The following is a 72,089-nucleotide window of genomic DNA, read 5'->3' as shown; positions in this document are numbered from 1 at the left end:
TTTTCTTTATTTTCATGCATTTTATTTTCTCTTTTCTTCTTTTCTTTTGTATTGAAGTTACTAACAATTTTCTTTGTATATAGTTTTTTTTTTTTTATTTCTCACCTTGCTCTATTGCTTATGCGTTTGATTTCGACGATTAATAAAGGTGCTCTTTCGCCTTGTTTAATGTGCAATAGCTTTGGTGCCCGGTGAGATCTTTCTATTTCTTTTCTTTTTCTTTTCTTGGTTGCTTAGTCTAGAATTAGTTCTAGGAGAAGTTGAATGGTTCGAGGTTGTTTGCTTTTTAACACCTTAGTGTGTTTGGGAACATTTGGCGTTGTGGCCGAATGTTCACTTGTTTGTTGATTGGGATTTATGTGTGTTAATATTACTTCCTTATTGCTTTCTACTTCTCCTTCATTTTTCTATTTTTCATTTCATTTCCTTTTTCTTCTTTTTCCTTTTCTTTTGGTTCTCTTCTTCCTTCATGTTTTCCTTTTCTCTTTTTCTTATTCTCTTGTTCTCTTTTTCTCCCTTGTTCTCTTTATTTTGTTTTTAGTCCTTTTCTTTTCTTTTTTTTTAAAAAAAAAAAGAAAAAAAAAGCCAACAAAAATAACAACCAAAACTTGTTTTTGTGAATATGAATAAGATTTTTTGAGGCATTGCTTTTCTTTCTTCATCTTTTTGCTTTTACTTTGTACTTATTACCACTTGAACTTGCACATTGGCTATTTTTCTTCCTAAATACAATGGTTTGCACGGTTTGAGAGTATCTTTGGTTGACTCTAGGATAGGGTATGCTAAGGTAGCGGTATAGACCTTTTGGGGCCTTGAAGCCGGATTCTTTTGGGTTTATGGTAAGACGGAGTTGCTTCCTTTGGTGGATTTGACAACATTAGTAAGTTTTTGCTACACCCGTGTGAGGATTTTTATAATTCAAGCCTTCATCATTTTTGATTGTGCGGCGTGGATCCTTCACCTTTGCATTCCTTATCTTGAATCTTGACTCATAATTCTCAAACACGAGACCGAACCAACTAGGAAGGACAAAGGCCATTTTTCGGGGTGGTAATTTTTCATTTCTAGGATTTTCTTCTTTCTTTTTAGCTCCTTGGGTTTACATTTGCCATCTTGCTAACCATTTGGGCCTTTCCCCTTCTTTTCAAGCCACATCTTTAGAACTTTGAGCTTTTTGTTTCTTTTTTATTCCATTCTTGGTTTTTGTGAAGCAAATGGTCATGTTTTTGGAGTTTGTGGTCTAAAAGGTTGGATATTGGTTTTATTTGTAAGCAAGCTCGTCTTTTGTATATATTGTGAATAATGGCAAATGCAAAAGTGAAAAAGCCGTCCAAAGTTAGAAAAAGGCAAGGACATAATAAATGCAAAATCGAAAAAGTCGTCCACAGTTAAAAGAGGCGAGGACAATTGCTTTGATAATATGAACATAAAAAGAAAGGGGAGTGAAAATGAAAAAGTTCAAAAAAAAAAAAAACAGTTTGATGTACTTTTTTTTTTCCCTTTTCAAGCATTGAGAACAATTCTTCCTTTTAGCTTGGGGGAGAAGCGTTTATGCTTTTTGTATATATGTTTGTGGATATAGCCTTAAATAAGCTTGGGGGTATTAGTTTGTTTTTGTTTGGTGACTTCTTGGTTTTGGTGTCGAGGTGTGGCCAATCTTTGGTTCATAACCTAGGTGTACCTCCAAATTCTAAATTTTAAGCCTACCCCTAACCTTTTGCCCTTACGTTACAACCTTTGGGATAGTCCTTTCGACCTAGTGGTTGAGTCATATACCGAGGGAGGGCATTATGAGTTAAAGCCTAAGGAAAAGGGATGCAAGGTCAAGATGTCGAGATCCCTCGAATTCTATTCTTTTCTGGTTCCTTCGAGGAACCATAGAGACGCTTACTAAGGGAAGATTTGAAGCCATTAGGGAGAACGCGGTTAGATTGGTTGAGATGAAAATGGATTGCGCCTCATTAGTTCTCTACGCTTAGCATGCCCTATGTTTCAATCAACCCTCGATATCTTAGAACGTGCTTGCCATTGTTGTTTTAGAAAGTTTGATATCCTTCGTGCCTAGATCATGTGCAAAGGCCCATTGTATAAGCATTTCTTTTCTTTTCAAGGTTTTAAACTTTCTCTTTTCTTTTCTTTTTGCTTTGCCTCCCTTTTAATAAAAAGAGTTATAGGTTAACCTCTTTGGAAACCTTTACGAGAGCATCACTCCTCCTCTAGAGCGATCTAGGGGTTTAAATGGCTTGTCTTTAGTTGCTAAAATTGACCGTGATTCCTACGAAAGTGAGTTAGTGTATATTCTCATCTTCTCAAGTTTTCTTATTTCTTTTTTTGCTTGAATAGTGTCATCATTTTCCCTTGGGTTCGATTTTGTTTTGCTCGAGTACGAGCAAAATTTTAGCTTGGGGGAATTTGATGAGCGTCGTTTATGGCGCTCAAAAGAATAAGATTTAGGTTCATTTTCTTTATTTTCTTTCATCATTTTCATATAATTCTCTTAGTTTTATTTGATTTTCCATTTTTATAATTCACTTTGGTTCTCGATTAGTTTTTACGAGTTTTTCATATTTTTAGTTGATAATTCATAGTTTTAGTTTTAGTTTTATTTTGTTATGCTTTCTCTCTTTGTTTTATTTGTGTTTTGTAGGTGAATAATCAAGTCAATTTGCTCACTTTGGGACTGCCTTGTTCGCGGGGAATCATCTTGAGTGCACTGATGATGGGGATGCTCGGGAGCGCGGAGTTTGATCAAGCAAGCGAAGGAGCCAAGGCCTCGTGCACCACATAGGGGTGGGCGCGCGGCACAGGGGTGCGTGAGCGCAGACCCAGCTGTGCGCGCGCGCGGTTGGTTTGTGCGTGCACACGGCCCTGTGCAGCCCCCTTCGCTCGATTTTCCTATTTATAGCTTTTGAATTTCTTTTTTATGACGATTAACTTTTATACTAGAGAGAGAATTTTCCAGAAATAGTAGAGAGAAGCTTAAGATTTACTTGTTTGTACTTAAATTTGATCTTAGATTTCAATTTGATCTTGAAATTCCTACTTCAATTCAATGAAAGTTTGTAAGATTTCTTTCCTTTGATTTACTTTCAATGCAATTTGATTGAGATTACATTCCTTGCTCTAGAATTTGTTGATTGATTGATTTTCTTTTGATTAAGCTTTAAATGAATATGAATTTGATTGAATTTGTTTTGTTCCTTAATTTTACCATGATTAGTGAGTAGATTAGTTGCTAGGGAGAAGGGGAAGCATGCTTGATTGATGATTTTTGCTAGTTGATGATGCTAAATTGATTTGAATGTTGCAATTAAATTGGTTGACATAGTTGTGCATGTGATTAATTAAACTAGGAGTGATCAACCTATAAGATTAATCTAGATTGCATTGCAAATTTCAATGACATGAACCCTTGATTTAAGAATTGCTTTAGTTGATTGAATTTGATTGTGATTTTCCTTGTTAGCCATTCATAGTGAACCCTAGCTTGGCTTATAGGAGATAGCTTTTAGATTCCTTTGATTGCAACTATTGTTTGTCCCTTGTGATGTTGAATCGATTGAGTGATCTATAAATTAGCATAATCATTGAGCTTGCATGAGGAACCAATATCCCTAGTGTTTAGCATATTAAATTCTTCGATTTTTCTAGCTTTTTGACATCTTAGTTACCAACCATAACCATTTATATTCTTCGAATTAGCTTGACATAGGCTATAGCATCGTTCCTACTCATTCCTTTGGGTTCAACCCTTGACTTACCATATACTTGTATTAGGGTTGGTCGAGTGTTTACAAATTAAGTTTGGCTCTAGGGAGAGGTAGATAATGACCTACATTTTCCTCTTGTTATGACCACATGCATAATATTTAATGTTGAACCCTTTTCAATCTACCTCGGTGTCAAAAAAACCTTAAACGCATAATACGCCATAATTCCTATCCCTGGATGTTAGAAACACCTTAAGTGCACTAAGGCACCAAAATATAATTTATTCCTCGTGTACATAGACACTTAAATAGCTCTTTCCTCATGCTTACAGCATCAATAAAAATTATATGAACCATTATAAAATTCCCTTTTAATATTCCAAACCAAATTAAACATTTAGTTTAATTAAAAATGCTCTCTATCTTGTCAATAATAAAAGTGTGGTTCATATACAATATGCCAAAATTATTATTTTCAATCACTAATCCATCACAAATAATCATGCTTCATAAGTCAATCACCAACATCAACCAAATAATAAATTCCAATTAAAATCTATCATAATAATATTTGGAATCAATTATTCAAAGCCTAGCATGTTCCTACATCACCAAACAAATACCAAGTATGCGAACGTACCTTGAATACGATCTTAAAATCGCTAAGATTATATGAAATCACTCACTTGGAAGTCTCCTACGATCCAAAATTATAACAAGGCATTAAAATCTACTCCACACAAATTTCCAGCAATATATACTCTTATTAAATCACTCATAATCTACGGTACCCCTTACTTTAATCTCAATTAATGGGTAGTCAAAATTTCCTTCAAGAAACTTAATTTTAGCATACTAACAAAATCTCCAGCAATATTAAATCATTAAAACTTGCTGTAAATATGCTTTAAAACCCTAAAATCAAAGATTTAAACCATCCTAAATCATATTCCTTCAATATCCAATTATTTACAAATCTAGGGTTTCAAATTTGGGGCTTTTTAATTAAAATCAAAATCTGAAAATTTATTAACATATTACCTTTAATCAAACATCTTGAAAATCATCACAAAACCCATAATTAATAATTAGATTTAGGATTAAAGCAAAAGAATTAATTTTTTTTTCGAAATAGGGCCTCCGGACAGCAGCCATGACACCACAGCCGGCTGCTGTTGCCGGCGCTTGCTGGTGGCGCGGTGGCCCACCGATGGGCATGTTGGTGGCCGGTTGTGGTCCAAAAAAAAGGGGAAAGGAGAGAAAGAAAGAAAAAGAAAAGAAAATAAGAGAGAAGGGAGAGAAAATTTACCTTGGCTATTCTCCACTCTAGGCAAAGTTTAATTTGCCCATGTGTTGAATATTTATACCCCTTTTTTCTCTAGAAACCCTCCTACCCTTGAATTCCCTTTCTATTATTACTAGTCCCTTTCCTAATAAAACTTGACTTTTATAAAATTTTCCTTTTATAAAACTTTCCTAAATTATTCCCAAACTTATAAAAATAAATAAATAAATAAATAAAACTTTCCTTTTATAAAATATTTCCAAACGTATTAAAATAACTAATTAAAATGCCATAAATAATTCATTTCGAATTATTTAAATACTTCACAAAATACTTATTTAAAATAACATACGTATAAAAATACGGGGTATTACAGGTACCATCTAGTAGATAGGCCCGGATGCCATCCATTAAGGTTGAGCTTCGGTCAAGTATTCCAATGGGATCTACCTCAACAATAATTCGTTTTTCCATTTCTTCCTAGAAGACTGATCGAGGCGTATCACAAGAGGCATATGATGCCAGTTTTGACAGAGCATCCGCCTAATTGTTCTCAGACTTGGGCACTTGACTTAGATGGAATTCTTCAAGTGTCCTAGCTTCAGCTTTGACCGCCTGAAGGTATTTAATCATAGCTTGATGGGTGGCCTCATAGTCACCATGGTATTGGCTAATGATGTGTGTCATAAATGGCACACATTTGACGAGCATTTAGGTCATTTCTATTATCTTTTCATAGCTTTCATGCTTAATAAGTGCTTAGTTTTATGCTTTGTTGCTTAGTTTTACCTTTCTTCTCTTATTTTGTAGCTTTTGTGCTTTTCGTTGGTTTTCTAGTCTTTTCTTCTTTATTTGCTCTATTTTCGTGGTTGTAGGTATTGGACGAGGTTCGGGTCGTGATTTTGGTGATCCATTATGGTGGAAGAGGCTTTAGGATCAAGTTCATGGAGTTTGGGAAGCTCAAGATGCAAAGAAGTGGAAGTTCCAAGTCTTGGTTCTTCTCTTGTGCTCCTTTCAAAGGAAGTGTGTGCCCTAAATATTAAGCCTTAGCTACTGCCTACCTTGTCCTCCATCACCATCATAAATCATGTGTGCACCCCTTGAGCTTGAAGAGTTGAAGATTCGAAGAAACCCAGCTGAGTGCGGCCGCACGCGCAGAATGTGCGGGCGCACACGAGGGATGTGCGGCCGCACACCATGGTTGTGCGGGCGCACATCATGGTTGTGCGGGCGCACATCATGGTTGTGCGGGCGCACATCCCCTGTTGTGTGGCCGCACCAACGTGGGTCTTTTCCGATCGGATTTCGACGATTTTCTCTCTCTTCTTTTACCTATTTGAACCCAAGTTTTGTAAGAAGTTTTCATAATAGAATTAGATCATATTCTTAGCTTAGTTGAGAGATTCTCTCTCTAGATTTAGGGGTTAGTTTTAGGAGTAGATTTTAGAGAGAGAAAGTGAAGAATTTCAATGGTGATTGAGAGATTGAAGATCCAATGGTGACAATTGTATTGGAGATCTACTCTATTATCAATGAGCATTTCTAAACTCTATCTCATTTATTGTTTTGTTTAGTATTCATGTTTAGATTGTTGATTTTGATTGGATTTTGATGATTTGATGATTGATGTTTGATTAGAGTAATTGTTCTTCTTTGATTGTTGATTACTTTAGTTGTTTGTTGAATTGATGATGTTTCTAGAGTAGTTGTTTGGTTAGGGATTTGGTGAAGCTTGTATTATGTAATGGATTGATGTAGATTGGGGATTTTGATGGAGTTGATGATGTGATTAAATTGGTTAATTGATTATGTGCATGTGTGTGTTTGATTTAGGCTTGATCACCCTAGTTATTCACACTATATTGCATTGTAAGTTCACATTGATACGGACCATTGATTTGTGGCTTGCATTTACACGATTGAGGTGTCTTGTGATGTTTCCTAGCTAGAGTTTATCGTAGTTGACGCTAGTTAGACCTCTAGGAGAATAGCTTGATATGCTCTTTTGGTTGCATAATTGATTTTCCCTCACATTGCTTGACTTAGTCAACTTCCTAAACCAATTTGCATTGTTCATTGCTAATATAAGTGAATCCTAATCCCTAACATTTTATTTGTTTGATTTCTTTGTCTTAGTAGTTGTTAGTGTCCTCTTTTACCCTTTGTCTTCGACCTAGCTTAGGCACATAATTGGAAGCACTTAGACATTACCGTTCCTTTGGGTTCGACCCTTGACTTACCTCTATACTTGTATTTAGGTTTGTTGAGTGTTTATAAATTTTGTTTGGCTTAGGAGGATTAGTTCAACGACCTAATTTTCCCACGTCAAAATGGCGCCGTTGCCGGGGAACGGTGTCTATGTTTGAGTGTTTTTGATTGCTTGAGTCTAGGTCTTTGTGTATACTTTTCTTCTATTTGATTTTTGCTTGTTTTGTATAAAAATGGAAAATACCTCGTTTCCTCAATTTGAGAATGAGTCATTTTGGGTGTACTTTAATAGATTAGAAGACTTCATTAGTTACCATGGTTATGATCTTTGGGAGGCTTGCGAGATTTGTTATCATAATTTGACTAAGCAAACTAGAGACATTGTTGAAAGCATGTTTAATGGTAGATTTCGGGCATTGTCAATTGATGATGCTTGGGATTTTTATGTATGGTTTGCTAGAGATAGTTATAATCGTGGTCATGGTTGTTCAAATGCTTCTATTGATGATCGTTATGGTCCATGTCCCATGAATAATGAATCTTGCATGCCTTCTTGTGCCCCCATCCCCCATGTTAATGATGCCACTCATAACTCTAGTGTTGATCCTCATCACATGCTTGCTCATAATTCTTTTCCTCATTATGCTCCTCAACTCTCTTCACCTTTGAAAACCTTGGAGCCTAACATTGAGTCTTCTTATAATCAAATTGGTGGTTCTTTGAGAAAATTGGAGATGAATTCTAATTTGGAACCAATAGAGATGAGACATTTGGAGATTTTAAGAAGCCAAATGGAATTGTTGAAAAAGTTGGAAGAGAGCAATGAGGTTGTTTCTAGAAGGAATGAGGAGATGGAGAATCAATTGTCATCAATATTGAATGTAAATGAAGTTTCTACTACTTTGGTAGATGTGGAAGAAAATGATGATGATTGTTTTGAGAGGCCTAAGGTGTGTGAGGAGGACATTAGAGAGCCTATGAGTGAGGAAAAGGGTGTAGAGATGGATGTTCCAAAAGAGAGTTTGCATTTTGAACCTCCTTCCCAACTTGAATTTTGTTCCATTGACCCTTTACATGGAGTTGAAGAGAAGCTAAAGTGGTTGACTTCTCCTAATTTTGAGGAAACATTAATTCAAGTTAAGAAGGATAGGACATTGCAATTTTTGAAGCGTGGAGAAGTTGTGAGGAGAGAGGGTGAGGATGAGAAGGATGAAGTAGTCTCCATGGGGGATTGGATGTTTGAGGGTGATGAGAACCAAGAGGTTTTGATTGTTGAAAAACCAATTGAAGAGTCCATTTTCCCACCCACCTCCCTTGATTGCAATTTCATCCCCCATTCCTCAATTTTGAAGACCAACCTTCTTCCACCCCATCTCCTTTGCATGATGACCATGGTTTCTTTGAGGGTGAGGCCTTGAGCTTAGATGATTTTGATGAAGAAGAGGTTCCATGTGATAAGGTTGAGGAGGTAGAACCTACTTTGGATGATTGTGAAGATGAGAGTGAAGTGTTTGGTGAGGTTGAATCTCCAACTCCTATCTCAAATTTTCAACCATTGCCCTCCTCTTTCACCTTTGATGACCCTTTCTCTTCTACATTTTCCACCATTGAGATGGATGAGGCCTTTTTAGAGGGAGATTGTACTTCTAATGATTATTTTGAGCTACCTCCCAAGTTTAACCCTCAATCTTAGGGTGTGAAGTTTGTGAGGAGGATGTGATTGAGAATGAGCTTGATTTGAATGATGATGAGTTGGAGGAGAACCCTTTGGATGTGAGTTCATTGGATGAGAGAGCTTGTGTGTCAATGGATAGTGGTGTAAGTGAGCAACCAATTCCTTTTACTTCACCTTACACCTCATTTTCAAGAAAGCTTGATCTTGTTCCCTCTTATCCCATGTCATTACCTTCTTTTCTCATGTCCCCGCCTCTTGAAAAGCCTTTAGTCCCCCAAGTGCCTCATTTGATGACTTTTGAGGATGATGGTGGGATTTTCAACCAAAAATATTTTGTTGGGAAGAGTATGCCTTCTTCTTTTTCTTTAATTTCTCTTCCTTTTTCTTATATTCTTGTTTTTCCCTTCTCTCCTTCTTCTTGGCATACTTCTTCTCAACCCCATAGGTGTGCACTATGCTTGTTGCATGCCTTATTTTTGTCATGTGCATACTTGCTCTCATATGAAATGTGTAGTAGTGCATTTGACAAGCTCTTGCGATCGTTGCAATATTATTTTACTAGAGCGGTCAAGCTTGGACCTTAAGCAAGCCTTTCTCGGGAAGTAACCCGTGTTTTAGATTAGATTTTCCTTTTCTTTTTAGAATAGATTTTTCTCTCATGGAAATTTTTGTGTGCCTTTTGCTAGGTACATGACTTGATATACTTTGGTGCTTCGATTTGGATCAAGAATCAAGGAAGGTTGACTCCTATCTTTGCGAGCATATGGAGACAAGGTCTAATTCTTGAGAAATTAGCTTTGAAAGGTTTAAATTGGGTCATTTGCGGGTATTTACACCCACCTCAAATCCGGTAATATCTTTCCTTGCCCTTTCTCTAGTGGATGATGCCATGTTGGACATATGTTGGTTTGTTGGATAAATCTCCTTGTTTTCCCCTCCCATGGATTATATGATTTATGTTTGAGTGTATTGTCTCATTCAAGCTTGGGGGAGGGTATTCTATCATGTTTGGTGGGATGTTGATCCTCATGTGTTATGCACCTTTGTATATGCTTTTCCATGTTTCTTATATTTTGAAAAACTCCAAAAAGATTTTCCTTTCTATCAAGGCAAATTTGCAATGTGTTTTGTTTTGTTCTTGCTTTGGACATAATAACATTTGGACCTGTATAATTGAATGCATTTCTTCCTAAATGGTAATGGTGTGCACGATTTGAGATTACGCTTGGTTGATTTTAGGATAAAGCATGCTAAGGTAGTTGGTTAGAACTAGTGGGAACATGAAGCCGGATTCTACTTGTTTGTGGCATGTTTGGTAGTTGCTTCCTATAGTCGATTTGACACCAATAGTGAGTTTTTGCTACAACCATGTGAGTTCTATGTTTTTCAAAACTTCTACCTTATTTGTATGAGCGGCATGGATCCTTGACTTCTTGCAAACCTAATCTTGAAATTTGACTCATAGATCTTGAATCCGAGACCGAACCATTTAGGGAGGACAAAGGCACCTTTTTCGGGGTGGTATTTTTCATTTTTAGGATAGTTTTATTCATTTTCTTTATTTTTGGGTTTACATTTGCCTTCTTGCAACCATTTGAGCCTTATACCTTCTTTTCAAGCCACATCTTTAGATATTTGGCCTTTTGTTTCATTTTCTTTCTTTTCTTGGTTTTTGTGAAGCAATTGATCATATTTGATGGAGTTTGTGGTGGAGAAGTTGAAATGTTTGGTTCTAATGATAGCAAGATTGTGTGATTTCTTCCTTGTGAATAATGGCAAATGAGTATGAGTAAAAGGCGTCCTACATTATAAAAGGCATGGACAAATAAGTGCAAAATCGAAAAAGCCGTCCAAAGTTAAAAGAGGCGAGGACAAAGCACTATTAAAAAAATAAAAGAAAAAAAAAAGAGTAAAATGAAAAATTCAAAAAATATTTTGATGTGAGTTATCTCCCTTTTTGAGCATTGAGGACAATGCTCCATTTAAGCTTGGGGGGAAGCGTTCTCACGCTTTTTGTGTATATGTTTGTGATTTATAGCTTTGAATAAGCTTGGGGGTGTTAGTTTGTTTTTGTTTGGTGACTACTTGATTGTGATTCTAAGAATTGGCCGTTCTTTGCTTCACTTTTAGGAAAACCACCAAATTTTAAACCAAATTTTAAATTTTAGCCTACCTTGACCCTTTTGCCTTAACGTTACAACCTTGACGAAAGACCTTTTGACCTAAATGGTTGAGTCATTCATCGGTGAAGAGGAATGTGAGTTTTAGGAATAGGGAGAGGGGATGCAAAAGTCAAGATGTCGAGTAGCCTAAAAATTCTCTTTTTCCGGTTCCTTCGTGGAATCATTGGGATGCTCACTTGAGGTCGATTTGAAGCTATTAGGAAGAACGCGGTAAGATTGTTTGGGATGAAAGTGGATTGTGAAAGCTAGTTCCTATGCTTAGCATATTTATGTTTCAATCAACCTTGGGTATCTTGGAGCGTGCACTCCCTTACTTGTTTAGAAAGATTTGCATCCACTTGTACTTGTACATTTGCAAAAGTCCTTTCATGAACATTTGTTTGCTTTTCTTGTATTTTGTTTTCTTGTTCATGCTTTGCCTTGTTTGTTTTATTATGAGAGTTATGGGTCAAACTCTTGGGATACCCTTACGAGACCTCACTCGTCCTCATAGGCGACTTTGGGGTTTAAAGGGCTTGTTGTAGCTAAAAACAACCGTGATTCCTACGAAAGTGAGTTAGTGTATATTCTCATCTAGTCTCTTCTTTAGTTTGTTTTATTAAGCTCGTCATTTCCACTCCCTTGGTTTTGTTTTGCTCGAGGACGAGCAAAAGGTAAGCTTGGGGGTATTTGATGTGTGTCATAAATGGCACACATTTGACGAGCATTTAGGTCATTTCTATTCTCTTTTCATAGCTTTCATGCTTAATAAGTGCTTAGTTTTATGCTTTGTTGCTTAGTTTTACCTTTCTTCTCTTATTTTGTAGCTTTTGTGCTTTTCGTTGGTTTTCTAGTCTTTTCTTCTTTATTTGCTCTATTTTCGTGGTTGTAGGTATTGGACGAGGTTCGGGTCGTGATTTTGGTGATCCATTATGGTGGAAGAGGCTTTAGGATCAAGTTCATGGAGTTTGGGAAGCTCAAGATGCAAAGAAGTGGAAGTTCCAAGTCTTGGTTCTTCTCTTGTGCTCCTTTCAAAGGAAGTGTGTGCCCTAAATATTAAGCCTTAGCTACTGCCTACCTTGTCCTCCATCACCATCATAAATCATGTGTGCACCCCTTGAGCTTGAAGAGTTGAAGATTCGAAGAAACCCAGCTGAGTGCGGCCGCACGCGCAGAATGTGCGGGCGCACACGAGGGATGTGCGGCCGCACACCATGGTTGTGCGGGCGCACATCATGGTTGTGCGGGCGCACATCCCCTGTTGTGTGGCCGCACCAACGTGGGTCTTTTCCGATCGGATTTCGACGATTTTCTCTCTCTTCTTTTACCTATTTGAACCCAAGTTTTGTAAGAAGTTTTCATAATAGAATTAGATCATATTCTTAGCTTAGTTGAGAGATTCTCTCTCTAGATTTAGGGGTTAGTTTTAGGAGTAGATTTTAGAGAGAGAAAGTGAAGAATTTTAATGGTGATTGAGAGATTGAAGATCCAATGGTGACAATTGTATTGGAGATCTACTCTATTATCAATGAGCATTTCTAAACTCTATCTCATTTATTGTTTTGTTTAGTATTCATGTTTAGATTGTTGATTTTGATTGGATTTTGATGATTTGATGATTGATGTTTGATTAGAGTAATTGTTCTTCTTTGATTGTTGATTACTTTAGTTGTTTGTTGAATTGATGATGTTTCTAGAGTAGTTGTTTGGTTAGGGATTTGGTGAAGCTTGTATTATGTAATGGATTGATGTAGATTGGGGATTTTGATGGAGTTGATGATGTGATTAAATTGGTTAATTGATTATGTGCATGTGTGTGTTTGATTTAGGCTTGATCACCCTAGTTATTCACACTATATTGCATTGTAAGTTCACATTGATACGGACCATTGATTTGTGGCTTGCATTTACACGATTGAGGTGTCTTGTGATGTTTCCTAGCTAGAGTTTATCGTAGTTGACGCTAGTTAGACCTCTAGGAGAATAGCTTGATATGCTCTTTTGGTTGCATAATTGATTTTCCCTCACATTGCTTGACTTAGTCAACTTCCTAAACCAATTTGCATTGTTCATTGCTAATATAAGTGAATCCTAATCCCTAGCATTTTATTTGTTTGATTTCTTTGTCTTAGTAGTTGTTAGTGTCCTCTTTTACCCTTTGTCTTCGACCTAGCTTAGGCACATAATTGGAAGCACTTAGACATTACCGTTCCTTTGGGTTCGACCCTTGACTTACCTCTATACTTGTATTTAGGTTTGTTGAGTGTTTATAAATTTTGTCTGACTTAGGAGGATTAGTTCAACGACCTAATTTTCCCACGTCAGCTAACGGCCAATTGTGAATCAGAGCAGGCGTCAATTTTTGTTGCCCCTACTGCCTTACACATGCGGATGCCGGCTAGCAAGGCTTTGTACTCTGCCTCATTATTTGAGGCCTGAAACTTGAACCGTAGTGCATACGCATACTTATCCCTCTCAGGGGAATGACAGATAACGCCCGCACCACAGTCGTTCATGGTAGAGCTCCCGTCTACATACACTTTCCAAACTTGATAAGGATTATCCAGTGCAACCGGCCTTGTCATTTCGACAATGAAGTAGGCAAACACCTGGCCCTTCACTGCCTTCCTTAGTTCGAAAGTGATATCAAGATTTTGCATTTCTATAGCCTATTTGAGCATTCTGCCGGATGACTCCAAGGTTGTATAAACCACGACCGGATGTGCTAAAAAGTAAGGTTTCAACTTCTTGACAGCTATGTAAAGTGCAAGGCCAAAATTTTCAACCATGGGGTACCGTAGGTCGGCATTTTTGAGTACATGACTAATGAAATAGACCGGGAACTGGATGCCTTCTCTCTCTGTAAGGAGAACAACATTGAGGGCATGATTTGAAATGGCTAAGTACATCTAAAGCGTCTCTTTGGGCAGAGGGCTAACAAGCCTTGGCAAAGAGTGTAGATGTTCTTTCAATTTTTGAAAGGCCACCTCAGCATCATCCCCCCATTCAAACCTTGTCTTCTTTCTGATCGCTTAAAAGAAATAGAGGCACTTGTCACCTGACTGGTTGAGAAATCTCCCCAGGGCCGCCAAACAACCTATTATCTTTTGAACTTCTTTGACAGTGCGAGGTGATTTCATGTCAATGACCGCCTATATTTTTTTAGGGTTGGCCTCTATCCCCCTTTGATCAATTAGGACTCCGAGAAACTTCCTAGACTCAACACCAAAGACAAACTTCTTGGGATTGAGCATGACCTTGTGCTGCCTGAGTGTGGTGAATGTTTCTCAGAGGTCAGCAAGGTGATCCGCCTGTTGCTTGGATTTGTGATATGTCTATTTTATATAGTGATTTACCCCCGTCCCTTGGTCATAATTAGGAGTATTTTTGTCACTTTAGAGCCACTTTTATTGCTAATGTGTGCTTTTTAGTGTTTTAGTAGTTTTGGTAGCATTTTGTGGGAAATTGCACATTTGGAGCATTTTTCCGGGATTATTTGGAGCAACTACGAGCTTTGGAAGAGTACGACCACCTTTCGTAGCCCAAGACCGGTTGGAGTCATCAAATCGGTGATTAAGGGCTCGACTTTGAAGAAACCGAGGCATTTGGACCGAGTATTCAAGTCCCGAAGTGGAAATCCGAATTGGGATTAGGATTAAAGCCCAATCGAAGTGCCAACCATTGCCGAAGTGGTCTTGCCCGGTCAGGCTTACCTCGCCCTGAGGCGCGCCCGGCCGGGTGGGGCGGAAGAACAAAGGAAGCTTGCCTCGCCCTGTCTCGCGCCCGACCGGGTGCGAGAGGAGTCTCAAGAACCAAAAAGGCGGGCCCAGCCGGACGAGTTGGCGCCCGACCGGGCGTGTGTCTTGAAGCTTGATTCCGGTGATTTTCTTACTTAGGTTTTAATTAGGATTTTTATGTTTTGTATAAATACGTTTTAGTTGTTTTGATACAATTATCTATTTCTCTTCCATTAGTTTAATCTTATCTTAAGCTTAAACTTCTCTCTTGTTTTCTCTCTCTACAACTCTTGGTTTAATTCAACTCATTATTTCCGTTAACTTTGGTAACAATTTCTTCCCTTTTTATTTCAGTAATTTATTTGCCTTGGTTCATCATGTTCCGCTTAATTGCTTTGATCACTTTAGATTTACTTATGTGTGAGTAGATTTTTATTCTAGGGTTGTGGGATCCATAAATAATATGAAGGGGTAATGTATTATTATTGATTGTCAATGCTTGATTAATTTCCCATTGATTGATTTAATGTTATGCAATTAGATTAGGCTTGGTTTAATTGTATAAGTTTAGCAATATTGATTCGAGATTCGACATATGAGAATTGATGTTTTGGCTTAGTTTCAATAGGCAGGTTAATATATAAATGGTTAAGTCAAGATTCGAAAGATGCGATTTAATACTGGTAGATTAATTTTGTGATTGTAATACGTAGCAAAAGCCCTTCATGATCTGATTAATTAATGCATTGATGATTAATTATTGTGTTTTACCCTGGAATATTATTTATTGGTGAACCAATACCCTAGGCTTTTATTACTTGATTTTCTCCTAAAACTTTAATCTTCGTAGTTTAGTTCTTTACATACCAATAAATTAGTTACTTAATAATTTAGATTACTTAATTTAATTAGGAATAAATTGATTCGTTTCCCTATGGTTCGACCCTTCTTCCCTATCTGCATAGTTAGAGGACTTAGGAATTATTTTTGACTAGGTGATACGACTTTATCCTGTCAAAATTTGGCGTTGTTTCCGGGGACACGGTTTTATATCAGGTTACATTCAATTCGATCTTGAAATCGAATGATCTTTTCATAGACAGAAAAACCTTTACAGACAGGTACGAGACACTTCTGAAGGTAATCCACCTTTGGAAACCCCATCTGATTCTAGCGATTAGGAAGTTTCTTCAGAACCTGAATTAGAGATGGCACCACCACCACCTCCTCCAGCTCGCAAGCTTAGTGATTATTCGCAGCCTCCCTAACGGATTTTCCACATCTCACTCCTACTCCGGCTCTTGATGGAGTGCAATTTGAGATCAAGCCCCAATTTATCACGATGATTGAAAGAAAGTAATTCAGTGGAGCTAAGGGTGAAGACCTTAATCTTCACATTCCAGATTTCTATCAGTATTGCAATACCATTAGGCAAGCTGAGGTCAAGCAAGACCAAAGCAGGGAGATTATTTTTCCCTTTTCTTTATGTGGAAAAGCTAAATTGTGGTTTAATGGGTTGAATAGAACTGCACTTGGTATTACTGACTGGGAAACTCTTGCTTTAAATTTTTATAATAAATATTACCCTGCAAAAAAAACAGCTTTATTAAGGAGTACAATTCAAAACTTTTCCCAAAAGCCAGATGAAACTCTATATGAGGCTTGGGAAAGGTTCAAGGATCTGCAGAGAGAGTGCCCCCACCATAATTTAGCACAGTGGTAGTTGATTCAAGCTTTTTACAATGGGCTTGGAAATACATCTAAAACAATTCTAGATTCTGCAGCTAGTGGGAGGTTTATGAATCTTAATGTTGATAATGCAGGTCAAGTAATCAAAGATATGGAAATTCATAATTCCCAATATGGGAATCTTAGAGGGTTTGCTAACAAAGGGAAAGATAATGTTGATTCCGCATCCTTTGTGCAGGCTCAATTAACATCTACTTGCCAGAAATTAGATAATCTTAGTACTGCTATTCCTAATTTTGTAGCTAATGTTTCTGCTGTCAATAATACTAACGAAGCTTTTTGTGAAAATTGTGGAATTGTAGGACATTGGGAGCAAGATTGTAGGAGTTCCATGGAGCAAGTTAATGCCTTCCAAACCTTTAGGAAAAATAACCCATACTCCAACACTTATAATCCTGGCCTTCGAAACCATCCATATCTTTCCTACCGGAGTACCAATGTACAAAATCCTCCACCTCCACAACAACCACAACAATAACCACCACCACAGCAAAAATATTACCATTCTAACTCAGAGCAATGCTATCAAGTATGCAAAAGAACATGGAGAGTAGGGATGCACAAATTGATTCGATCCTAGCTCATAATAAAATTATGGATAATTAAATTGCGCAAATTTCATCTACCCTACAAACCCGTCAACAGGGAGCCCTACCATTATGACCAATCCACCCTACGGATCATGCTAATGCAATTACTCTAAGGAGTGGTTCACACTATGATGGGCCTCCTATGCCCAAGGATGATGAACCTATTGCTAATCCTAATTCCCTTGTACCAAATGCTAATGCTACTAACCCTGCAGGGCTACAAATGAAAACTAATCCTTTTAATGTTTCTTTGCAGGGTAAATCTCAGGATAAAGGTGGAGATGTGCACGGCCCAGTCATCAAACTTCCATTCCCAAATAGACATTTGAAGAGTAAGTTTGATAAGAAATTTGGTAAGTTCCTGGAGGTTGTGAAAAATGCAGGTAACAGTTCCTTTCACTGATTTAATCACTCAGGTTCCTGCATATGCTAAATTTATGAAAGATATTTTGACTAGGACAAGGGCCTTTTATGAGGTAGAAATTGTAGCTTTTATAGAGGAATGTAGTGCTTTATTGCAAAATAAATCCCCTCCTAAATTAAAGGATCCCGGTAGTTTTTCTATCCCTTGTCATATTGGTAATGTCTTCATAGATAAAGCATTATGTGATTTGGGAACTAGTGTTAGTGTTATGCCATCGTCTGTGTGCTCTAAACTTAATATGGGTGATTTGAAAGTTACTAACATTACTTTACAGATGGCAGACCGTTTTGTTAAATACCCCTTAGGGATTTTAGAGGATGTTCCCGTCAGAGTTGGTAAATTTTTTATCCCTGTAGATTTTGTTGTTTTAGACATGGCTGAGGATACACAAATTCTCATTATATTAGGTAGGCTTTTCCTCCACACTGCAGGAGCCACAATTGATGTGAAAAATGGAAAACTAACTCTTTCTGTTGGAGATGATAATATCACTTTCAATTTAGGGAAGGTTTTAAAAGGACCTATGCTAGAGGAAAACTGTTGTTTAATTGATGTGATTGATATAATGGATGATATTTTTGAAAAAATATTACCACAGGTACTTGCAAGAGACCCCTTGGAGGAAATTCTTTGTGGCAAATTAACTACAGGTAATGCGAGTATTTGGAGTATAGAGGTGGACGCCATATTAAAAAAGCTCTCGCAATTGAAGAACTTGATCCTATAGAGAGCAAGAAGGTAGTAAAATTAGTTCTGGAATCAAAACCTGCAGAGGTCAAGAAACCTGAACTAAAACCTCTCCCTTCTCATTTAAAATATGTTTTTCTTGATGAGCAGGAACTATACCCTGTGATCATTAGTACTGCACTTGATGACCCACAAACTTCCCAACTTCTAGAGGTTCTTCGAACCCACAAAAGGGCAATAGGGTACAATATTGATGATCTCAAGGGTCTTAGCCTTGATTTTTGTAAGCACAGGATACATCTAGAGGACAACTATAAGCCATGCATTCAACCCCAGAGGAGGTTGAACCCCAATATGCAAGAAGTAGTCAAGAAAGAGGTTATGAAATTACTTGATGCAGGTATTATCTATCCTATTTCTGACTCAAAGTGGGTATGTCCTGTTCAGGTGGTTCCTAAAAAGGGTGGGATGACTGTTATAAAAAATGATAAATGTTTTGGGGTTTTTTGTACGTACCCGAGTGGAGGGCGTGTACGTCCTGCGGGAGACAGATTCGCAATGTAACACTCAAACGGTTTGGTCACCTGCAAAATAACGGACCCTCGGTGGGCCAGAGGTCCGCCTCCGACGATCAAGTTAGTGACCCGAAAAATGTATTTTAGAGAGAGAAAGTAGAGAGAGGGGAGAGTAATTGTGGGGGGGGGGGGAATTGCACTTGGAGGATGAATTGGATCCTTTGAAACTGATGAAAATGATCAGTATTTATAGTGCATTGGGACATGTGCCTTTTAGGTTATTTAACCTAAGTAAATTGGCTTCCCACCGTTTTACGGTTTCTAGGGTTATGGGCTTAGGGCCCAATTTTACCCTTTTATCATTGAGTGACACGTGTCATGCTCTAATTGGCTCATTGAGCGCTGAGCTTGCGGACACGTGTCACGGTGGCATTGGTCCACATATAGAGGTTATTTTTACCCTAAACATTAGCCCCTCGGAAAGGGTAATTTCTCTTTCAAGAGGAATTGCTCCTTTCGAAATTAAGGCTTTATTGCCGCTGCTCAAAATTTCTTTGGTCGGCATCTGTCTAGTTCAATAGAAAAGAGAGATTTGATTAACTTGGAAAATTTGATACCTTAAATGGTATGACATTTTCTAAGTTAATCAATCATGATAATGATTGCCGCTTGAAGTAGATAGATGTCGACTTTCATTTCTTTTAGCCCCACTGTGGTGGTCATATGACCTTTGGGTGACTTAGAATATTTTTGAGATGTTTGATATCTCATAAGGCAGGGGGTAAATGGCCACCTGATAAGGCAAGAGGCAAACGGCCGCCTGATGAGGCAGGAGCCAAATGGCCGCTTGACATTTCATAGGACCGGAGGCAAATGGCCGCCTGGCATTTCATAGGGCAGGAGCCAAATGGCTGCATGACATTTCATAGGGCAGGAGGCAAATGGCCGCCTAGGGGCAGGAGGCAAATGGCCGCCTGACAGGACAAGAGGCAGGCCGCCTGACATTTCATAGGGCAAGAGGCAAATGGCCGCTTGGGGGCAGGAGGCAAATGGCCACCTGACAGGACATGAGGCAAATGACCGCCTGACATATCATAGGGTAGGAGGCAAATGGCCGCCTGGGGACAGGAGGCAAATGGCCGCCTGACAGGAGAGGAGGCAAATGACCGCCTAGGGACAAGACCAAATGGCCGTCTGACAGGACACGAGGCAAATGGCCGCCTGGGGGTAGGAGTCAAATGGCTGCCTGACAAGATAGGAGGCAAATGGCCGCCTGATATTTCATAGGGCAGGAGGCAAATGGTCGCCTGACATTTCATAGAACAGGAGGAAAATGGCCGCCTGACATGTCATAGGACAAGAGGAAAATGGCCGCCTAGGGACAGGAGACAAATGTCCGCCTGACATTTCATAAAACAGGAGGCAAATGGCCGCCTGGGGACAGGAGGGAAATGGCCGCCTCACAAGACAAGAGGCAAATGGCCGCCTGGGGGCAGGAGGCAAATGGCCGTCTGACAGGATAGGAGGCAAATGGCCGCCTGGAGTGTTTGTAATCCAATTATACATTCAATGTCCTTTTACCCCATTGGAAGGACTTGTATAATTTCGAAAGTAATCTAGGTTAGAACTTCGACCGGTCACCGGCTGATGTCTTTAAACATCCGGTTCCCGTAGACTTAGTCGTTCTTTAGATTATCCAGGTCAGACGGCTATGAGTTGACCAATTAGGTCGTTCAATCTTTGCCGCCTACATGTGGTTGTAGAGCACTGTGTCACCCGGATGGGAGTTACTCTCTGCGACGATTCCACCCGTATGGGCGTCGCCGGACGCCTTACTCATGTTGGAGCAGACGAATTTATAAAATATATTACCATCCGGCCATTGGCCTCATGTCTTTTTAAGACGGTTGTATAGCCACTAAGTTTTTAACTTAGTTTATTATCCGGCCATTGGCCTCATGTCACTTGGACATTAGTTTAGCTACTAAGTCTTGAACTTAGTTTATTATCAGGCCATTGGCCTCTCGTCACTTGGACGTTGGTTTAGCTACTAAGTCTTTAACTTAAATATTCAATGCTTGATGCTCAAACCATGCAATGGGTACCTTGGCCCCTTCAATGGCAGACGACTTGAGAGTTTGACCAAATAAGAAGAACATCTAGGTGTCTTTAAGCTTTTACCATCTTACCTGAAGGACCTTGAAAGGCCGGCTGCCAAGCTTAACCAAATACAAAGGTTGCTTGACATTTATGCCGCCTGACCATTATACTCCCAAAGAGTCGATCTCACAAATATACATGCGGCTTCTCACACATTCATATACATGCGGCTTCTCATACTTATATCGGTGAGAGTAAGATACTCTTGAGGTGATGTTGCTCCACTTATATGAGAGAGCAGCTTCACATATGCAATCACAGCCGGATTTGGAATTACCTTAAATGCTTAATAATCGGAATCAGAGATATTTCAGCTCCTTGCTAGAGTGCCATGCGGCATTTTCCGCTTGCTTTCAATTTAGTTTGCCTCCTATGCTAACTTATACAAGCTAGGACGCAAGTTCTCAAAGATTGGTCGGCTTTGGCAGCTGTTTGATTTTGAGCTGCTCTTCTCCCATTTGTGACTGCTTGGGTAAGCTTACAAAGGGGTGAGCCTGTATAACAAATACTACAATAGGCTTCGAGCTTTAGCGTTACATATGGGCTAAGGCTGATGGCAGCTGGGCTTGATTGATTAATTGAGCTCAATGAGTCGATGCCACAGCCGGGCTAGATTGGTTACAACCCAATGCTACAGCCAGGCTGACTTAAGAATGAAACTTGAACCGTCTTACAGTCGAGCTCTCTTGCTAGCTTACTTCACAGCCGGCTCTCTCTCTCTTTTTTTTTTTTTTATTTTTTATTTTTTATTTTTTTTTTACAATCATAATAATGATGTATTATTTTTGAGCTAGCAGACGACTATGGGATGCTGTGTATGCGATGCTCAAGAAATGACTTTGCTCTTTAAAGTACATGGATGGCTTTTAAGCCGTTTGAAGCCCCTGATGCCGCTTGAGCTCAGCCGGCTTCAACGCCGTCTGACCCTTGTTTAGCTTGAATTGCTGCTTGAACAAAGCTTGCATATATATAGTCACAGCCGCATACATATACTCGAGTAATTTGTAATGCCAGCCGCTTGAACAAAGCAGCCCCTACAACCGGCTTTGAGGATGAACAAAGCAGCCCCGCAGCCGGGCTTGATTGAGGAACAAAGCAGCCCCTACAGCCGGCTTTGAGGATGAACAAAGCAGCCCCGCAACCGGGGTTGATTGAGGAACAAAGCAGCCCCTACAGCCAGCTTGATTGATTTATTAAACTTTCGAGCCGTTTGCGCGCAGCCGGCGGACACCATTGATAATGGTAACCGGCTGACCCTATTGGTGCTCACAATCATCATGTTATAATAATAATCGCCAAGCTCCGGCTAACTCCAATAGCTAATAATTTTGGATGACGGTTGCTTTGATATTTTTACTTAAGCCAAGCAGACACCACACGCCTCTTGCCGCCTGCATTATAGTTGTATTGGGCTGGTTATGGTTGTCGCTTGAACTAGCTTACAATCAAGCTCTTACTAGCTCTCTTCACAGCCGACTCTCTTGCCATTTGTCCAAGATTATAATCGAGCGCAGCCCGGTTGACACCATTGAAAATGGTAACCGGCTGCTGTAATATGAGTCGCCATCCGCTTGTATTGAAGTTAGCTTGGGCCGTTTGATTGATTGGTGTAAAGGCCGATAATGAATACCGCCTGAGCTAGCTATAGAGCTGCCTGTGCTCATTTTCAAATGATCAGCTTTTAAGGTGTCAAGCGGCACAATATCTGTCTCCATAGCGCAACATTCAAGTTGCTTTCAATACTATCATTTCCCGGCAATGAGGTGCTTGGTATTCAGCCACTTGGCTTGCTCATCCTTCATAGCCATCTGGCCATCAGGTGCCGGCTGCGACTTATGATTAATAAATTTTGATGCCGGCTGACTTTGTTGCAAGAAATTTAGCCATGCCGCTTGTAGATTCGGAGTTGAAAACTCGTTGGTTGCGTAGCATATATGGCCGGTTGTATGTACTTGCGTAAAATACCAGCTTGTTGATTACCTAGGCCGGCTGTAGCATTAATTCATGCTATTACATGCGGCTTACATATATCTAGATATTTGTTTGATAATGATCAAACATCACAATAATGCCGCATGTATACCCTTGTAAATAGGATATTACTCTTCAAAAGCTTTGACATATATAAATATGAAAAATAACAAATGGGAAGAGTAGGCTAGCTAGCTGTTTGAGAATGAATTCAAGCAAGCTTTTTGCCGTATGTATATTATTGTCATTCATGAGAATAACTAAGGACAAGCCCATTATAATAATTATAATAGAATGCCGGCTTTATAATAATGCTGGAGCAGCTCAATGGTGCCGCTTGGCAGCTACTTGAGTGTGAAATGATTGCCACTTGTATTTATACAAGTTGAGGCTTCCTCATAATTCATGGATAATGAAGGATGGATGTTTTGGCCGCATATGATAGTTAACAGCACTTTATTGGTTTAATTAAAAACCATTACATTCTTATTTCTCTTCTTTACAAAAGATGGATAAGCTCATTCCATTAGTTATCAAAACTAATGGAGTGTATATATATATATATATATATATATATATAAAGTAGAATGCCGGCTGTATGCATCAGCTTGTGTTGCATGCCGGTTGTGATGAGGTGGCCTAAGCATGCGGCCGACTCATTAAATGAGCAATGCTTAAAATTGTGGAGTTGGCCAATTTAGCCGTCTCACTCCTAATTTATCATCCCCCAACTTAGATTAAACGACATTGTCATTTAACCTTCCATTGTGAGAATCATGACGCTTGTAGAACTTGATAGTTGGCCTCATGACGCCTGCCATACTTGACAGTTGTCCTCATGACGCTTGTAGTCTCCTACAGGAGGCTCTCCCTCTTTAGTCGGTGATCCACCATCGTTGTGCCATTACAGATGTGTCTCCCCACAGACGGCGCCCAATGTTTTGGGGGTTTTTTGTACATACTCGAGTGGAGGCCGTGTACGTCCTGCGGGAGACAGATCTGCAATGCAGCACTCGAACGGCTTGGTCACCTGCAAAACAACGGACCCCCGATGGGCCGGAGGTTCGCCTCCGACGATCAAGTTAGTGACTGGAAGAATGTATTTTAGAGAGAGAAAGTAGAGATAAGGGAGAGTAATTGTTGTGGGGTGGCATTACCCTTGGAGGATGAATGGGATCCTTTGAAACTCATGTAAATGATCAGTATTTATAGTGCATTGGGACATGTACCTTTTAGGTTATTTAACCTAAGTAGATTGACTTCCCACCTTTTTACGGTTTCTAGGGTTATGGGCTTAGAGCCCAATTTTACCCTTCTATCATTGAGTAACACGTGTCATGCTCTAAATGGCTCATTGAGCGCTGAGCTTGCGGACACGTGTCGCAGTGGCATTGGTCCACATATAGAGGGTATTTTTACCCTAAAAAATAAAAATGAATTAATTCCACTAAGGGTGGCGTATGTGCATAGATTATCGTAGATTAAATATCGCCACTAAAAAAGATCACTTCCCTCTCCCCTTTATTGATCAAATGCTAGAGAGGTTAGTTAATCATAAGTTCTTTTGCTATTTGGATGGGTATTCGGGATTTTTCAAAATTCCAATTCACCCTGAAGATCAGGGAAAGACTACATTTACATGCCCTTATGGTACTTTTGCTTATCATAGAATGCCCTTTGGTTTGTGTAATGCCCCTACCACCTTTCAACGTTGCATGATGAGTATCTTTTCTGAGTCTATCATGGAAGCCTTTATGGATGATTTTAGTGTGTATGGTTCTTCATTTGATGCTGTTTGGGGTATTTTTACCCTTGACAAGTGGACCAATGAGGAGGTGCCACGTGTCAGGGGCTGGCAGGTCATCCTTGACCAATCTCCAGCTGACACGTGGCCTCTCCAGATACTCTCTTAGAATTGCGGCCTTCAAGGGCCCAATTCCCCAAAAATCCGCTATTTGGCGGCGCAGCCCATCAGTCCTAGGTCATTCTAACCTAGGGAGGGGCACTTTTCCCAATGACCCTATAAATAGGGAGATATTCCCCCAAATTGGGGGACACACATTTACATTCAGAAATTTACTATCATTTATTACATCCTACTTTCTCTCTCATCAGAGAACACCTGAGCTTGGAATCCAAGCAGATCCCCACCTAAATTTCCGCACTTTTTATTCTCCTTCAAGTTACTAACTTGAGCGTTGGAGGCGGAGCACCACCCAACCGGTGTCTCCGTTGTTTTTGCAGGTAAAGAGTCAGTAGGACCAGTCTTCGAGTTGTAACTCTCCCAAGGGACAAAAACACCCAAAACATTTGGCGCCGTCTGTGGGGAGAGTACCTCAAGATGGTTCAAAATTCTGTACCAATTCTCAATTCTACCTCTCTATGTCCGGTTACTCAGATGGGTAACCAAGAGGACTTGCAACCGGTTATTCAACCAGAAGGGTTTGAAATCCCTCCGCCTCAGCCTCAGCCTCAGCCAGAGGTATTCATTGAGGAGGAGGAAGAAGAAGAAGACAATGATGTGGAGACCTACATAACGAAGGATGGCTCCCTCATCTCTAAGTCCATTCGCTCCAGAGATCAACTGGAGCGAAATATAAACCAGGCGGGTCCAAGCAGCCGGCCCACTGGGAGGTCAGACGGGGCAACCCGGAAAACCAGAGGAGAAGCTCTAGTCACCCGGAATGAGCTCATGAAATTCATGAACTCCTTCAAGGGTGAAATCAAGGAGATGATCAACAAGGCAGGCTCTACCAAGAGTCCGCCGGCTAAAAAGACTCCCAATGATGGGAAGAAGAAGTAGCCGGTCAAGGACAAGCAGCCAACTCCTCATCCAAAGGAGAAGGCAGCCGCGAAACTTGACTGGTCCAAGATTCTGATGCCCCGGCGACCCCAGTCGGAGGCTAAAAAGACGTCTACCTTCGATGCTAGAGAAGTCATCAATCGAAGGAGGCAGCAACAGTCTGAGTCAACTTCTACCTCAAGCTTTCCAGACAGCTTCACGCAAGCTTCTGCAAGGAATTCTATGTCCTTGCATGAGAGTCGGACAGGCGGTAAATCCGTCAACACCGAACCTCAGCTGATGATAAGGTCTATGCCATACGCACCCCTGGCGCAGTATGGGCAATATGGCCTGTAGTTTTTGCAGCCACCCCCATTCGGAGGTCAGGCGGCATATACCAATGTCCAGCCACTGGACTGGCAGCTCCGGCTGATGAGGCTAGGCGAACAGCCGTCTGCCTTTGCAGCCAATATAACCGAGGCGGCTCAGCCGGCCAAGATTAAGAACATTTTGGTTGGTGCTTATGATGGCACCACCAACCTAGAAGACCACCTGATGGCTTATACCAACCTAATGTGTTTACAAGGTTGGGACGATGCCACCTGGTGTCGCTGCTTTCCGGCTACATTGAAGGGAATTGCCCAGCAATGGTTTGGCAACTTGCCAGCCGGATCTATTGACTGCTTCAAGAAGTTAGCCTTCTTGTTTGCCACCAACTTCTCAATGAACATCCCTGCTAAGAAAACAAGTTCAGACTTGAGCACCATTAAGCAGGGAGAGAAAGAAGGGCTACGCTCATATGTCAGACGGTTCAACCTGGTCAGAATTCAAATCAGGGGCTGTCCGACGAGGTAGCATTTACAGACGGCCCTGAGGGAGGCGGAAAGCTATTTACAAGCAACCGACCTCTGCACGCCTGATAGCCAGTCGGACTCCAAGAAGTCTGACAAGCAAAAAGAGAGCCGGTCAGCTCAGTCGACAAAGAAAAAAGAAGAAAGCAAGAAAAGAAAGGAAGTCTGGGAGGTGAGTGATTCTGAGCAGCCGTCCCAGAAGAAGAAAAAAGAGTTTAAACCATACGTTCCCCGGTATGAGTTTAACAAAGACTGCAACTCCATCCTCATGGAGGTGAAGGACCGGCTGTCCATTGAGAAGCCAAATCCACTGAAGAGTTCCGTCCAGTCACGGAACAAAAATAAATATTGCCAGTTCCATGAGGAGGTTGGCCATGACACCAACGACTGCTTCAGTTTAAAGCGGACGTTGGACCGTCTAGCTGACAAAGGGCTTCTGAAGTCCTATATTTCTAAGTCCCCAGCCGGGGCAAAGAAGAAGAACAAGGGTCAGTCCTCTAAGGCTACCCCCAAGCCTACTAGTAGTTCGGAAACCGACAGGGATCCGGTCTACACCATAGCAGGCGGTTTCTCTTGTGGTGGCCCTACCATCCGGGGCACCAAAAGCCATCTTCGAAAGATGGATACGGATGATGAGGAGCAGGCGTCTGCCAGCTCCACTTTTCCGGATGTCCTCATTACTGAGAAGGACAGGGGCAGCGTCCGCCGCCCGCATGACGACCCGGTTGTTATTGAATGCAAGGTCGCCAACCAGTTAGTTGGGCGCATCCTTATTGACACCGACAGCTCGTCAGACATCATCAGCCTCCGGTGCTTGCAGAAGCTGAAATACAACTCAAGCAGCATGCATCCGGTCACCCACCCCTTGGTTGGTTTTGGGGGTGGGATGGTCTATCCAGCCGGAAGAATTGATTTACCCATCCGGCTGGGTGAGAAGGGCAAGGGACGACATATTGTCGTCAGATTCTTGGTTGTTGAGGAGTTGACCGCCTACAACATCATTCTTGGGAGGCCAACCCTCAACGAAGCCAAGGCGGTAATCATCCCGTCCCTCATGCTCATCAAGTATGAGAGGGATGATGGTTCTGTTGGTTCCCTGAACGGGGATCAGAAGACGGCCCGGGAGTGCTACCTCTCAGCCGTCAAGGATACCGTGGCCTCAAATGGCCAAGGGAAGGAACCAATAGACCTTGACAATGTCAAGGATGCTTCCTCACCCCCACCAGCAGCCGGTAAAAAGAGAAAAGCTGCAGAGCTGGTGGTGGTGAAGAAAGAAAAGAAATAGCAATCACTGACCGGTGAACGGTCAGAGGAGCTCCGTCCCCAACCGGCTGGTGATAGCATTGATCTTGTTCTGGACGACAGCCGTCCAGAGCGAACTGTTAAGGTTGGGACGGTTGCTAACGCTGTTCTGGGTGCAGACTTGCACCTTCTACTGAAAGAATTCAAAGATGTGTTTGCCTTTGAAGTGGAAGAGATGCCAGGCATCAGCCCGGATCTCGCTGTCCACAAACTCGTCGTGGATCCAAAAATGAAGCCCATCCGGCAAAAGAAGAGGAACCACGGTGAGGAAAGAAGTCAGGCGGCAGCTGCCGAAGTAAAAAAGCTGTTGGATGCCAGGTTCATTCGGCCTTGTAACTTCCCCGACTGGGTGGCAAACGTTGTGCTTGTAAAGAAGCCGAATGGTACCTGGCGGATGTGTGTAGACTACACAGATCTCAACAAGGCATGCCCAAAGGATAGTTATCCACTTCCAAAAATTGACAGCTTGGTCGATTCAACAGCCGGTCATGCCTTGATGAGTTTTATGGATGCCTATTCCGGCTTCCATCAGATACCTCTGTGGAAAAAAGATCAAGAAAAGATGGCCTTCGTCACTGATCAGGGGTTATTCTGTTATACTGTGATGCCGTTTGGCTTGAAGAATGCGCCGGCTACGTTCCAACGGATGATTAGTATAGTCTTCATTAGTCAAATTGGGAGGAACGTAGAGGCGTACATTGATGACATGATAGTCAAATCCAAGCAGCAGGCGGATCACCTTGCTGATCTCTGAGAAACCTTCACCACACTCAGGCGGCATAGGGTTATGTTAAATCCTAGGAAATGCGTCTTTGGTGTTGAGTCTGGGAAGTTTCTCGGATTCTTGATTGATCAAAGGGGGATAGAGGCTAACCCTGAGAAGATACAGGTGGTAATTGACATGAAGTCACCCCGCACTGTTAAGGAAGTTCAGAGACTCACCGGTTGCCTGGCCGCCTTGGGGAGATTCCTCAGCCGGTCAGGTGACAAATGCCTTTACTTCTTCCAAGCAATCAGGAAGAAGACTAGATTTGAATGGGGGGATGATGCTGAGGCGGCATTTCAAAAATTGAAAGAACACTTACACTATTTGCCAAGGCTTGTTAGTCCTTTGCCTAGAGAGAAGTTGTACATGTACCTAGCCGTCTCAGACCATGCTCTCAGTGCCGTTCTTCTTGCTGAACGAGACGGTACTCAGCTCCCGGTATACTTCATTAGCCATGTGTTAAAGAATGCTGAACTCCGGTACCCCATGGTGGAAAAATTTGGTCTTGCTCTATATATGGCCTTCAAAAAGTTGAAGCCATACTTTCTGGCACATCCGGTTGTAATCTACACCGATCAGCCCCTCAAGCGGCCAATGTCTACTCTGGAGTCATCCGGCAGAATGTTGAAATGGGCTATTGAAATGCAAAGTCTTGAAATCTCCTACGAACCAAGGAAAGCAGTGAAAGGTCAGGCGTTTGCCAACTTCATTGTTGAAATGACTCGTCCGGTTCTTCCGGATAATGTTGATCAGGTTTGGAGGGTGTATGTAGATGGGAGCTCTACAAAAAACGGCTGTGGTGCAGGCATTGTTTGTGAATCTCCAAAAGGAGATAGATATGAGTATGCACTACGGTTCAAGTTTCAGGCCTCAAATAACGAGGCGGAGTATGAAGCCCTGCTAGCCGGAATTCGCATGTGTAAGGCAGCAGGGGCAACAAAGATTGACGCCCATTCTGATTCTCAGTTGGTTGTTAGCCAGTGTGAGGGCACTTATGAAGCGACCCATCCGGCTATGATCAAATATCTTCAGGCTGTCAAAGATGAGGCTGGGACCCTTGAGGAATTCAGATTGAATCAAGTGCCCTGGTCAGATAACCACCCGGCGGATGCACTGTCAAAATTGGCATCATCCGCCTGCCATGATACGCCTCGGTCAGTCTTTTGGGAAGTTCTTGAAAAAAGAAGTATTTATGAAGAGCCCATTGGAATTCTGGATCGAAGTTCTACTTGGATGGATGGCATCCGGGCGTATCTCGCAGACGGCCCGCTCCCTGATTCACCTCAGGAGGCAGCCGTCATGAAAAAGAGAGCAGCAAACTTCGAGTTGAGAAACGGATAACTCTTCAAGGCTGGTTTCCTCAAGCCCTTGTTGAAATGTGTCACCCCAGAAAAGGGGAAGGAGGTACTCGAAGAGCTGCATGCGGGATTTTGCGCCTCCCATATAGGCGGCAAGTCCCTTGCCGTCAGAGCCAGGCAGCATTACTTTTGGCCTACCCTTGAGGCAGACGCCAAAGAATTTGTGAAGAAATGTGATAAATGTCAGAGGTTTGGCAAGCTAATACATAGCCCGGCTACTGATCTGACGGCAATCCATAGCCCAGTCCCGTTTGCTAAGTGGGGCATGGACATTTTAGGTCCTTATACGCCTGCTCCAGGCGGAAAGCGCTATATATTGGTGGCTGTGGACTACTTCACCAAGTGGGTGGAGGCGGAGGCAGTTAAGAATATCAAGACAAAGGATGTCATCTCTTTCATCTGGAAAAATATTATCACCCGATTTGGGGTACCTATGTCTATGGTATTTGACAACGGCCCTCAGTTTGAGACGCCTCAGCTCAAGACTTGGTTAGGAGATCAGGATATCTCAAGTTACTTTGCCTCAGTCGACCGTCCTCAAGCAAATGGTCAGGTTGAGGCATTCAACAAACTCATCTCAGACGGCATTAAAAAAAAAATTGAAAGAGCCGGTGGCCTATGGGCTGAAGAGTTAATTCATGTCCTTTGGGCCATCCGGACAACTGCCAAGGAGTCAACCGGAGAAACCCCATTTCTCATGGTATACGGGGCTGAAGCCGTTTTACCCATTGAACACTATGAGCCTACGCTCAGAGTGATGCTCTATGATGAAGAGGCAAATTGGGAGGCCATGCGGCTGGCATTGGACTCCCTCCCGGAACGCAGGGGCAATGCTGCCCTACGACATGAGATATACCGTATGAGAATGACGAGAGCCTACAACAAAAGAGTGCACAAACGTCCCTTGAAAGTGGACGATTTTGTGTTACGGAAAATGGAGGCAACCGGTAGGGCCAATGAGCTTGGAAAGCTAACTCCTAATTGGGAAGGACCCTACCGGATCTATGAAGAAGTTAGGGATGGCACATACCGCCTGGAAACCCCAGACAGTAGACGCCTGCCTAGAACTTGGAATGTAGATAACTTAAAAAAGTACTACTTCTGAGTATTGTAAAGTTTTTTGTAACAAGAAGTATTAATCAGAAATGCTTTTGTTTCAGTTATTGTCTTTTTATTTCCGTCTGGGTTTACCCATACAGATGTTGAAAAGTTTAGCAGCAAATTTAATATGTGAATAACTTGAGGCCAATGGCCAGATAAAAAACTAAGTTTGACACTTAGTATATAAAATCAAAAGTCCATAGTGACAAGAGGCCAATGGCCGGATCCTTAAGCTAAGCACAAAACCGTTTAGTGGCTATGCAACCAGTCTCCAACCAGACCAGAAGCCAAAGGCTAGATGGTTGTCTTTTTTACAAATTCGTCTATCCTGTTATGGATATAGGCGTCCGGCGACACCCCTCCGGGTGCAATCGTCGCAGAGAACAACCACCTTGCTCGTTCTATATACCCGTGCAGGCGGCAAAGATTGAGTGGCTAGACCAGCCAACTCATAGATGTCTGACCATGTTATTTCTCCTAAGTAATTTTTGGTTGTGAAAGCTCCGGCTGCCTGCAAGAATCAGCCGGAGTACCATCATAAGTTTTTACTTAGTAAAATTTTCTTTAAGTTGCGCACTTATAGGGCAAACCCTTTTTTACGTAATGTCTATAAAGAATACCCAGGCGGTTTGTTACCGACAGGGTCAGAGGTTGTATGCCTGTCATTTGACCGGCTGTGTACTTGGTTTGGGGAAATCACTATTGTGATTGATTGTCTTACAAACATCCCATACGCTTTAAAGTATGAAAGTTTCCAAGACAATCAATCCTTTTTCAGATTAAACCAACCACACAGCCGTCCAGGGGCAAGGACAGCCGGAATTGTACCTGCCGCATGCTTTTCATAAGACAGGCAAAATCACAAGTATATATATTGAGTATATATGCAAAAATGAAAAAAAAACTGAAAAAATTGAAAAATTGTGCAAGTATAAGAAAAACCGACTGAGTCGGTATACTTCATCAAATAAATTGGCCTAAGGCCAGGAATCATTGTTAGCCGGATCAACATCCGGTGTACAGAGAATATAGAGAAAGGCTACATAATTACTCGGAACGCAGGCCGGAAAAGCAAATGAATGGCATACAGCCACTGAAAAACAAAAAAAATGATTGGCATACTGCCGTAGAAAAGGTGGAGAGCTCCTCAATGGCGTAGTTGTACCTCAGTTTGTAGACTTCAAAGTCTACCTCAGGGTAGAGAAGCCCCCAAGCCATCCGGAGGCGGATCTCATTATCCCGCTCATTCTCTTTGATGAGCCGCTCCTGCTCAGCCTTGAGCTCCTCAGCATGCTGACTTTTCAGAGTGGCAAGCTCAGCAGTCAGCCGGGACTTGTGCTTCCTTAGATCAGCATTTTTTTATTCAGCCCCTTCCAAGGCTTTGAGGTTTGAGCCGGCAGTTTTTAGCTGGAGCTCCAGGTCGCTGATCCGGCTTTTAGCCTCATCGTTAGCAGCCGTCAAGGTCTTGACCAGCTCCTCCTGTTTCAACTCGAGGGCTTTAATTGCAACATCAAAGTTAATATAGGCATATTCAGCAGAGTTGAGATTGGCTTGAGCCCTTCTCTTGGCATCAGTTACCTCTTCCTGCTTCTTCCGGAATGGCACCAGGAGCCCATCCACCCAGACCATAACCTGAGCAAGGTCATCCGGGAAATTACATAGTAAAAATGAAGAAAAATGAAATGAATTGAAATGAAAAAGATAAGGGGCAAGTTTCACTTACCTCCGTCAGCTGCCCCAGAATCTGGTCAAAGTCGACCTCATGGCGGTTGGGTATGGAGTTCTTCTCCGTTTGGGTGAGAGTCCTCACCATCCGTTTGCCAAACCCCGCCAGGTCCGGGGGCCCAGAAGTAGCATCTGCAACATAAGAAGGACTTGGTGAGAGACTAGCAGCGTATTTGGCATTCATTCTTTGCCGGCTACTCACGGAACCCCCGGAAGGGTCAGTCATAGTCTTGACGCGCATAAAATCAAGCGGCCAAGGAATCTCTATCTTACCTTTGGAGTCGACCCTCGCCGGCTCCTCTCCTGCGGCTGCAGCACCACCTGCAGCCCTGGATGGCTCGCCATCCTTTGATGCTTCAGTAGCATCCGGCTTTCTCTTTGACTTCTCTGAGTTTTCACTCAGAGTTGCCATGGCTTCGGGGCCTTTTCCCCCGGTTGTTGGGTGACCTTTGGCGTTAGTGCTAGAGGCCGTTGAGGTAGCCTTCTTCCCGGCTTTGGCAGCCGGCTTCTGAAGGTTCTCATCCCCAGGTCTCTTTAAGACCTTTGTCATTGAGCGGGGGAGGATGCCAGTTGAAGCCTGCAAAAACGCAAGAAAACCGTAAGTCATCCGGAATCAATAAGACTTGAAAAAATTCAAGAGAAGTTTGGAGATTATCTTACCCCTACTTTTTTGGTCTCTTTGGCCTCAATGGTGGCCTTCTTGGCCAAGACATTTTCCTTGTGGAGCTGAGCCGCAGACTTGGCCGGAGTCTTAGCCGGGTCAACCATTCTCTTTGCTTCCTCTGCAAAAAAACATGAAAGTGTTAGAACAAGAATAAGTTCAAAGCAATGAAATTTAAATTGCAGGCGGAAGACCGCCGGGTGGGTGAGTGTATCTACCCTTTGGAAACATAGGGCTCAACCCGCAGGCGGACAAGAATCTCTCATCCGCAAAGAAATCCGGGTGGGGGATCCAGTTCCTTGGAACAACTATGTGAGTCCCATCCCCCAAGGGCTTAGTTGTTGTCTTGAAGAACTCCGGCTCTATTATTTGCTCCCGGGATTTGGCAGTGAGAGCTGGGCGTATACACTTTTGGCCCACCAAAGCCGGCTCTTTGTTGTAGCGCCAGAGGATCTTGTTTATTCTTATTTGAGGGGAGGAGACCAAGTACCACTTGTCTTTCCAGCCTCCCACCTGGACACCTTGTCTAAAGTCATCAGATATTCCGGGAGCGTGGAAATAGTGTACCACGCTCCATATCCGCCTGGGGCACTTTTGAGGTAGTGCATGTGGGCGAAGGCGGTGAAGCTAGGCTCAATGTCCTGGAGCTCGCAGGCGGCGATGTAGCTCAAGATATTGACCCAAGAGTTAGGCGTTAATTGCCACACTCCCAGGTCATACCCCTTCAGGATCTTCCGGATGCCTCTGTGAAGGGGAAAGCGGAGGCCGGCTTCTATCACCGCCTCATAGCAGACAAAGTAGTTGTCTGCATTCTCAATGTCATCCCCCTAGGCTAGAACAACATCATCCGGAGGGACGATAATGTCCCAGTTATCCCCAAAGGGATGTTGTTGTTTGAAAGCCTCAAAGCCGCTTTCAAGAAGAGCCCTGTCTCCAGGCTTCATCCGGGTCTTGGTAGGATCCGGGTTTATTTCTTTCTTTGCTTTTTGGCGATAAGCCTCAGCAAGGTCCTCTCCATCAGAGCCGGATCCCTCTTGCTCTTCAGCAGCCTTTTCGGCTGAGTTATTCGGTTGGTCTGGAGAGGAGGCGGTCTCCTCATCGTCTCCCCTCGAGTTGCTGTTGCTGGAGGTAGACGGGGTGTCCTCAGCTGAATTACTTTGCTCAGCCGCCTCATAGTCCTCCTCCCTCACTACTTCACTTGCGGGCACTTCCCTAGTGCGCCGCCTGCTGGGCTTTGTAGCCGTTTGCTTAGTTCTAGCCATTGTGTCCTGCACAGACACAGAGAGGGAAGAAGCTGGAGATGAGCAAAGAACTCCAGAAACTCCAGACAAGGCACCCCCTGGTTCTAGACTCAGCCGTCCCTGGTGACCGGCTGAGCGTCCTAGGCAGTGCCGTGTGTGTAAATGGAGAGTTCATTTTATTTTTTGAAAAGTTAATGTATACAGCCGGAAATGAGTGTATACAGGCTAAAGAAAAAGGAAAAAGAAGAAAACTTAAAGAAGGAAATGGATGGTTACATTACTTTGAGTCCTGAAAAAATCTGAAAACGGCAAAGCAACCGGTGACCGGGTGACTTCGAAAGAGCACACGGAAATCTTGAACTTGCTTAAACGCAACCGGAATCAGAGCACCTCTCTCTAGAAAACTCTCTTTCTCTCTCTAGAAAGTCAAGATTGTGAAAAGTGAAGAGGAGATGGGGGGGGGGGGTAAATCCCTATTTATAGGGGGTGAAACGGCACGAATCCCCGTCACCACTGTAAAAAAATAGCCGTTTTCACTGTTCACCCTTCATGGGCTGACACGTGTCACAGGCGCCACGTGGCCTGCCACATGCCACCTGTGAGGGGCAAATGTTTGGGGTATTTTTACCCTTGACAAGTGGACCAATGAGGAGATGCCATGTGTCAGGGGCTGGCAGGTCATCCTTGACCAATCTCCAGCTGACACGTGGCCTCTCCCGATACGCTCTTAGAATTGCGGCCTTCAAGGGCCCAATTCCCCAAAAATCCGCTATTTGGCGGCGCAGCCCATCAGTCCTAGGTCAGAATGACCTAGGGAGGGGCACTTTTCCCAATGACCCTATAAATAGGGAGATATTCCCCCAAATTGGGGGACACACATTTACATTCAGAAATTTACTATCATTTATTACATCCTACTTTCTCTCTCATCAGAGAACACCTGAGCTTGGAATCCAAGCAGATCCCCACCTAAATTTCCGCACTTTTTATTCTCCTTCAAGTTACTAACTTGAGCGTTGGAGGCGGAGCACCACCCAACCGGTGTCTCCGTTGTTTTTGCAGGTACAGAGTCAGCAGGACCAATCTTCGAGTTGTAACTCTCCCAAGGGACAAAAACACCCAAAACAGATGCATGTCTCATTAACCTCACTAAAATTTTGAAAATATGTGAAGAATGCAATTTGGTTTTAAATTTGGAAAAGTGTCACTTTATGGTGACAAAGGGAGTAGTTCTTGGTCATATTGTATCTGATAAGGGTATACAGGTAGATAAAACTAAAGTTTATGTGATTGAGCAATTACCTCCTCTAATTAATGTTAAGGGGGTTAGAAGTTTCTTAGGTCATGCGGGGTTTTATCGTCGCTTTATCAAAGATTTTTCTAAAATTGCTAAACCACTAACTCAGCTTTTACTCAAGGATGCCCCATTTATTTTTACTGATGAGTGTCTTGAGGTTTTTAAAAGGATTAAGTAGGCTTTGATATCGGCACCTATCATATGTGCTCCCGATTGGGATCTCCCTTTCGAGATCATGTGTGATGCCAGTGACTTTGCATTAGGAGCTGTGCTAGGACAAAGAAAGAACAAGGTTTTGCATGCTATCTACTATGCAAGCAAAACTTTGATGAAGCCCAAGTTAATTATGCCACTACGGAGAAGGAGTTTCTTGCTGTGATTTATGCTTTAGAAAAATTTAGATCATATCTAGTTGGTTCTAAAGTTATTGTTTTTACTGACCATGCAGCTTTGAAATATTTGATAGCAAAGGCAGATTCAAAGCCTAGGCTCCTCCGTTGGGTTCTCTTGCTCCAAGACTTTGATGTGGAGATTAAAGATTAGAAAGGTGCAGAGAACGTTGTGGCAGACCACTTGTCACGAATCAGGTATGATGAGGGTAAGGATTCTCTTCCTATAGATGATTCTTTCATTGATGACCACTTGTATGCAGTCGTAGAGCAACATCCTTGATATGCCGATTTTGCAAATTATTTGGTGGGCGGTACTCTACCTCCTGACTTCTCCTACCAATAGAAAAAGAAATTCCTTTATGATGTTAAACATTATTTTTGGGATGATCCTTTTTTATTTCGTGAGTGTGCAGATGGATTATTTCGCAGGTGTGTTCCCAAATGGGAATTTCATGGTGTTCTTACTAGATGCCACAACTCACCTTATGGAGGACATCATGGGCCCACCAAAACGGTGGCTAAGATCAATGAGTCGGGATTCTACTAGCCTACCTTGTTCAAGGATGCTAACTCTTTTGTGCAGGCTTGTGACTCTTGCCAGAGGACTGGCAACATCTCACGACGGCATAAGATGCCTCAAACAGGTATATTGGAAGTTGAAATTTTCGATGTTTGGGGTGTTGATTACATGGAACCTTTTCCTTCTTCACAAGGGAATTGATATATACTTGTCGCCGTTGAATATGTATCCAAGTGGGTGGAAGCCATTGCCACACCTACTAATGATGCCAAGGTGGTCCATAGGCTTTTTAAGAAAACCATCTTTCCCAGATTTGGAGTACCTAGAGCGATAATTAGTGATGGAGGAACTCACTTTCATGAGCGGAAGTTAGACACCCTTCTCAAGAAGTATGGTGTATACCATAGGACAGGTTTAGCCTACCATCTCCAAACTAGTGGCCAAGTTGAAGTTTCTAACTGTGAGATCAAGGCCATTCTAGAGAAGGTGGTAGCAAAATCTAAGAAAGATTGGAGTGATAAGTTGGATGACACCCTTTGGGCGTATAGAACCGCATTTAAGACCCCAATTGGTACTACTCCTTTTAGGCTTGTGTATGGTAAAGCATGTCACCTCTCGGTGGAATCAGAGTACAAGGCATATTGGGCTATTAAAGAGCTCAATTTGGATGCTAAGCTAGCGGGAGAAAAGAGGCTTCTACAACTTAACCAGTTAGATGAGTTTAGGTTGATGGCCTATGATAGTGCACGCGTCTACAAGGAGAAAACCAAGAGATGACATGACAAGACGATCCTTCCAAGAGAGTTCAAAGAGGGTGATAAGGTTTTGTTATTCAACTCTAGATTTAAACTTTTCCCAGGAAAGTTGAGGTCAAGGTGGTTGGGTCCTTTTACAGTAAAAAGGGAAAATAAGTTTGGTTCTATGGAATTATACGATGATCATGGTAGTGTATTCAAGGCAAATGGTCAAAGACTCAAGATATACCACGAGGGGGCTACGATTAGTGCAGTTGAATTACTTCACCTAATCGATCTTGTCCCATCTTGATAAACATATGGTAAGAAGGTCGTGCGGGACCTAGATAAACTAGCGCTTTGCGAGAGGAAACCCGTATTTTCTCGCTTTTTAGTTTAGTTTTATTTCTCTCTTTTTCTTGTGAGAGGAGAGTGGAGGGAATTTAATGAGTTTCAGAGTTTTTGTACAGGTTTGGAGAAAAGAGTTAACCAAATTTAGAGTAAAGAAAAAAAAAATCGGACCCTCTTTACTGTAGCGCGCCCGATTGGGCGCGAGAGGAAGCCAAGAAAAGAAGAATTCTCGCCTGATCAGGCGAATCACCGCCCGACCGGGCGCGAGAAGAAGGTAAAAATTTCAAGTGATTTCGCCCTACAAGGCGAAGGCGCGCCCGACCAGGCGCGAGAGTTGACGAGTATGAACCACTTTGTTCGGCCGATCGGGCGAAGCTCCGCCCGACTAGGCGCGAGAGGTGGAAAAATTTTAAGGGTTGGCTCGCTCAATCGGGCGCGAGAGCGGCGAACAATTTTCACTTAGATCGCCCGATCGGGTGCGTTACCGCCATCCCATCTTTTCCTTCTTCTTTCTTTCCTCCTTATTTCTCTTTCCTCCATTCTTTCTCTCTCTAAAAAACTCAAAAACCTCTACCTTCTCTCTAAGATCTTTCCTCCATTTCTCACCTAAATCCAAAAATTCTTACATATTCCGTCTCCTCTCTTCACCCTCTACACTTCTATACCAATTTTGTTCACTTTTGAACAAGTTTTTTTTTCAACCCATTCTCTAAAATGGCGTCAAAGAGGTCAAGAACTCAAGGGGGGCGTGGCTCAAGCTCTTCCCAAGCATATGACTCGGAATTACAACTCGAGGAATGGCCGACGATCCGTATTACAACGCCAACCCAACGGGAACGGCTCATCAAGATCTATGAACGCGAGGTAATTCCTTCTTAGTGGCTTCACCGACCCTCTCTGGAATCTATAGGTTTGTATGATCATGTTAGAGGATTCATGAATTGTTTTGGGGTTTTTTGTACGTACCCGAATGGAGGGCGTGTACGTCCCTCGGGAGACAGATCCGCAATGCAACACTCGAACGACCCAGACACCTGCAAAACAACGGACCCCGGGGGGGCCGGAGGTCCGCCTCCGACGATCAAGTCAGTGATCGAAATTATGTATTTTAGAGAGAGAAGGGAGAGTAATTGTGGGGGGCATTGCCCTTGGAGAGAGAATTGGATCCCTTGAAACTGATGTAAAGATCAGTATTTATAGAGCATTGGGATATGTGCCTCTTTGGTTATTTAACCTAAGTAGATTGGCTTTCCCATCATTTTACGGTTTCTAGGGTTGTGGGCTTAGAGCCCATTTTCACCCTTCTATCATTGAGTCACACGTGTCATGCTCTAATTGGCTCATTGAGCGCTGAGCTTGCGGACAGGTGTCGAGGTGGCATTGGTCCGTATATAGGGGGTATTTTTACCCCAAACATTAGCCCCTCGAAAGGGGTAATTTCTCTTTTAAGAGGAGTTACTCCTTTCGAAATCAAGGCTTTATTTTCCGTTTGTTTTAAAGCTCTATAGGCGGCATATGTCTAGTTCAATAAAAGAGAGATTTGATTAACTTGGAAAATTTGATGCCTTAAAGGGTATGATATTTTCTAAGTTAATCAATCATAATAATGATTGCCGCCTGAACTAGAAAGATGACGACTTTTATTTCTTTTAGCCCCACTATGGTGGTCATATGACCTTTGGGTGACTTAGAATATTTTTGAGACGTTTGACATCCCATAAGGCAGGAGGCAAACGGCCGCCTGGGGCAGGAAGCAAATGGCCGCCTAGGGGCAGGAGGCAAATGGCCTCCTGACTTTTCATAGGGTAGGAAGCGAATGCCGCCTGGGGTGTTTGTAGTCCAATTATACTTTCAATGTCCTTATACCCCATTGGGAGGACTTGTATAATTTCAGAAGGTAATCTAGGTTAGAACTTTGGTTGGTCACCGGCTGATGTCTTTTGGACATCCGGGTCTCGAAGACTTGCTCGTTCTTTAGATTACACAGGTCAGGCGGCTATGAGTTAACCAATGAGGTCTTTCAATTTTTGCCGCCTGCATGCGTACGTAAATCAAATGATAGAGTGCTTTCTGCGACGATTGCACCCGGAGGGGTGTCGCCGGACGCCATATTTCACATTGAAGCAGGCGAATTTACAAAAATGTATAACCATCCGGCCATTGGCCTCATGTCTTTTTCAAGACGGTTATATAGCCATTGTACAACTCTTTTTTCCCCAATCGGGAGAGTCCGTGCAATTTGGAATGAAAAGCCTAAGTAAGAACTTCGGTCGGTCACCGACTGATGTCTGAGGACATCCGGTGTTCCGAAAACTTGGTCGTTCTTTTAGACTGTTTTGGTCAGACGGATATGGATGGGCCGATTCGGCCGTCCAATTGTGGCCGCCTGCATTGGTACGTAGAGTAAGCAGGTTGGCTTCTCTCTGCGACGATTGCACCCGGAGGGGTGTCGCCGGACGCCATATTTCACATTGGAGCAGGCGAATTTGTGAAAAAAGCAGCCATCCGGCCATTGGCCTCTGGTCTAGGTTGAGACCGGCTGTATAGCCACTAAGCGGTTTTGTGCTTAGCTTAATTATCTGGCCATTGGCCGCATGTCACTTGGACGCTGAATTTGCTACTAAGTTTCGAACTTAGTTTATTATCCGGCCATTGGCCTCACGTCACTTGGACGTTAATTGAGCTACTAAGTTTCATACTTAGTTTATTATCCGGCCATTGGCCTCACGTCACTTGGACGTTAATTTAGCTACTAAGTTTTAAACTTAGTTTATTATCCGGCCATTGGCCTCACGTCACTTGGACGTTAATTTAGCTACTAAGTTTCAAACTTAGTTTATTATTGGAGTTTGGACGGTCCGTCAGATTATATTAAAATTCAATCAATGAATCAATAATAAAAATTATAACAATAATAATGAAGACTATCATTACTATCTTAATGCATTAATATTATTGGAGGGAATAAAATCATATTATATGGTTACCTCCAATATTCAAATGCTTGGTGCGTCATTGAATTGCTTTGAAAGCTTAAGAATCGGAGCCGGAGATATCGCAAGATCCTTATTGTATTGCCATGCGGCATTTGCCATTTCATGCCGCCTGCCTTGAACTTAATTTGCCGCTTGTGCTAGCTTGAACACAAGTTCTCGAAGGTTGGTCGGCTTTGAGATATCAAGCAACTGAGCTTGAAGAATGAGTTTGATCACTGATTACACAGGCGGTTATTTTGCATAATAATGATGAACAAAGCAGCCCCTGCTCACATAAGAGAACGCATCCAAATTGGCTTTAGAGCCGTTTGAGTGCAGCCGGGCTTAATTGAGACAAGAAGCAGCCCACAGCCGAGATGGATAGATGAGCAAAGCAACCCCTACATTCGGTAGGTGCGGATGCTCTCTCAAGGTGAGCTTCTTTGCATCAGATTGGAGGTCGAGCAGCTCCATGATTATTGACTGAGTGAGCTCAACCAATGAGATATGGAGTTAAAGTTTGCTGCTAGAACAATTAGAGATTGCTTGCTCACTACTTAGACGGCATGTCGGCATATGTATAGCAACAGTCACTTGACTAAGCTTGCACATTAATAACCACAGCCGTATGAATAAGAGTAATATGTAATGTCAGCCGGTTCTTTCTCCTTTTATGATGAACAAAGCTGCCACGCAGCTGGACATAATTGATTGGTCAAGCTCAACAAGCCAATGCCATAGCCGGGCTAGGTTGATTACAATCTAATGGCACAGCCACTTATATACTTCGCGTAATAGGTAGTGTCAGCCGCTTGATCCAAGCAGCCAGTACAGTCGGGCAGACTTTAACAACCCCTAGCAGCCAATACATCCGGCCTTGGTTAATGAACAAAGCAGAACAACTTAATTGATGAGCAGTAATGCCACTGCAGCCGGACATTAATGCCATTTAACGACAGTCGGCTTCAATGATGTCTGACTTTGTTTAGCTTGGTTGCCGCTTAATTGAGGAACCGCACTTAATTGTGGCAGGCAGCAGCCCCACTGCCGGCTTGGTTGCCGCTTGACCAAGCTCAAAATCGATCTCTCTTGTTAGCTTTGACAACATTGAGTACCTTCTGCATGCCATATGCTAACTTATTCGACTCAACATTAGAGTCGCTTGTATAAAGCTGGGCTTCAATACCTTCTGACCCTTGTATATATATACTAAAGTAATATTCTACTCACATGTATAATATATACTTAAGTAGTAGTGCCGCATGCTTTCTTTTTCCACCAAAATGTATGTACATACAAAATGTTAGTGCTGCATGCTTTCTTTCCTTTTTTTTTTTTTTTTTTTTTTTTTTTTTTTTTGTAATCATAATAATGATTGCAATTTTGCATGAAACCCAACTAACTTCACACAATAAAGCTGCTTCATGAGTGGTACAGCCGGTAAAGAAGACCGATTTTGAATGAAAATGCGACCACATACATATGGTTATGGGTGATTAGCAACCCTTGACAATCAAGCTCTCTTGCAAGCTCACATCACAGCCGGCTTTGAGGTTGAACAAAGCAACCATGGCAGCCAGCTTTGAGGTTGTTCAAAGCAACCCCCACAGCCGGTATTTAATTGGGTACAACCCAGGCGGTATGTAGCGCAAAAATTATAAATTGATTGATTACGACCCAGACGGTTTGGAGTAAGTTCGAGCTCAATGAGCCAATGGTGCAGCCGGAATAGGTTGGTAACAATCCAACGTCACAACAGCTCAATTTGATGAATATAGCAGCCACGTATCCGAAGAACAAAGTACCTTTGCGGCTGGGCTTGAGTATGAACCAAGCAGCCCACAGCCGCTTGAATTAATGAACGAAGCATCCATACAGCCGGCTTGAGAATGCACAAAGCAGCCCTTACAGCCAGCTTTGAGGATTAAAAAGCAGCCCGGCAGCCGGGCTTGATGAAGAACAGAACATCCCACAGCCGGGCTTTTTGAAGGACAAGGCAACCTCTAGAGCCGGACTTAAATTGAGGCACAAAGCAGCCCCTGCAGTCGGCTTTTGGATGAGCAAAGCTACCACTACAGCCGGGGTGAACTGGCGAGGGAAGCTACTCAAACAACCGGAATTGAGGTTGAAAGAAGCAACCATGTAGCCGGCTTGAGAATGCACAAAGCAGCCCTTACAGCCAGCTTTGAGGATTAAAAAGCAGCCCAGCAGCCGGGCTTGATGAAGAATAGAACATCCCACAGCCGGGCTTAATTGAAGAACAAAGAAGCCCCTTCAGCCGGCTAAATTGACGGGAAATGCTTCCCCATGCCGCCTGCATTACAACTATGTTGGGCTGACTATGGATGTATACATTAAAGTACAAAATAAAGGCAACCGATACAATATCCGTTTCCATTGTTGCTTTCAATACCATCATTTTCGAACTAGGAGGAGCTTGGTATTCAACCGTTTGAGTGAATATGTGACAGCATTCTCAAGTCTTTATTTCATATAGGCGGCCATCGGAGGCCGGGTGACTAAGCTTCAAGAACAACCTTGCTCTTATCAGATTACACTAACGGCAATGCCAGCTGCCGCATTGATCAGGTGCCAACCTGATGCCGCTTGTATATAGAGCTGGTGCTTGCCGCTTCACTCACTTTATTGCACAAAATATAGACGTCATTATCCGGGCTTAATAAGCCAATGACATAGCCGGTTTTAATGCAGAACAAAGCAGCCGTTTGACAATCGTGTCACTGAGTCTGTAGCTTTGTTTGGCTTAGTTGCCGTTTTACTAAGCTCATAATAATTTTTTTTTTTTTAAACATCATAATAATGATGAATATAGTAGCATTGCAGCCATGGCAGCCGTTTAATTGAGGCACCATTCATGGGTCTTACCGGCTGACACTATTGAAGCAAAGCTACCCCATGCCGCCTGAGTACACTAATGTAAAAGATGATGCTCAGCCGGCACAAAGTCCGTCTGTGTATGCTAACACAAGAAAATAGCTTGGCTGCTTGTGTATGTTAACACAAGAAAATAGCTTGGCAGCTTATCCAAGATTAAAATCAAGCGCTTGTGTATGGCTAGGCGTGGATTACGTCTGACCATTGTTCCCCCGAGGAATCTCTTAAATGATTTCCGGTTGGGGTGGTGATGATCCACTTACATGAAAGAGTGGCTTTTGATCTTACACATAAATGCTCATATAGCCGCCTATCTCCACTTGTACATGTGAGCTTCAATGTGATATGGTATTAAATAAATACCGCCTGAGTCGACTATTGAGCCGCCTATATTATTCTCTTGAGTCAATGCAAGAATAGAATATGGAGTTTAATAAATTAAACTTGATGGCTGTCAAAAATTTGGGAGTGTGGAAATGCATGAGTACACTTGCCGCATGCATATACCCCCACTAATTACAAGAGTTTTCTCTTGAAAATCAATTGTATAATATTATGTATATAATATTACAATTGGTTTGATGTTGATAGTATCAAACTTATCAATCAAAGATAGCATGAAGGCCGGCTGTATGATCCGGATGGGTGGCCTGAGCATGCGGCCGGCTCATTAAATGAGTCGGATTAAAATATTGGAGTTGGCCAATTTAGCCGTCTCTCCCCTAATAAAATTTAGATTAAACGGCATTGCCCTTTAACCTTCAAATATGCATGACTTAGTCAGACAGGCCTTTTTGGCCGCTTGACTCTCAACATTCAACCTCACGACGCCTGATGTACTTGACATCCGGCCTCATGATGCCTGCTGCCTCCCAAAGGAGGCTTCCCTCTTGAGTCGGTGATCCACAACCGTTGTGCCATTACAGATGTGTCTCCCCACAGACGGCGCCAAATGTTTTGGGGTTTTTTGTACGTACCCGAATGGAGGGCGTGTACGTCCCTCGGGAGACAGATCCGCAATGCAACACTCGAACGGCCCGGACACCTGCAAAACAACGGACCCCGGGGGGGCCGGAGGTCCGCCTTCGACGATCAAGTCAGTGATCGAAATTATGTATTTTAGAGAGAGAAAGTAGAGAGAAGGGAGAGTAATTGTGGGGGGCATTGCCCTTGGAGAGAGAATTGGATCCCTTGAAACTGATGTAAAGATCAGTATTTATAGAGCATTGGGATACGTGCCTCTTTGGTTATTTAACCTAAGTAGATTGGCTTTCCCATCATTTTACGGTTTCTAGGGTTATGGGCTTAGAGCCCATTTTCACCCTTCTATCATTGAGTCACACGTGTCATGCTCTAATTGGCTCATTGAGCGTTGAGCTTGCGGACAGGTATCGAGGTGGCATTGGTCCACATATAGGGGGTATTTTTACCCCAAACATGAATGATATAGGAATGAGAAAATTTGTTGATATGCATTATCCTACATATCGTAAACTAACATGTGAATTCCTATCTTCTTTGAATGTTGTTAATACTAAAAATGGTCCTAATTTGCATAGGTTGAACAATAGAAATATTAGTTTAACTTATATTAAATTTTGAAAATTATTTGAATTGGAATCGAAACTCCCCACAACTTGGCATGAAAATTACAAAATGGAAGATATTTATCATGTTCTAACTGGTTTACCGGCCCCAAACCCCCAACATTCTAGTGCCCGACCTATTCACCATCCCGTCCCTAAAATGTGGCAAAGATTTGCGGGCGGTTGTTTTTTAGGTAGGTATGAACCGCATAATTCTCAAACTAATGAACTTGCTATAATAGGACACTATGTGTTTGGGTTTGGTAAATTTAACATCAGTAGGTATATTATGCACCATTTGAGTCGGCATGCCACCGCTAGTACCACCACTAGGACCCCTATCCGATTAGGAGACCTTATTACTAGGATAATGGTTAAAAAAGCCGGATTTAGTGAGACTAGGGCTGAGGGTTTCACTAACTGTGGGGGGGGGGGATACTTATATGACCACTAGGTATTTGCAGAGTTTGTATTGGATTTAGCTGGACTGTCAGCAAATCCCCATTGGTGTGTTAGGATAGGAAATGACCCATTACGTATCTTTCCCCTACCTGGCCCCTAGTTGACCGCTTTTCCCCCTAGGCAAGAGGTATACACTTACGACCTTTTAGTTTCCCATACCTAGGGGTGAGCGCCACCACCACCACCATCTCCCCATGTGCCATAGCCCGAGCTTATGCCACCACCATCACCGATTCACATACCACATCATGCACCTCTTCCACCTCCTAGGCACGATCTCGAGACCGTTCGGGACTTGCAGAGTATAGGACAGGCCATAGGCCATATTGAGGGGTCTTATGGGGAGCTTAGGCAGATGGTTGGTTCCATAGACCAACGGTTAGGGTACATTGAGAGAAATCAGGGTTGAACTTTATATCCTATGTTTGATGACTATGCTCGTCGGGGTGCTATTCCCGACGATGCTCTTTACCCTGATTGGTTTTAGGCACCACCTCAGGGATACGTCGATCCCACCTCCAATGGCATTTACACAGACTATTCGGCCTTTCATGGATATGGCCAAGACATTCCTTTTGGGGGGGCCTCCAGGGGGACTTTTAACCCTAACTATTTTGGTGGTAGCTCTTCTGGTGGTGCAAGTGGCAGCGGTAGAGGATTTGGCCCGGTGGATGAGGATGAGGATTAGCCGTGCTGGGCTAATTCTCGAGCCAATGAAGACATTGTTTGATCTTGGCTTGGGAGAGATTTTTGGATATTGGTATCTTTCTTCTTCTTTTTCTTTGATTTTTGGTATTTTTGGTGTGTTTAGTATAGTTTTTATTGCTTCTAGTATAGAATTTATTGCTTTGAAAAAATAAAAAAATTGAAAAATACAAAAATACGTTCCCATGAATGATAAATCATGCTTCCCTGTGCCCCATACATATGAAAATTATTTTAATTCTTGGTATATGATGATGAGTATTGTGGATAGGCTAGCTATGATTTGATGTTTGATTGTTTGGATGCCTTAACATGAGTCAATTTTGTCCAAGTACTTGTGAATATAGTGCTTGACTAGTTGATTTGGTAAGAAATTGTGTGTTAGTTCATGGTATGTCATTGAATTTGAGTATTGGTTTGCAACTTTGAGTAATGTTTGTATGACTCATTATTATGCACATTGAGGAGGACGAAGGATTTGTTCTTTTAGGTAGCCTTTAGAATAATTTAGATACATTTGTTCCCTTCTTGCTACCCATGTTTTACCTTGACTATTTATTGTTTATTAGCCACATTACAAGCCGATTTTTGCCCCATTGGTTACTAGTCCCAAGCTTGGCTTGGGGGAGTTATTAGTGAGTGAGGTGAGGGAGTTTGTAGTGTGCTTATTATTTGCACAATTTGGGTGGTTATGAGAAGTTGTTTTGTTCTTGATTGTGTTTTGTTTTTGATGGTTTTGGAAGTTGAAATTCTTGAGAAAAAAATAAAGCATGATAGTGAAAAAAAAAAGAAAAAAAAAGTGAACTTCAAAGAAAAGAAAAAAAAAGAGCAAAAAGAAAAAAAAAATATTTTAATGTTCAAGTTTTCTAATTGAAGGTCGCTCAAGAAAGAAAAAAAGGGTTCCAAAATAGAAAAAAAAATCAAAAGAAAAAAAAAAATTCAAGTTCAAGTTGAAAAAAAAAGAATTCAAAGTTTGTTTATCACTCAAGTTTTACCTTATTATATTTTTATGGGTGAAATTGTAAGTGTGGGAATGTTTGTTATGATTGGATTATTGTTTGGTGAATTTTTGGTGGAGTTGAGGTTTGTTGGAGATGATATGGTTATTATTTATTTTTGGTCTTGGTTTTATTAGGATTATGGCTCCCTTAAGCATGGCTTTACTCTCACATTTTCCCAAATTTATCCTACCCTATACCCTAACCGTACATTACAAGCTTTAAAGACCTTCCGACCTTTGTGTATAGAGTTGTGCGAATGTGAAATTAGTTGTTTATCAATGCAAAGGATGATTTAAATTATTTCGAGTCGACTATTTAGGTTGAGTGCATATCTTTTAAACACACGAGTGTTGTGAGTTAGAAGGGCATTGTTCACATAAAGGGGTTGGGATGGAGAGCGATCGGATACATTTTATATCCTCCACATAAATGAGAGTTGAGTGCGTGAACACTAGTCTTGAATTCTATATGCTCTTGTGGTTTGCTCTACTTGACAATTGTTAGGGAGGATGAGTGATTGGATGGATTTTATTGGTTGGTTTTGATGCATACTTGTTGGATTTGCCTTGAATTGGTTACGCTTGTTTTTGATCGATTTGGGGTGAAGTATGTTTTATTTGTTCATTGATGAGCTCCTTGCTTTGGGACAAGCAAAGGTTTGGCTTGGGGGAGTTTGATATGTCTATTTTTTATAGTGATTTACCCCTTTCCCTTGGTCATAATTAGGGGTATTTTTGGCTCTTTAGAGCCACTTTTATTGCTAATGTGTGCTTTCTAGTGTTTTCGTAGTTTTGGTAGCATTTTGTAGGAAATTGCACATTTGGAGCATTTTCCCGGGATTATTTGGAGGAACTACGAGCTTTGGAGGAGTACGACCACCTTTCGTAGCCCAAGACCGGTTGGAGTCATCAAATCGGTGATTAAGGGCTCGACTTTGAAGAAACCGAGGCATTTGGACTTAGTATTCAAGTCCTGAAGTGGAAATCAAAATTGGGCTTAGGATTAAAGCCCAATCGAAGTGCCAACCATTGCCGAAGTTTCCTTGCCCGGTCAGGCTTACCTCACCCTGAGGCGTGCCCGGCCGGGCGGGGCGAAAGAACAAAGGAAGCTTGCCCCGCCGGTGATTTTAATTAGGAGTCTCAAGAATCAAAAAGGCGGGGCGGGGCGGCGCGAGAGGAGTCTCAACAACCAAAAAGGCGGGCTCGGCCAGGCGAGCTGGCGCCTGACCGAGCGCGTGTCTTGAAGCTTGATTCTGGTGATTTTCTTACTTAGATTTTAATTAGGATTTTTATGTTTTGTATAAATACGTTTTAGTTGTTTTGATACAATTATCTACTTCTCTTCCATTAGTTTAATCTTCTCTTAAGCTTAAACTTCTCTCTTGTTTTCTCTCTCTACAACTCTTGGTTTAATTCAAGTCATTATTTCCGTTAACTTTGGTAACAACTTCTTCCCTTTTTATTTCAGTAATTTATTCTCCTTGGTTCATCATGTTCTGTTTAATTACTTTGATTAGTTTAGATTTAATTATGTGTGAGTAGATTTTTATTCTAAGGTTGTGGGGATCCATAAATAATATGAAGGGGTAATTTATTATTGTTGATTGTCAATGCTTGATTAATTTCCCATTGATTGATTTAATGCTATGCAATTAGATTAGGCCTGGTTTAATTGTATGAGTTTAGCAATATTGATTTGAGATTCGACAGATGAGAATTGATGTTTAGGCTTAATTTCAATAGGCAGGTTAATTTATAAATGGTTAATTCAAGATTCGAAAGATGCGATTTAATACTGGTAGATTAATTCTGTGATTGTAATACGTAGCAAAAGCCCTTTATGATCTTATTAATTAATGCATTGATGATTGATTATTGTGTTTTACCTTGGAATATTATTTATTGGTGAACTTATACCCTAGGCTTTTATTACTTGATTTTCTCCTTAAACTTTAATCTTCGTAGTTTAGTTCTTTACATACCAATAAATTAGTTGCGTAATAATTTAGATTATTTGATTTAATTAGGAATAAATTGATTCGTTTCCTTGTGGTTCGACCCTTTTTCCCTATCTGAATAGTTAGAGGACTTAGGAATTATTTTTAACTAGGTGATATGACTTTATCCTGTCAATTTGACTATCATGTCATCAATGTATGCCTCTACATTCCTCCCAATCTGATTAATGAAGACATTATCAATCATTCGTTGGAGAGTAGCAGGCGCATTCTTCAAGCCAAATGGCATCACATTATAACAGAATAACCCCTGATCAGTGACGAATGCTGTCTTCTCTTGATCTTTTTTTCCACAAGGGTATCTCATGAAAGCCGGAGTAGGCATCAATAAAACTCATTAAGGCATGCCCGGCTGTGGAGTCGAACAGACTGTCAATCTTTGGAAGCGGGTAACTATTCTTCGGACATGCCATGTTCAAGTTAATGTAGTCACACACACATGCGCCAAGTACCATTCGGCTTCTTTACAAGCACAACATTCGCAACCCAATCAGGGAAATTACATGGCCGAATGAACCCAGCGTCTAACAACTTTTTTACCTCGGTGGTTGCCGCCTAACTTCTATCCTCACCGTGATTTCTTTTCTTTTGCCTGATAGGCTTCTTTTTTGGATCCACGGCGAGTTTGTGGATAACAAGATTCGGGCTGATGCCTGGCATCTCTTCCACTTTAAAGGCAAAGATGTCTTTGAATTCCTTTAGTAGGTGGTGCAAGTTTGCACCCAGATCTGCAAAAAAGCAGTTAGCCCCACCTTAGCAGTACGCTCTGGACGACTGTCATCCATAGCAATATCAATGTGATCACCAGCCGACTGGGGACAGAGTTCATTTGACCGTCGGTCAGTGATTGCTATTGCTTCTCTTTTTTCACGGCCACTAGTTGGCTAGCCTTTCTCTTTTTTCCTGCTGCTGCTAGAGCAGGCTCGGTTTTCTTGACGTTGTCCAGGTCTATTGGCTCCTCCCCTTGGCTGATTGCCGCCGTCGTGGGCTTGATGTCCAAGAGATAACACTCTCTGGCCATCTTCTGGTCCCCATTCAGGGAGCCAACATAGCCATCATCCCTGTCATACTTAACCAGCATGAGGGAGGGGATGATGACTGCCTTGGATTTGTTGAGAGTCGGACGCCCCAAGATGAGATTGTAGGCGGTCAGCTCGTCAACGACCAAGAACCGGACTACCATATGACGTCCTTTTCCTTTCTCTCCCAGTCGGATGGGCAAATCCATTTGGCCGACTAGGTGTACCACCTCACCCCTAAAACGGACTAAGGGGTGGGAGACCTTGTGCACGCTGTCAGGCTTGTACCTCAGCCTTGACATGCACTTGTAGCTAATTATGTCAGAGGAGCTACTAGTATCTATTAGAATTCGGCCAACTAACTGATGGGCGACCTTGCATTCAATGACAAATGGGTCATCATACGGCCGGGGGACTGAGCCACGGTCCTTTTCAGTGATGACGACCTCAGGAAATTTACTAGTAGACGCTTGACTTTCATCGGCATAGTTGACGTCCATCTTCCTCAGACGGTCCTTGGTGCCCCGGAGGGTAGGGCCCCTATGACAAAGTCGCCTGCTATGGTGTAGATCGGGTCTTTTTCAGTCTTCGAACTACTAGTAGGCTGGGCAGTCTTTTTGGACGACTGCCCTAGGTTTGTCTTATAGGTAACCTTGGACTTGAGGATATAGGACTTCAACACCTTTTGATCAGCCAGACAGTCCAATAGCCGCTTGAGGCTATAGTAGTCGTTGGAGTCAGGCCGATGTCCTCATGGAAATGGCAGTACTTGTTTTTGTTTCGATTTTTGGCGGAACCTTTCATTACAGCCGGCTTTTCAATGGTTATTTGGGCTTTTATCTCCATGAGGATAGAGTAGCAGTCTTTATTAAACTCGTACCTTGGAACGTACGATTTATATTCTTTCTTTTTCTTCTAGGATGGATGATCAGAGTCATCAACTGCCCATATTTCTTTTCTCTTTTTGCTCTCTTTAGCTTTGGGAGTCGGCTGAGCAGACCGACTCTCCTTTTATTTGTCAGACTTTTTAGAGTCCGATTGGTTACTAGGCGAGTAGAGGTTGGTTGCTTGTAACGCCTCTTGGAGAGTGAAGACTCTCTTTAGGACGAGGTCGAACTTAAAAGTTGACCCATCCTTCAGAACCTTGAAGAAGTCTGTGTAAGCCACTTCGTTCCTTGAATCTGGATTCTTACCAGATTGAACAACCTGACATAGGAGCGAAACCCTTCTCTCTCTCCCTACCGTGCACAAATCGAGACTTGTTTTCTTGGCAGGGATGTTCATTGAGAAGTTGGAAACAAACAAGAAGGTTAGCCTCTTGAAGCTATCAATAGATCCGGTCGGGAAGTTGCCGAACCATTGTTGGGCAATGCCCTTCAATGTAGCCGGAAAACACCTGCACTAGCAGGCGTCATCCAACCCCTACAAGTACATGAGGTTGGTGTAAGCCATGAGGTGGTCCTTAGGGTTGGTGATACCATCATAGGCACTAACCAAAACATTCTTAACCTTGGCTGGCTGTGCCGCCTCGGTTATCTCCTTCGTGAACGCAGAGGGTTGTTCACCAAGTTTGAGCGGATGGAGCTGTCAGTCTAGGGGCTGGACGTTGTATGTCGCCTGACCTCCAAAGAGGGTCGGCTGCATGTAAGGTGGGGCATATTGCCCGTATGGCATATGAGGCACATATGGGGCTGATCCAATCATATTGGGGCCAGTATGGACGGACTTGCCGCCTGAGGGACACTCATGAACTGATTAGGAATACCATGCCGAGGTATTCTTAAAGCTGTCTGGGAAGCTCGACGTAGAGGCCGACTCTGACAGTTGCTGGTTCGTCTTCTACGTGATGATGTGTCGAGCAACAGAGAACAATTTTTTGCTGCCATCCGGTTGAACGTGCAAGATGACCTTCCTTATGCCCGTCTGAGGTAGAAGGACTTTGGACTAGTTAATCATAGTCCCGACCTTCTCCTTTAGGTGTGGAGTAGGCTGCCTGTCCCTGACTTGCTTTCTCCTCTCAGCCTGAGGAGTCTTCTTGGCCGACTGACTCTTGCTTGAGCCAGCTGTCTTTTTGTTGATCAGGTCTTTGATCTCTCCCTTGAAACTAGTCATGAATTTCATGACTTTGCCTCTAGTGACGGGAGCCTGTCCTCTAGCCGTTTGTGATTCCTTAGTCGGCTGTCCGGAAGGTTTACTTGGACCTGCTTGACTGTCGCCCCGTTCCAGTTTATCTTTGGGACGGATGCGTTTAGAGATGAGTGACTCATCAGGGGCCACATGGGTTTCAACTTCAAAGTCGTTGTCTGTGTCATGGTCTAAATAGACCTCCCCATCGACTCTAGGTCGGTTGGGTTCAGGTGGCGATACAGACTCTTAAATCATCTTAGACGTACTCTCCCCACAGACGGAGTTAAATGTTTTGAGATTTTTTGTGTCCTGCGGGAGAGTTACAACACCAAGACTTGTCCGGGCCCTCTGTACCTGCGAAAACATGGAAGCTCAGGATGGTCGGAGTTCCGCCTCTAACGGTCAAGTTAGTAAGCGTTCGGAGTGAAAAAGTGCGTAAAATAAATATCTTCTCGGATTACGAGATCAGGTGTTTTCTCCGTTTTAGAGAATAATCAATGATGTAATGATTGTAAGGTGCCCAAATAATTGGGGGAATCTCCCTATTTATAGGGTCCTAGAAAGGTGTACCCTGTTCTAGGGTTTGATGACCTAGGGATTTGGGCTGCGCCGTTTTGCGGCGACCTTAGTAATTAGGCCTTGAAAGTCGCCAAGTCCTGAAGGGGTATCTGCCTGCCACGTGTCTTCCCCTGGTTGGTCCATTTGGAGGCCTTCCTAGGGTGACACGTGTCAATCTTGGAGTGGACGACATGGTAGGGTAAAAATACCAAAAACAGATACGATTACCTTTTCTCATTAGTTAATTTCTCGGATTTTATTTTTAAGCTTTTATTAATTATTACTCTTGTTCCCTCTCTACACTCTTGGTTTATGAAATTCATTTTTTTCGTTTATTTTGGTAACAATTTCTTCTCCTTTTATTTTCAGTAATTTAATTCCTTTGTTGAATCATGTCTTGTTTATTATTTTACTTAGTTTCGATTTAAATATGTGAGTAGTTTTATTTCTAGGGTTTGTGGGGATCCATAAATAATATGAAGGGGTGATTTATTATTGTTGATTGTCAATGCTTGATTGATTTCCTATTGATTTATTTAATGCTATGCAATTAGATTAGGCCTGGTTTAATTGTATGACTTATGCAATACTGATTTGAGATTTGAGAGATGAGAATTGATGTTTAGGCTTAGTTTAAATAGCCAGGTTAATTTATAAATGGTTAAGTCAAGATTCGAGAGATGCGATTTAATACTGGTAGACTAATTAAGTGATTGTAATACTTAGCGAAAGCCCTTTATGATCTGATTAATTGATGCATTGATGATTGATATTGTGTTTTACCCTGGAATATTATTTATTGGTGAACCTATGCCCTAGGTTTTTATTTATTGATTTCTCCCTACTGTAATTCACTTTATTTTAATTATTCTCCTTAGTTTAATTCCCTTAACAACAATTTGGTGACTTAATAGTTTAGATTATATTAATTAATTATTAGGAATAGAAAGACTTGTTGCCCTATGGATTTGACCCTACTTCCCAAGCTGCTTTAGTTAGAGGACTTAGGTAATTCTTTTCATTAGGTGATACAACTTTAGCTTGTCACCTCCCAGGGCTTAGTTTCATGGTAACCGTAAAGGGCTCCAGCTCGGAGTCAGGGATAACCTCCTAGGGGCTTAGTCTCACGACTAACCTCAGCGGGCCCCAACCCGTAGCACTAAGAATTGTACAACTATAAATAGCAAGCGAAGTACAACAGAAAAGAGGTTAGACAATTACATTTCATCACTTATCCATTACTATTCACCCAAAACTATAATAACTTAAGCATCGGAGGGGAGTTTCTCTAAGCCACTCTCGAGGGCATAACCACCGTTCATTGTGCTGGTAATCCCATGATGAGTGTCATTTATGGAACTCATTTAGCTTCATTTTTGATGATTCTTAGTTGCTATTATAGCTCTTTTTTATGTCTTTTTCTCTAGTTTTAGCCTTTATTTCTCTAGTTTGTTCATTCGTTGTTGTTTTCTCGTTTTCTTGCATTTTTCTTTGTTTATATTGCTTTTTCTCTTTTATTTGTTTGTTTTTCTTTGTTCTCGGGAAAGATGTGGTGTCTAAGGCTGTCCATGGCTTTTCCTCGGGTTTTATGAAGCTCAAGATGCAAGATTGTCGCTGTTTTATAGCTCACAAGTCATGGTGTGCTACCTCCAACTCTTCAAGCTTGCGCTCTCATTTAGCTTCCCGTTCCATACCCTTTTCTTCGCGGCCGCGCAATCCGGAGTGAGGGCGTGCCTGTACGGGCCTTTTTAGGATGTCCAATTAATTTCTCCTTAGTTTTACTATGTATAGATTTTCTTTCTATTTTTGAAAATATCTTAGAATTAGATTTTATCTTAGATTTTGAAATTAGATTTTTAGAGAGAGAAGTTTATGCTTGGAAGTTCTTGTTTTTAGATTCTAGAGAGAGAAACTTGATGATTTGATGATTGCTACATTTGATCTCCATGTTCTTTGATTTTGATCAAATTTTTGTAAGAATCTCTTTCTCTTTAATCCAATCTTTGTATTTGATTTTGATAATTTGTTGAATTTCAAGTTGATTGATTGATTTGATTGTTGATAGTTTGATTGTGTAGACACTTACTTTTGGCCTCTTGTCCCAATAGGAAGTGCGATGATGTTACAAAAATCCGTTCTTCATGCTAGATCAAAGTTGAAGTGTTTACGGACTATGAAATGCATTATGAAATAAGTTAAAACCCATATTTGAGACCAAGTCATCTTAGAGCCTTGTCTAATTACTAATTAGGCCTAAAACGTGCTCATACATGTTTATACTTGATTAATAACGAACCCAAATGCGTCAAATGCAATGATTAGATTCAATGGACCTTACATTGTTAAAAATTGAGCCAATCAGATAAACCAACAATAAAATTTCTATGCAAGGACAATAAAGATGGATAGCCATTTCAAAGATCTTTCCAACGGTATATTATAAGACCAATTTCGAGTTAAAACGAAGAAGCTATGATTAAAACACTAAACCGGGCTCTAAAACCGACACCCTTGCACTCCAACGGCTATATCTTTTAATCCATAACATATTTGAACCTAATTACAATTGAATTGGAAATTAGACATTGAAAGCTTTCCAATGATATCTCACACGCCTTAATACAAATTTGTAATAAAAAGTTATGGAAGTTTTAAAAATGCATTTTCGTATAAGGCAAACCGCACCGAGTGCAACTCAATGAGTTGCGCGCGCCTGGCGCGCGCAAGTCATTGAGATGCGCGCGACACCCAGCGTGACTCATAGAGTTGCGCACGCCACCTGACGGTGCGGCTTTAAAACCCTAAACCTAGATTCCTATGCCTATAAATAGGGGTCTTCATTCAACCCTAAAGGGGACGGAAAAATCAGAACTCTAACCCTAGCATTCTCAAAACCCTAATCTCTAAAGTTCTCTTACTATCATACTACTTTTCTTCTCTCTTCCCAAATACTTTCCAACCCTAATTGAATCCATTGAATTCCTTTGAGGTACGAAGAAGAAAGAAAGTCCATAAACGCATTAAACGGAGATTTAACATAAAAGAAGAACGGTTAGTTTCCTGATCACTTACACAAATAACTTTTCTTTTATTGTTTAAATAACTTGCATGAAAAAATAAAGTATAAAGGTTATAGTAAGATATGCTTGTAATTAAGATGTAAACTATAGTCATGCATGCAATAACAATTTTCTTACACAAAATATTGTGTCCCCATAGGGCCATAGATTTCAAGTGCATGTTTACAAAAACTTCTACTTTTCACCATTACAATTTACAACTACGCTCTTAATTAACTGAGTTTTTACAAAAAAATCTACTTTTGCCCACCACTTCACATTTCATAAGATGGACCTTTACATCGATACAAAAAGTTGTTTTCTTATGAAATTTTCAAAAGTGACTTCCTTGCTTGCATAAATGATCTTTCACAACATGTTGGCATTTGATGATTCACCCCTTTCTATGGTTCCTTCGTTCAAAAAATTGATTGAATCTAGGACCAACTCATTTGACACTTCAGCATAGGATGGTAATAAACCCAACCTTTGAAGTCTTTTCTTACCCATATGAGGATTTTTGGAATTGTTGCCTCCCTTGACTTTCATAATTTCCTCCATTACATACATTGAGTGAAGCCAAGTCATGTTAATGATCCTTGGATCATAACTAGCATATGAGGTCAGAACACTTTCAACCAAATCTTCAATTGATTGAGGAAACTCTTGATGTTGAATTGCTTGAATTGCCCTAAAAAACCCCAAATCCAATACATTGAGGTCTGGAGATTTAGCAGGCTGGCAGATTGGGTGCATGTGAAAACCATCCTTATTTGCTTCTTCCAAAAATTCTAGATCATCGATGTTGATGTGAGGCCTTGCATTATCCTGCTGGATACATATAGTCCTGCATGAGTTTTCTGGCCATGTAGCTCTAATTGTAGGCATCACTTCTTCTAAAATCATTTTCTTAATGACATCCCTTGTGATGGTTTGTTTTGCTTTCATTTCTATAGTGCTTTTTTCTCTGTTTTTGCTACTTCTTTGTGTTGACACTTCTTTAGTGAATGGAAATATCCCTGTTTTTCCATCCCAATTTATATATCCATTTGCAGCAATGTGTGGTCTGGCCGTTGTGCCCATGAACATGACTTTTTGCACGTAAGTCCTACTTTGAACAGCTGTGTATGGATCTTGTTCTCTGATAGCAGGTAAAATCTTTTTGTTATCCTAATCATGAAAAACCATTTTTCATCGATGTGGACCATGTTTTACAACATCTCAAACCTTGGTAAAGTATGTACAGTTCTTGGTATAACTCTTGATAAAACAAACTGTAATCTTGCTGTTCTATGTTTGTCAGTTAACTTTGGTTTGATTGAGTTTGTGTGTGATCTTAGAATCCCCCTCTTAAGTAGCCTATAAACTGTAGATGGGATAACACCAAGTGTAGCTGCAAATGATCTTAGTGCTGTTCTTTGTTTAAGTGGAATAGAGCATAGAATTTCCTCATCGGTAATCACAGGCTTCCTGCGACAATTGTTCTTTGCATGATTAACACAAAAGTCTTGGTGTTCTGTTTTTTGTTTTTTAGCTTTCGACCAAATTCTATGGATTGTTGTCCTATTAACACCATACTTAATACCTAAATGCTTCATTATTCCCCTTGGTACATTCAAGTTAGTTGTTTATTGCATTTGGAAAAGATGGAACATTTAACTCAATGCATGTATCATTATAAGCTTCATACTCATCATGCTCATCATCAGAATCAGACAAATACCATACCTCATCATCTGACACATCATCATCATCATCATCAATTTTAGCATTTATGGCATCTTCCACTTGTAGCAATTCTTCAACATCGACGATGTTAATGTTATTGTTGTTCTCAGGGGTGTTAGAATCATTGCCAAAGTAATTTTTGACTACACCTTCAAGATCAAGAAACTCTTCCATCGTAATTTCTGGAAAATCGTCCAAGCCTTCACAAACCAAGTATCTTCCAAATGAATTAGCCATGGAATAAACATGTAGTGTTGTGTGTTCAACTGGGAGAAAAATTAATAGAAAGTGCTATGTGTGAAAGTGTAATTTAAGAGAAAATAGAAAGCTTCCTTTATGTGAGAGAAAGTAAATTCAGATTTAACAAAAAATGAAACATTGAAATTGTGTGTAAGTTGTTTAAATATGCTGTAATTTTGATAAAGTTTGTGAACATTTTAAAATTTGGTGGGGTTGGCGGGATATTCAAATTTTCAGACCTTCCACCAAAATTTTGGGCTTTTAATCAACTATAAAAGCCTTACGTGGGAAGCACTCAAATTTAATTAAACTTTGATTAAAGTCATTAACATTACTTGGGGACCATGTGCACATGCTGTCAGCTTATTTTCTTAATTACCGCGCTAAAGGGTGTGCTGCATTTAAAGAAAAACGGAGGAAGTATTTAATATAATAATTGACCCATAATTAAATTATTCTCCCTCTAAATTGTATTAAAATTGTGGACAATCAAAGAATTAAAATTCAATATGCGTAAATGCAATAGGTTAAATGATACCACTATAGGACTTTAGATACTCTAAGCGGAATTTCATGAATCATATTCATAAGCATCTAATAACCAAGATCATTGCATAACACATAAAGAACATATAATTGTACCTTTGAAGCATGATTCCACGTGAGATCGAGCAAGAACAATGGGAGATAAAGAACCCCAAGCGTGATTCCTCTACTTGGTCCACAGGCACAGATTAAACCTCCACTAATGCTAGTTAGTCGTGATTGAACGCTTCAATCAACCTTCAATAGAGAAGAGAGACAAACTTACCATGAACCACCATGACGAACACCACGAACCACCACAAATGGGTGCCGACCGTACGGACGTGAGGAGAGGGGAGGGGCCGTGAATGCGGAGAGAGAAAAGGAGATTAGGGTTTGGGCAAACTGGTTGCCTTATTTCACAATTCACTAACTGTTAATTGTGACTTATGTCAACCCTAGGCATGGATCTTATTTATAGATCATATCTCTAAATAAGAATCCATGTCAAGCCCAAATTCCTAATCCTAATCAAACTACTCTAGCCTAACACCTTTCATGGTATGTCATAATCTCATGAGGCCCATTAATGGGCCTCTTACTTGTTTAACCCAATACCCTTGTTGTGTGACCTCATAGGATCCATTATATTGGGCTTTGGACTATTTAACTAGTCCAAAGATCATTTGTCAAATCTAGCACCAAACAATGACGACTGAAAAGAATGAACTTATTATCTCCATAATAGTGATCCTTGATATAACAAGTAATTGCACTTATCGAAGACGTAATTCCTTCATATTAAACTCTAATATGAATAATGATTGAATAGACTTAGCAAAATCATGAAAAGTATTTTGGGGTTTTTTGTACGTACCCGAGTGAAGGGCGTGTATGTCCCGCGGGAGACAGATCCGCAATGCAACACTCGAATGGCTTGGTCACCTGCAAAACAACGGACCCCCGGTGGGTCGGAGGTTCGCCTCCGACGATCAAGTTAGTGACCGGAAGAATGTATTTTAGAGAGAGAAAGTAGAGAGAAGGGAAAGTAATTGTGGGGGGGGGGGGCGTTGCCTTTGGAGGATGAATTGGATCCCTTCAAATTGATGTAATGATCAGTATTTATAGAGCATTGGGATATGTGCCTTTTAGGTTATTTAACTTAAGTAAATTGGCTTCCCACCGTTTTACGGTTTCTAGGGTTATAGGCTTGTTGCCCATTTTAACCCTTCTATCATTGAATGACACGTGTCATGCTCTAATTGGATTATTGAGCGCTGAGCTTGTGGATACGTGTCACTGTGGTATTGGTCCACATATCAAGGGTATTTTTACTCATTATAATGATAATGATGAACAAAGCAGCCCCTGTCATTAAGCTCAATGAGCCAGTGACACAGCCGGACTTAATGAAGAACAAAGTAGCCCCTAAGGCTGGGCTTAATTGATGAGCGAAGCAGCCCCTACGGTTGGGCTTGAGAATGAACAAAGAAGCCCACAGATGGGCTTAATTGAGGCAGGAAGTAGCCCCACAGCCGGGCTTTATTGAGGCATAAAGCAGCCCCTACGGCTGGGGTTAATTGATGAGCAAAGCAGCCACGCAGCCAGATTTATCTGGGGAACAAAGCAAAACAACAGCAGCCCCTAAAACAGTCCCTACAGCCGGGCTTGATTGAGGAACAGAGCAGGCGGCTGGGAGGCAGGAGAATTAATTGATTGATTACAACCCAGCCGGGTTGGAGTCAGCTATGAGGTGCTTGGTATTCAGCCGCCTGGCTTGCTCATCCTTCATGACCATCCGGCCATGAGGTTCCGGCTGCGACTTATGATTAATAAATTTTGATTCCGGCTGACTTTGTTGCAAGAAATTTAGCCATGCCGCTTGTAGATGCGGAGTTCAAAAATCGTTGGTTGCGTAGCATACATGGCCGGTTGTATGTACTTGCGTAAAATACCAGCTTGTTGATTACCTAGGCTGGCTGGAGCATTAATTCATGCTATTACATGCGGCTTACATATATCTTGATATATGGATATTTGTTTGATAATGATCAGACATCACAATAATGCCGCATGTATACCCTTGTAAATAGGATATTACTCTTCAAAAGCTTTGACATATATAAATATGAAAAATAACAAATGGGAAGAGTAGGCTAGCTAACTATTGGAGAATGAATTCAAGCAAGCTTTTTTCCATATGTATATTATTTTCATTCATGATAATAACAAAGGATAAGCCTATTATAATAATTATAATAGAATGTCGGCTGTATAATAATGGTGGAGCAGCTCAATGGTGCTGCTTGGCAGCTACTTGAGTGTGAAATGATTTCCACTTGTATTTATACAAGTTAAGGCATCCTCATCATTCATGGATAATGAAGGATGGATGTTTTGGCCGCATATGATAGTGCCTAACAACACTTTATTGGTTTAATTAAAAACCATTACATTCTTATTTCTCTTTTTTTATAAAAGATGGATAAGCTCATTCCATTAGTTGTCAAAACTGATGGAGTTTATATATATATATAGTAGAATGATGGCTGTATGCATCAGCTTGTGTTGCATGACGGTTGTGATGAGGTGGCCTAAGCATGCGGCCTACTCATTAATGAGCAATGCTTAAAATTGTGGAGTTGGCCAATTTAGTCGTTTCACTCTTAATTTATCATCGCCCAACTTAGATTAAACGGCATTGCCATTTAACCTTCCATTGTGAGAATCATGACGCTTGTAGTACTTGAAAATTGGCCTCATGACGCCTGCCATACTTGACAGTTGTCCTCATGACGCCTGTAGTCTCCTACAGGAGGCTCTCCCTCTTTAGTCGGTGATCCACCACCATTGTGCCACTGCAGATGTGTTTCCCCACAGACGGCACCAAATGTTTTGGGGTTTTTTTTACGCACCCGAGTGGAGGGCGTGTACGTCCCGTGGAAGACAGATCCGCAATGCAACATTCGAACAGCTTGGTCACCTGTAAAACAACGGTCCCCCGGTTGGCCGGAGCTCCGCCTCCGACGATTAAGTTAGTGACCGGAAGAATGTATTTTAGAGAGAGAAAGTAGAGAGAAGGGAGAGTAATTGTGGGGGGGCATTGCCCTTGGAGGATGAATTTGATCCCTTCAAACTGATGTAATGATCAGTATTTATAGAGCTTTGGGACATGTGCCTTTTAGGTTATTTAACCTAAGTAGATTGGCTTCCCACCGTTTTACGGTTTCTAGGGTTATGGGCTTGCAGCCCATTTTAACCCTTCTATTATTGAATGACACGAGTCATGCTCTAATTGGCTCATTGAGCGCTGAGCTTGCGAATACGTGTCGTTGTGGCATTGGTCCACATCTCAAGGTTATTTTTACCCCCCAAACAAAAAGTGCTTAAAGAAGTTAAGCAAAATATCATTTTGAACCTAAGAGAAATGTTCTAAGTGGCTCAAAGGAAAGTTTTAAGAATATATGAGGATTGCATTAAGAAGTTATAGGCGAAGAAATGTAAGCAAGTTGCTGCTTTTAAAACCTAAAACTACTTATATGTTCTTGGACATGGGATGTCATGTTTAGTTTTCTCTCATTAAGAATGTGGTTGAACTAAATGAAGAACTTTGGCTAAGGGAGTAATAAATATAAAAGTTTAGAAGCAAATGTTGCTACTTCACAAATAAATTCTACAAGTTTAAAAGCAAAAGTTGCAACTTTACAAATAGAAGCTTATTTTCACCTTAACCAGTTATGGGTTTGTATTAAGTAAATGTTATTCATTCTTGTCATTATCAAAACATACAATAATGTTAGTAATGACTAAGCATTAAATATTAAAAAAATGTGGAGTAAATGTTATTCTATGCTTTATTGAGTCACATTGTGTTTTGAATAGCTAAATAGGTTTAAAAGCTCTATATGGTAGATATAGATAAATCAGTTATATATATATAAATTGTCTCTAAAATGTTAAATGATTCGAATGAAAAATGAACATTGCATACGGAAGATCCAAGGGGATGGACTTTCAATATTATTAGATTATGAATCTATTGATATATGTAAACATCATTCTAATTTGAAAATTTTGACAAAGTCATCGTTTAGAGAAATGATGACACGAACTCGAGGTCGAACACATATTGATGTAAGAAAACCTAAGTTTCAGTAATTAGAGACGAACAATAAAACTTCATTTGTGATTTGATCACTTGTGCTTAGTAGAAGCATAAGTGTGAAAAGTTTTGAAAAGTTCAAATGGTCTAGTATGAAGTTCAGAATCAATTTGACGAAATAATAAATACATTACAATATGATTGTAATGGTGAAAGTTTGAGTCAAGACATTTACTTGGAAATATATTCAAAATATTGCGATATGATCGTAATAATAATAATTTAAGCCAAGAACTTGATAAACATCGAAGAGTTGTGAAATCGTTTTATAATAAATTTCGAAAGAAAACCTTGTGAAGTGTCTATGAAAGGAGCTATCAATCTATGTGGGATGTATTTTTATAATGGATGAAAAATACCCTATCTTCCAACCATTATTAAAAGGATATACTTTTAAGATGAGCTACAAAACTAAACAAAACTACATCTGTCAAATCAAAATGTAGCAAAGGCTTCATATGTGATATGGATAAGAAAAGTTCTTATAAAGTCTTTCTACAAAACAAGGAATGAAAGTTGTATTAAATCGTTTAATGCACGTACGATTCCTATACAGAGCACGGGGTACTATTACTAGAGTCATACTTAGCACAAAATGTTTGTTGCTCAAGTAGATGCCCTTATAGAAAAGAGTCATTTCCAAAAGGTGAAGTGGGAGTAGTGTAAATCTCGAAAGAGTTCGAGAAAAGAAACAAACAAACATGGTTCAAACCGTGGTTGGTTCATCCTATGTTAAATGTGCCTCTTCAAAAGGCAAGTGGGGGTATAAGAATCTCGAAAAGTTCAAGAGCCTAGGAAGGGTTCAAGAAAAGCTGACAGGCTAAAGTCGTATCACCTAATCAAAAGTATTACCTAAGTCCTCTAACTCAAGCAGATAGGGAAGTAGGGTCGAATCCATAGGAAAACAAGTCTCTCTATTCCTAATAAATTAATATAATCTAAACTATTAAGTAACCAAATTATTTTTTTATGACGAATTAAACTAATGGAAATAAATTAATTAAAGCGATAAAGAATAATAGGAATAACAATTAAACAAAGTCTAGAGTATAGGTTAACCAATAAATAATATTCCAGGATAAAACATAATAATCAATCACCAATGCAATAATTAATCAGATTATAAAGGGGTTTCTCTACGTATTACAATCACAGGATTAATGTACCGGTATTAAATCGCATACTTCGAATCTTGACTTAACCATTTCTAAATTAATCTGCCTATTGAAACTAAGCCTATACATCAATTCTCATCTCTCGAATCTGGAATCAATATTGCATCACTCATACAATTAAACCAGGCCTAATGTAATTGCATAGCATTAAATCAATCAATAGGAAATTAATCAAGCATTGACAGTCAATAATAATAAATTACCCCTTCATATTATTTATGGATCCCCATAACCCTAGAAATAAATCTACTCACATATTAAAATATAAACTAAACAAAGAAATTAAACAAGACATGATAAATCAAAGCAATAAAATTATTGGAAATAAAAAGGGAAGAAATTGTTACCAAAGTAAATGGAACTAATGAATTGCATAAACTAAAAGTGTAGAGAGAGAAAACAAGAGATAATAATCCAAAGCTTAAACTAAGAATGAGAAATTAACTAATGAGGAGAGATAGTTGTATCAAGCTAAGCAAAACATATTTATACAAATTTTAAAAAATCCTAATAATAATCTAAGTAGAAAAAACGTCGAACTTCTTCTCCAAAACACGCGCCCGGTCGGGCGGAGCTTCGCCATCCTAGGCCCTCCTTTTTGCTGAGGAAGCCTCTTCTCGCGCCCAGTTGGGAGCGCTTTTGGGCAAGGGCTGCATCTTCTTCTTCTATCTTGCCCGGCCTGGTGCGCCTTCGGGCAAGCCATCACCCGGTTGGGCGAAGCTTTTTGGGCAAGGTTTGGACTTTCGACTTGGGCTATTTCTTGGCCCAAGTCCATATTTCCTCTTCGAGGCTTGATTACTCTATCCATTGCCTCGGTTTCTTCTATGCTGAGCCCTTAATCACCGGTTTGAAGAATCTAATCGGTCTTAGGCTACGAAAGATGGTCATTGTAGGGAATATATATTTCAAGCATCCCACACTTGAGCCCCACTGTGATCATACACTTAAGCATGGTGGCGTCTAAAGGGAAGGAAGCTAGAGTAAAAGAGTCGCTAACAAGTTTTAGGAACTTGTAAACCGTTCACAGGGTGAAGGTTACACCCGTTTACGATCCATGAGATCGCTAACTCCATAGGTCTGGAACCATGACTGGATATTTGGGGATGAAGGTACAAATCCAACCTAAAAGAGATTGAACTTGCCCTAATAATAGGCATCTACTTTATTCTTCTCGTATTCATGTGCGCTTTCCGACTAACATGCAATCAATAAATTAACCCTAACCTGTTTAATCTATGTTGGTTGAATATTAATGTACAAACAAATCTATTATTGGCGATCACTTGAATTATAATCATATTAGCCTAAACAAGATTATTAATTATCTTATTAAGTGTGATTACAAGTACAAATTCCCTTTAAAAGGCTTGATCAAGCAATAACAATAATATATCAAGCAACATAATAATAACAATCATCATCATAATAATAATCTCAATCTCATTAAAGCATGATAATAATGGCAAGATCCTAGGCATGATACTAACAAGATTAATAACAAACCCTAGCATGTCACCAAACAACAAAAATCAAAGCTTTATCCCTAACATGATACTAACATGATATTAGAAAAAAAATAGGAAGCATCATAGAAACATGCATGATATTAGAAATCTTAGTTATTACCTTAAACATGATACTAGGAATCATAAAGACATCCTAACATGATGCTAGGAATCAAAACAATCAAAGCGTGATTTCTATATCAAAATAATAACAATTAAATTACTTACTTGGATGCCTCGTATCTCTTTCTAATAACAAAATACACACGTTATTAACTTCAAGGAAAATATTAAATCAAACAATTAAATTAAATAAGTGAAATAGGGATTGGGGACCAAACCCTCAGAAATTATCAACCTTTCACGTATAGGGCGAAGGCAACTTCGAACTTAGCAAGGTGTGTCTAGAACTAATGTATGTGGAATTTTGTAAGAGGAAAAGTTTAGAAAAATAATAGAGGGAGAATAAGCTTCTAGCTTTAGAGAGAAAGAAGAGATGATTGTTGATGATTAAAAACGGGGAGATACGACCCCTATTTATAGAAAAATAGTCCGGAAACAATAGAAAAGAGTTCGAGTCCCATTCAGAATAGAAGACCTCCTGTCGCAAATGACAGGAGTTAGCGCCAGACGAAAGGTATTAGGGCCAGGCGAAAGGTAGTAGCGACAGGCGACAGACTCTATCGTTTGGCGCTGGGACAATTTTTTGCGGATTTTGTTTTTATCATATCTTTTGATCCAGAAGTCCAAAAAGTCATATAATATGGCGTTGGAAATCTCTTGAAATCTACTTTCCAACCCAATTGGAATCAGATTAAAATAAAAAGATATGGCCGAAATAGTGGAAGGGTGTCACTTTTGGATAGAGTTTCGTATTTCTTTAATATTTTTTTGGTTATAGCTCGAAATTAATATTATAATATATGATTGGAAAGATAATTTCAAGATCTATCCAACCATATAATATTTGGATAAAAATTATGAGGCACGAAAATAATATCTGAACAAATTCCATTTCACACAGAACAAGGACTCTCAAAAACAGAAGTTTTATTCAATTTCGAATTCTTTGATCTTATCTTTTTAAAAAAGGATAATTAAGATCTTTTAGAAACTTGTAGAAGCTTCTAATAAATCCTAATTAGTTTAGGAATGAGATTAAACCTTTGGACCCTCCACATGATCATTGGGTTTTAGGTAAAATCCGGTTTGGGTCTAGTTTAGTATTTTGGTCATAACTTCCTCAATATTCATCGGAATTGGACTTATAATATATCACTGGAAAGGTCTTTTCAAACCCCATCCAACTACACCATTATTGGAACCTTATCGTGGACCAATCTAAACTAAACTAGACTGGACGTTTTCATAAATAGAGTATAAGAAGAAATATTTTCAAAAACAGAAAGAGAGATATTTTAATAAAAACAACCACATCACTAGACTTTTCACACTTTCACTTCGTTCGATAATCAAATGACGTGAATGATGTTTATTACTAGGTTTGGTTTTTGGGGAGACACATTTGGGTGTCTAGAGAAGCCCCCACTTTGACTGAGTTTGGAGAAACCCATGTTTCGAAAACGAAAGTCAAAGTAGCGATAGGGATGGAGATTTATTCAGAACGTTCTGCGATCCTAAATCACTCTTGTAACGCCGATACCTGCAAACTAGCGTAGTTAAACAGATAAAAGAGTTAAGAAACGCGTATCTTGCACCGTCGAGCACACGCCACTGGAGTAACCAATTTTGTTTGACGATCTTCCTCAAGCTAGGGGACATCACCTGAAGACTGCTTCGCTTGTAGCTGCCTTCAATTTCTGCTGTTATAGTTTTCCAAATCTTAGGGAACACCATCGAAGATTTCTCCGCTTGTAGCGATCTTCTGCCGTTTTGTGACCATCTTCCACATCCTAGGGAATATGATCGAAGATAACTCCGCTTATAGTCATCTTCAGTTTCGCTGCTTTTGATGTTCCGGTCGCGCTTCGTTGCTATTGATGTTCACTCGTCTCTGAACAAAAGAGCTTCTTCCTTTTTTAGGAATGTTCACTCGTCTCTGAACAATGGAGCTTGAAAGGAATGTCCACGCGTCTCTGAATAAAAGAGCTTTGATAGGATGCCCACGCGTCTCTGGGCAAAAGAGCTTGAAAGGAATGTCCACGCATCTCTGAACAAAAAGAGCTTTGAATGATATTCCCAGGCGCCTCTAAGCAAAAGAGCTTGAAAGGAATGTCCACGTGTCTCTGAACAAAATAGCTTTGATAGGATGCCTACGCGTCTCTGAGCAAAAGAGCTTGAAAGGAATGTCCACGCGTCTCTGAACAAAAGAGCTTTGTTAGGATGCCCACGCGTCTCTGAGCAAAAGAGCTTGAAAGGAATGTCCATGCGTCTCTGAACAAAAGAGCTTTGAATGATATGCCCACGCATCTCTGAGAAAAAGAGCTTTAAAGGAATGTCCATGCGTCTCTGAACAAAAGAGCTTTGATAAGATGCCCACGCGTCTCTGAGCAAAAGAACTTGAAAGGAATGTCCACGCGTCTTTGAACTAAAGAGCTTTGATAGGATGCCCACGCGTCTCTAAGCAAAAGAGTTTGAAAGGAATGTCCACGCGTCTCTAAACAAAAGAGCTTTGATACTTGAATGTTTGTTGAGATCGTTCGGTTGGCTGTGAACAGGAGCTTTGCTGAATGGTTGTATCCTGTAAAAATCAAAAGATTGCAAAAAGACTTTGCTGGTGTTTTTCTTAGGGTTGACCTAAGGTGATTGACTGACTTGAGGTTGATTCAATGTGTTTTGGCACGTGTGTGACTCTTATGTGATTTAATGTGTTTTGACACATGTGTTAGACTCAATTCGAGGTGACATGACTCAATGTGCATGACTCGTGTATGCATGTGCTTGACTCGAAATGCAGAAAAGCAAAAAATTTCCATCATTTTTTGTGGAGGGTGCCGAATTTCTCCCGAAAAAGAAAGACACAAAAAAGAATCGAAGTGTTGGAGGTGCATGTTGAATGAGCTTAGTCGATTGTATGGATTGATGTTGTTTCTCATGGTGTAAGGATTATAACATCCTAGGTTATCTCAATTGTTGACTCGATGATAAAAGTTTTTGGGTAACTTAGGCACAGAGGCTAAGTACTTCATACTTTGTGATGTGATGATGAGTGATTTTGATATGACAAGGCATGCTTCAAACGTTGTGTTAAGATTTCATGACAAAGGGTTCCTATGAGGAGGATTATTTAGTCATGTATCTGTGATGTGTGTGAAAGTGATACTAAACTTAGGCTGCAAAGGCTAAGTGTGTGGAAAGATATTTGCGAAGAGTTAAATAGTGGTGACTCTTAGGCTAGGTAAGCTAATAATGTAGGGATCAAGCCCCCAAGTCTAGCTCTTAATGGGTAATGATGAGCATTGGAGATCCCTTGATATGATGATGCATGAATGTAAATATGAATGCATTTTTACTCAGGCCAAACGTAGCTCTAGCCGAACCTTGCACAAGTGTGTGTATACCTCAAAGACGTCTTTGAAGGTTTGTAACGTGGTTAGGCTAAAGGTTGAAGAAGAAAGGGATAAAGGCTCAAGACCCTAGATAAGGCCCCAAGGTGTGCAACCTTGCTTTTGAATCTTTTGTATTCGTATGCTTGAGTTTTTCTCACTTTTTTAACTATCTTTCTTTCGTTTATTTTTTGCTCTCTCCTTTTTCATTTTGCTTTTGCATTTTTTATTTTGAACCTTTTTTGAATAAGTGTGGGCAATCCCGATCATGCAGTCTATCACTCACTTGGCATTCATGTTTCTCAGACATGGTACAGAGCACTCGATAAGAGACGCAATCCGAGACGTGTTCATATCAAAGACATTCACATCAAAGGCATTGGAACACTTGCACTTTAGAACACTTTTATTATTTCTATTTTTTTTTGCTATTTTAATCTTTTGAATCACTCAAGCTTTTGTTCTTTGAAAATTGCATAAATTGCACACCATCCTATCCCAAGGTTAGGTAGATGTGGGTTGAAAAAAATAAAAGGTCTATCGTTAGACGAAGCTCAAAGTGTTTTACCAACAAAGGGTTGTATATTTGAAATATAAAAGGTGAAAGTGATATGATATGGCTACAAGAGGTGCCTCAAATCATTGGTATACCTTGTGCTTAGCTCGAGGTGTTTTTTTTTCTTTTTTTTTAATGCAATGCAATGCGATGATCATGTGCAAGAAAAGAAATGCTCATTTTATTAAAAGGTAAAAATGAAAAACCTACAAAATAAGATCTAAGGAAAATAAAAGGTGCCTATGCTAGACTTATTGGGGAAAGGATGAAAAAAAGATAAAAAAGGAGGTCATGAAATCTTGTCGTTGAAGCTCACCTCTTGTCTTGTGCCTTATCATCACTCGCTCTTCTTGCTAGCAGGAGGAAATGGAAGCTTGTTTGCCTCGATGAGGTCTTAAATGAGATTTCGAATCTTGTAACATTGATTTGTAGTATGACCGTTTGTAGACACCCAAATGTGTCTCCCCAAAACCAAACCCAGTGATGAATACCTTTCACGTCATTTGATTATCGAACAAGATTAAAATATTTCTCTTTCTGTTTTTGAAAATATTTCTTTTCTTACTCTATTTATGAAAATAGACAGTCCAATTTAGGTTGGTCCATGATAGGGTCCAATAATAGTGTAGTTGGATTGGGCTTGAAAAGAGCTTTCCAATGATATATTATAAGCCCAATTCCGATGAATTATGAGGAAGTCATGGATTAAATTAAATTAGGCCCAATGATTTTAAATGTGGCCCAATGATCTAGAGGAGGGCCTATTAATTATTATTCCTAAAGTAATTAGGATTGATTTTGATCTTCTAACAATATCTAGAAGGTTCTCTTTAATTCTAATGAGATTAGGATTGATAATTATATTTTTTTAAAAAAGAGATGTTTTATTATGAATAAAATATATTAAATTTGATTTTAAATATGCTTGGATGCAGAATTACCTGTAACCGGTTTAAAAGGTGATTCCGCGTGTAAAAGCACATTGTACTTTTGAACCAGCGCGAGACGACAGAGTCGTCGCCTGGCGCGGACTTTCGTCGCTTGGCGCTGACCTTCGTCGCCTGGCGACGAGTTTGTCGTCTGGCACCGATTTTCTTTGATCCATGCTATTTTTCCTATAAATAGGGGTCGAATTTCCCTGTTTTCAATCATCGATAATTCACAATTATCTCTCTCTATTCTCTCTCTAAAAAAGCTAGAAGCTTCCTCTCTCTATTCTTTTTCTAAACCTTCCCTCTCTCAAAATTCCACATACATTAGCTCTTGACATACCTAGCCAAGTTCGAAATTGCCTTCGCCCTAAACGTGAAAAGTTGATAATTTCTGAGGGTTTGGTCCCAAATCCCTATTTTAATAATTTGATTTAATTGTTTTGTATTATTTTCCTTCAAGTTACTAACGTGTGTATTTTGTTATTAGAAAGAGATACGAGGCATCGAAGTAAGTGCTTTAATGGCTTTATTGATATAGAAATCATGCTTAAATTATTTTGTTGATTCCTAGTATCATGTTAGGATGTTATATTGCTTCCTAGTATCATGTTTAAGGTAATAACTAAAATTTCTAATATCATGTATATTATTATGATGCTTCCTATTTCTTTCCTAATATCATGTTAGGGATAAAGATCTGATCTTTAATGTTTAGTGACATGCTAGGGTTTGTTATTAATCTTGTTAGTATCATGCCTAGGATCTTGCTAATATTATTAAGCTTTATTGAGATTGAGATTATGATGATGATGATTGTTGTCAATTTATTATGTTGCTTGATATATATTGTTGTTTTTATTGCTTGATCACGCCCTCTCTTGCAGGTTTAAAGGGAATTTGTACTTGTAATCACGCTTAATAAGATAATTAATAATCTTGTTTAGGCTAATATGATTATAATTCAAGTAATCGCCAATAATAGTTTTGTTGTGCATTAATATTCAACCAACATAGATTAAACAGATTTAGGGTTAACCTTTTGATTGTATGTTAGTCAGAAAGCGCACATGAATACGAGAAAAATAAAGTAGAGGCCTATTTTCAGGGTAAGTTCAATCTCTTTTATGTTGGATTCGTACCTACATCCCCGATCTTCCAGTCATGGTTCCAGACCTATTGGAGTTAATGATCTCCTGGATCGTTAAGGGGTGTAACCTTCACCCTGTGAACGGGTTACAAGTTCCTAAAACTTGTTGGCGACTCTTTTGCTCTAGTTTCCTTCCCTTTGGACGCCACCATGCTTAAGTGTATGATAACAGTGGGGCTCAAGTGTGGAATGCTTGAAATATTCCCTACTGTTTTTTGGCGACTCTACTGGGGAGGATTTGTATTTTAATTCCTA

At 40.8% G+C, this 72,089-nt stretch overlaps 1 protein-coding gene and 1 non-coding gene across 2 annotated transcripts; both read right to left on the bottom strand.

Moving 5' to 3' along the window:
- Nucleotides 1-16,380: 16,380 nt before the first annotated feature.
- LOC145577207 (small nucleolar RNA R71) lies at nucleotides 16,381-16,487 on the bottom strand. Its single transcript, XR_014098678.1, has one exon. It is a non-coding gene; the product is annotated as a small nucleolar RNA R71 (small nucleolar RNA).
- A 15,905-nt stretch (nucleotides 16,488-32,392) lies between these two features.
- On the bottom strand, nucleotides 32,393-57,956 carry LOC145575440 (uncharacterized). The gene is made up of 6 exons (XM_081633311.1): nucleotides 57,586-57,956; nucleotides 56,865-57,499; nucleotides 33,419-33,540; nucleotides 33,326-33,335; nucleotides 32,612-32,665; nucleotides 32,393-32,529 (listed from the first exon to the last, which is right to left on the bottom strand). Exons 1-6 carry the CDS (start codon nucleotides 57,954-57,956, stop codon nucleotides 32,393-32,395), a joined length of 1,329 nt encoding a protein of 442 aa, XP_081489437.1.
- Between the last annotated feature and the right edge of the window lie 14,133 nt (nucleotides 57,957-72,089).

This window comes from Chenopodium album, chromosome 13 (genome assembly GCF_948465745.1).
Source record: "Chenopodium album chromosome 13, dcCheAlbu1.1, whole genome shotgun sequence".
Classification (NCBI taxonomy): domain Eukaryota; kingdom Viridiplantae; phylum Streptophyta; class Magnoliopsida; order Caryophyllales; family Amaranthaceae; genus Chenopodium; species Chenopodium album.
Note: the sequence above shows the minus strand (reverse complement) of the source record. Positions and strands in the feature narration are given on the sequence as shown.

Coding starts and splice junctions, on each gene's coding strand:
- LOC145575440 (XM_081633311.1), bottom strand. CDS start 57,956: ATGAAGCATTTAGGTATTAAGTATGGTGTTAATAGGACAACAATCCAT. Junction 57,500..57,585: donor ACTGTACATACTTTACCAAG/GTTTGAGATGTT, acceptor ACCTGCTATCAG/AGAACAAGATCCATACACAG. Junction 32,530..32,611: donor TCCGGAAGAAGCAGGAAGAG/GTAACTGATGCC, acceptor TTGCAATTAAAG/CCCTCGAGTTGAAACAGGAG.